The sequence below is a fragment of the Toxorhynchites rutilus genome, chromosome 3 (genome assembly GCF_029784135.1).
Source record: "Toxorhynchites rutilus septentrionalis strain SRP chromosome 3, ASM2978413v1, whole genome shotgun sequence".
Lineage (NCBI taxonomy): Eukaryota > Metazoa > Arthropoda > Insecta > Diptera > Culicidae > Toxorhynchites > Toxorhynchites rutilus.
Genome location: NC_073746.1, coordinates 64,930,479 through 65,002,567, shown reverse-complemented (window position 1 = coordinate 65,002,567; position 72,089 = coordinate 64,930,479). Strand labels below are relative to the sequence as shown.

Below are 72,089 nucleotides of genomic sequence, written 5' to 3'. Positions count from 1 at the left end.
TCTACAGCGCGTAGCGCAAACTAGAAGTGAAGCAAATTAGCAGGGACCAAGAAAACACTAAACGTAGGTTGTTGTTAATTTATTGTAATCAACCTCCAATTATACCAATTGTAAACTTCCAGGAAATTTTTAATACACGTTACTACGTTATTAAGAACTCGGACTATTTCTTATTCCCAGCCATCGTTGACCTCAAGTCAACATTGTCGATTAAATAAAAAATATAACTTTCTTATCTTGATAGGTAGAGGTAAACATAGTTCGACAACGTTGTAGCCCCAATTATTTTAAATAACTTGAAAATGAACAAGTGTACTGCAAATGTGATGCTTATTGTATTTAATTGTGTTCCATAATGCAGAAATAAAAGTATTGAATTTATACTCACATATTTGTACAAATAGACGTCAAAACTAAAGGTAATGCAATTGAAATTTTCTTAGATGTAAAGGTAGGTTTAGAGTTGCCGTGAACGTGAACGCGGACAAACACTTTTTTGTTAATAATCCATCAGTCCATATATAAAACACGAGGAAAACATCTTGAAACAATTGGAAGAAACAGTTTGCAGTTGAAAAACATGTTTAAACACAATTCATAATGATAAAAGTGGATTAATTCAATATTTCACAACGATTCTGAGTTTTCACCGTGGAATCGAGATGTTGGTGAACTCACCATAGTTCATCGACTTCGGTGAACGTGAACGCGAAAACAGTGGTGAATATAGACGTCAAAATATTTCCCCGTTCATGTTCACGTTCGAATGTCCCAAGGCATTCTGGAAATTATTTCACCATGTACTGTGAAAGGATATGTTTAGCAATTTTCAAGTTTTCAATGAAAATTTTGATATGGATGCAATTTCATTCAATCGGATCTTGATTCGTGAACAACTGTATATATTATCCAAATTACTTTATTAACGATCGATGTTTATTTACTTCACGTTTACTACCGAACTTTTAATATGAACGTGAACGTGAACAAAATCATTCTATTCACTACGATTTTTTGAGTTGTTTGTTCGCAATGTAGTTCACCGTGAAATGATTGTGCTATTCCACCAGCTGTTCAAGTTCACGTTCACGGGAACTCTAAACCAGGCTTAAGGTTTAGCATTAAAATCAACGTTTCACTAGCATTTTCCCATACGACGATCAACCATTTCTTGTCGAGACATTCGTTCTCGTTTCGAGTTGAAAAATGCTCGAACACAATGTTACGTGATGTAAAACTTTGCTCGAAACTCTACTACTGCCTTATTTATTTCGCTCGTTTCGAGATCACTTCGAGATTCATAATGGCAGAAGTGACCGAAGCGAACAAAAACCATTCGTTTCGAAATGCGAAATGCCACCCCAGGATAATTTATATTGGGTTGTCCGGAATGTTCGTGCTGATTTTTTGGGAAAATAAAAGCAACATTTTTGTTTTTGTATTCAATTTTATATGCACATGAAAGCGAAGAATATTCACATCGATGGATTTTTAATTTTGCGCGGAAGGTTTGTCCCGATTCCGCTCCTGTGCAAAAAATTGAGATATACCACAAGATAGGTGCGATCTTGATTCCGGATTTTCGATGGTAGAATTCTCTCTTGCTCTCCTTTCTTGTAACAATTCGGCTCCAGGAACGGATAGAATTAAGTTCAACTTGTTGAAAAACCTCCCTGATGTGGCGAAACATCGCTTGTTGAATTTATTCAATCGGTTTCTGGAACATAATATTGTTCCGGATGATTGGAGACAAGTACGAGTTATAGCTATTCAAAATCCCGGGAAACCCGCGTCCGACTTCAATTCGTACCGCCCAATAGCAATGCTGTCTTGTATACGGAAATTGTTGGAGAAAATGATCTTGTTTCGCCTTGATCGATGGGTTGAAACGAATGGCCTACTCTCAGATACACAATATGGGTTCCGCAGGGGCAAGGGGACGAATGATAGTCTTGCGTTGCTTTCTTCAGAAATTCAAATGGCTTACGCCGAAAAAAAACAAATGGCTTCAGTATTCTTGGACATAAAGGGGGCGTTTGATTCAGTTTCAATAGAGGTCCTGTCACACAAACTCCATTCTCGGGGTCTGCCGCTTCTATTGGATAATATGTTATATAACTTGCTTTGTGAGAAACATTTGAATTTTTCTCATGGGGATTCGACAGTAAGTCGGATCTCCTACATGGGACTCCCCCAGGGCTCATGTTTAAGCCCCCTTTTGTACAACTTCTATGTAAGCGATATTGACAATTGCCCTACACAAAATTGCAACCTAAGACAACTTGCAGATGATGGAGTGGTGTCTGTCGTAGGATCAAACGAATCCGACCTGCAAGAACCCTTACAAGATACTTTGAACAATTTTTCAACCTGGGCCATTAGGCTAGGGATCGAATTCTCCACGGAGAAAACTGAGATGGTGGTTTTTTCTAGGAAGCATAGACCAGCAAAACCAAAGCTTCAACTTTTGGGTAAACCGATCACTCATGCTATGTCATTCAAGTATCTTGGAGTCTGGTTCGACTTCAAATGTACTTGGGGGGCCCATATTAGGTATCTGAGTAAAAAATATCAACAAAGAATAAACTTTCTCCGTACAATTACCGTCACCTGGTGGGGAGCCCATCCAGAAGATCTTATAATGTTGTATTGAACAACTATTCTCTCAGTGATGCAGTATGGCAGTTTCTGTTTTCAATCAGCTGTCAAAACACACCTCATTTAACTTGAGCGAATTCAGTATCTTTGTCTCCGTATTGCGTTGGGATGTATGCCCTCAACGCATACCACGAGTCTCGAGGTTTTGGCAGGCGTACTCCCACTAAAAGATCGCTTCAATTTATAATCTCTTCGGTTCCTCATCCGGTGTAAGGTTATGAACCCATTGGTGATCGGAAATTTTGAGCAGCTTATCGAGCTAAATTTTCATTCTGGATTCATGAGCTCATATCATGAATTCATCTCTATGCAGGTTGATCCTTCTTCGTATACTCCCAACCGTGTTTGTTTTCCTGACTACATCAATTTCTCTGTACATTTTGATCTGTTCATGTAGGAGAAAATCCATGGAATTCCAGATTATCATCGATCGGGGATCGTTCCTACGATCTTCAATGCAAAGTATGGGCGTATCAATTGTGATAATATGTACTTCACTGATGGGTCCTCTATGAATGAGTCCACAGGATTTGGAGTGTTCAACGAATTTTCTAGCTCAGTGTATATTGCTGAATTGGCAGCAATACATTGGGCGCTGGACAGCGTCGCCTCACGACCTGTTGAACACTATTACATTGTAACGGATAGTCTTAGCTCTGTCGAAGCTATCCGTTCAGTGAGGCCGGAAAAACACTCGCCGTACTTCCTTGAGAGAATACGAGAAATTTTGAGTGCTTTAACCAGACGCTGTTATATCATTACCTTTGTGTGGGTCCCTTCACATTGCTCAATTCCGGGTAATGAGAGGGCTGACTCATTACCAAAGGTAGGTGCAATTGAAGGCGATATTTATCAGCGTCAAATCGCCTTCAATGAATTTTATTCTTTAGTCCGCAAAAATACCATCGCTAACTGGCAACGTAAGTGGAGCGAAGATGAATTGGGCCGGTGGTTTCACTCGATTATTCCTAAGGTTAGCCTCAAACCATGGTTCAAAAGTCTAGACTTGAGTCGGGACTTCATTCGCACCTTCTCTCGACTCATGTCCAATCACTGTTCGTTAGACGCGCTACTCTTTCGTTTTAATCTTGCCGATGGCAATATCTGTGCTTGTGGCCAAGGTTACCACGACATCGAACACGTTGTTTGGTCGTGCGAGGAGTATCTCGTTGCAAGATCGAATTTAGAAAACTCTCTTCGGGCTAGAGGAAGGCAGCCCAATGTGCCGGTGTGAGATGTGTTGGCTCGGTTAGACCTTGATTACATGTCTCAAATATATGTCTTCCTAAAAGCTATCAATTTTCGTTTGTGATTGTCCTTATATCCTTATATTCTCCTTTTCCTTCGCGAGAAATCAAATCCCTTCTTACTAAAAATAGAATGAGGTGAGATGTAAATACATATTAGATATAATATAGGTTTAAGAATCGAGTATGATGAATGTGAGTGTGAACATTGACAACATATCCTTATATCCCTTCCTCTTCCTGAAAAAAATGTCACCCTTCTAAACACGAGCAAACCGCGAGTAATCGGTTATCTACTTCATTAACATTAGAATTAATGAAAAATGTTTATATATACTTGTAACAATACAGATAAAAGTTTGGCTCCTTTAAACTTATGTAACTGAGCCTGTAAAAATAAACGATTTAATAAAAAAATAAATTATATGCACAGTTTCGTTTCATAATCATTAGCCATTCTCCACGTAGCATGCATATTTTTCATCCCAGAGCATGTTTGCCTTTCGTCTCGCATAACTATCTTCAATGTTGATTCATTCAGTTTGCGCTGACGGCATTTATTTTTTGAAATTTCATACGCTAAGCCGATATAGTATCATAATGGAAATCATTTGAATATCGAACAGAACGGTTTTATTTCATAACATTCAACTTCAACAACCGTTTTCATGGTTTATTAGCACTTTAGTGTACCGCCGTTCTACGCATAATTGTCCCACGGTTCATAGGGATTGCATAGAATATAGTACAGTTTTGCGTAGAACGGCAGTGTATCGGATTTAGTAACACGGAGTATGGTACTGGAAAAGGCACTCCGAAGGGTGCAAACCTACATCACATTTCAAGTAAATATTCGTTGTACATCGGTTGCGATACGAACACCTTCGTTGGGTACCAGTTAAATTCGTATTAATAATTTATTCCGTCAAACCTAACTTCCGATGACTTCGAGTGTTTAGGCTTTTTTTTTTTATCCCATATATTTATTTTAGGCTCATTAGCATTTTATCTGAAACAGAGCCGAATTTTAATCGTGTACATGTCACATGGTTATCATTATCTATAATTAGCACATTACACAGTTGCCATTTTGCCAGTATTCCTTCTATACCATTGCATATGGTACATCTACACAGTAGTCATTTAGGCGTAAGAGTTTTCTATCTGTTCTTCCATTATCCAGTTAGACCGGACAGCGGAGACAGTTGATTGATCATTGTTGAGTTATTTATAGAACAGCAGCCCGATGTGTCTTGCAGAGCAGAGCAGTTGTATGGGAGAATCAATCTTATTTCGACCGTGGATCGATCTCCATCGCTGGTGATTGTTGCGTGGACATAGTTATTCTGTAACAACACAAAGATGGTCAATGAGGGCCCTGAGTTTTGAACTAATCGTGTTTAGGCTTGATCTGCATGAACTCGTTCCTTGCTGGATTTATGTCACTTAGAAGTCCTTCACAGATAGCTCTGACGAAATTAATCAAAGGTACATTTCCATGATTCTTTCTATAGATATGCCAAAGATTGACAACCCCACCGTTCAGCACAAATCGGAAAAAGGGCCAATACCACTTCTTATTACGGATGGTGCAGCGGTATAGCTCTCGTTGAGCGTCGAAGAGATCAACTCCAACCATTCCGTTGTTGTACATTTTGCAAAGATGGGGTTGGAATATTGATCCTCTTTTTTTCTCAGCATTAATGTATCTCTTACACGTACCTCTACGTAGGACAATGTTGTCGTTTTTGACATTTGTAGCCATATTGACAACATTATTGTCATTCCAACGAACAATGGTGATGTTTGTTTCAGTATCACGCACAATGTCATATGATCCACGAGCTTGCTTTTTCATGGATTCCAACGGTGCCTTTTCAATGCGGTTGTTACGGATGGTACCAATGATATTTATGTCCCTCTTGCCAAAATCTTCAAGATGGGCCAAACTGGTAAAAGAATTATCTATGTACACGTAACTTCTTCAGCAACAATATCTTTGCTCAAATTGGACACAACCTTCGATCCCAATGGTTCTCCAGGGTCATGGTCAGTTTTTCCTACAAAGTATATCAATAAAACATTATCAAATGCATGTAAATCTAAACATGTGTTTTACCTTCATACGGGATAAACTTGATGAGATATCCGTCATGAGTACAAAGGCACCAAAATTTGTAGCCAAAACGAATTGGCTTTCCTCGGATGAATTGCTTCATAGAGTTCCTGCCGTAGTAAGGCTCCATAGCTTCGTCGATAGAGAAATGTTTTCCCAATGACTGTCCCATTTTCAGAAACTTGTCATTCGCATGTTCAATCAAAGTTCGAACCTTGAACAAATTGTCGGATTCATCATTAAGTAAATTGTCCTTGAAATGCAGATATTTCACGATTTGCTCAAATTTATTCCTTGGCATAGCGTTGGCAATCAGCATATTGTACGTATCTTCTTTTGCTTCCCAGTAGAACCGCTTACTTGGTACTTTTACGTATCCGGAAACGAGCACAATTCCTAGAAATGTGTACATTTCCGGTACGGTCACACGGGATCTTGTATTTCCGTTTAGCAGTGCGCATATATTTGTCTCTGTGGTGATTAGTCCGACGAAATCTGCGTCAAATAGGTAATGGAACATTTGAACGGCAGACAATTTATGTTTCGAGCAGAGATCACTAAGATCAGGTGAATGTCCTTCAAGAACAACGGCTGCATCTGAATCCGAATTTAAGGTAATTTTTTCCCAGTGTCTGGCTCTCCGCTTCTTGCTGCTGCCCGAGGAGCATTCTTGTGATTGGCCTCGTTCAATGTTGCTCTCGACATTCACTTGTTTGCCAAAACCGGAAGGGCCGTCCTCCGAGTCACTATCTCCAGCATCCACATCGCTGTCTTCACCGCTTGGGGGCACGATGACAAAGTCAATAACATTTGTTGACACTAGATTTTCGAAAGCGTCTTCGTCCAAATCAATCAGATAATTGTAGAGCTTCTCCGGATTATCGGGAAGCTGATATATCCTATTCAGAAAAAATATACCGTAGTTGCACAGCGTATGAAATTTCATACGCTCAAAAGCAAACATAGATTTTTTTGCGGTTTCATAATTGTCTTCGGATTTTTTGCTAGATATCATTTTTTACACTCGTATAGTAGTGTTGTGTCACAGATTTGGGCAATTTAGAATCCTTTAAGAGGTAAAACTTTGATAAATTTATGTTTACGACTCCATTAAACTCGAGCTTTGCAAGCTTCAATACACAACAAAACAACAAAAATGACAGATAAAATGACACTGACACAAAAACACTCTTAAATTGTCATGTGGTATCATTTAAAATTCGCTTAACACTTTAGTTTCATCAAAAACAATTTTACCGCAGGTGTTCCCATTAATGCAAACAAACTACTAACCCAAAGTTGAGTTCTTTTGCTAGTTCGTGTGGAAAAATACGCCAACAAAAAAATAAAAAATCACCGACTCTGTTCATTACATGTAGGAGAAATGGGGGTAATTTTGACCCCCTAAGCAAATCGCCTAATATTTCCAAACCAATACGGTCCAAATAAAAAATTTCACATTGTATACTGAACTAGACTTGTTTTCTCTCAATCAATAACGTTTCATCATTATATCAAGCTTCAAATTACCAAATGTATCGTAAAATAAAATAGATGATTTTTGGACATTAAAATTTGATGCGGGGTGATTTGGACCGTCTGCGGGATGATTTGGTCCAGTGTGTGTTTCATTGAAAAAAACATACTTTTGTTAATGTGAAGTATTTTGGGATAATGCTACAATCAGTAACAGTGTTCCGAAATCGATACCAGGTGTCTTGGTCAGATTCCAGACCAGAAAACCAATTCGAATTCTGCATGGATCTTTTAACTGTTTTTCGAGCAGTTTGACACACTTTCGATGCTTGGTCAAAGAAAATCCGTTCTCGATGGCCTGCGTTGCTCTTTCAAGCTCCTCCTTCTTCCAACGTTGTCTGACCATCCTCTTTTTGTAATTCAGCGGCACCTGGAATCAATTAGACCAAAAAAAAAAGCCTCAAATCTGTAGGACCAATTCACCCCACAGAAACGAACAGAACTTTACTGCACAATATACGAAAAGTTTGTTTAATCAGCGGGAAAAACCCTAAAACCACGATCGGAAAACTCACATTTTTTGACAATCAAAGTGCTTGTTGTGTTCATACTACCGTTTCATTCCACCTGTCGAATTTTACCAAAGTTTTTTTTACGTTAGGTACATGCGGTTCAACAGTAGAAGGATATGACATTATAAAAAATCCAAGTCGAGCCGTACTTTTTGGGATAAAGGGGTGGTCCAAATCACCCCGTATGTTCAACTCACCCCGTGTTACCTTATATGTTTTAGCATGCATGAGTGTGACTCTTTCAAGGGCTACGCACATTTTATCTGTTTCTTTCTTCTGTCTATTCACTTACATTTGGTTTCCTTATTCTTTCATATTCCCCATTATCCATTCTTATTTTAACTCCATTGCTTTTATGGTTGGACTTGAACAAATGATATTGCAATAAGTCAACTGAACATTTGCGAACGTTTCAGTATTCTTCAAGATTATGATTGATCAACAAGCATTTCTGATTAATATTGAATGTCTGTAGAAATGATCTCCTTTGAATGTTTGCAATAATATGCGTAGAATGGATTCGATTTGGCGATGACCGGCAGCCGTGGTTCATTGGATATCTGAAAATACGAAAAAAGACTGAATTGAAAATAAATCGAGCCAAACGAACCGAAGAAAATATTCATTCGCAATCCTAATTTCAATCAGCTCTAATGGTCATCGCCGTTAAGATGAAATTTTAATAAAATCTGAGCTGGTCAAGTCGACGGATGGGTTAATTACAGATGAAGCTTTTTATAATAAAACATTCAACAATAATAGATGCTCTCATTCGAATACTGATCTCATGTGGAAAATGTTCTCATTGGTTAGTGCCTATTGCTGCATTAGTAAGTGTTAAATTATTTTCATTTTGCGTTTATTGAGCAACAGTCACTCATAACAAAATAATATTCATCAACGCTTATTGCGTGAACTTTTGTCGATATTATGCAGTGGAGAAACACTCTTCGTCAGAACATGATGATGATATTACGTGGAAGGATTTAAGAGGATATCGGCACACCAAACCATAATGATTTTTCTCAATCTAATGGGTATAACATTGACTTTTTATTGATTTTTTATATTTACATTTCATTTTCACTCGATTTTTTTCAAATAAACATTTTGTAGTTCCTACATAAACGAAAGTGAGCTTGGAAATCCTATCTATTTGACGTAATTCGATTGTTCACAAATAAATTATTTTTGCATTGACGAATGATAATGCCAAACACTTGGAACAGCAACACATACACACACCCATAAAAACTATGATCTATGCATTGTCAATTAAATTTTTTCACACAGTCCCGGGAGCTGGAGCCAAATTCAGCGCTTTCTGGCTGACGGTATGTCCGGGCAGGGGGGCCATATGAACGGCACCGGGAGTGGCTGCGACATACATGGCCGATGGGCGAGCTGGAACGGCGGTCACATGATGATGATGATGATGATGTTTATCCCAGTGACCCTGATCATCCCAGTGGTTGTGGATAGCTACGGCGGGAGCTACCGTAGCGTCGTGGCTGTTCCATTTGTTATGCGATGGAAGCGGGGTGGGATGACCCCAGAGATGATGAGCAATGGTTGGAACATGATTAGCCCATGCATTGTGGCTAAAAAGAGGAACACCATGAGACCACGGGTTGTGGCCAGCAAATGGGACCTGGTAAGGCCAGCTGTTGTAGCTGAAGGCTGGGTAATGATTGGCCCAGCTGTGGGGGATCATGATGGGAGCATGGTGAATCCAGTTGTTGAGAACGGCGTTGACCCAGCTGTGCGGATCGTTGGATTGGATGACCGTTGGGTGATGATGCGTGTCCATAACAGGATCAGCGGGAGCGGGTGTGTTGTTATCTGCAGCTGGTGGGAGGTATGAACCTTCAGACGCCATAACGAGGGCCACCATGATTGCAGCTGCGATGAACTGAAATTGATACAAAATTATTATCACAAGTAGCGTTGCGAGCACCAAACAAACCTTCATGATCGTTAGCTTCAAATGTTCTTGGTAGAACTGTACAAATCGATGTTTAAAACAAGTCTGATTCCTAAGTGTGGCTGGATCATCCATTTATACCTAATAGTAAATTCCGTACAATAAACATAAACGGGCATGGGAACTTTGGAGACCCCAAACGGAGCATCATCACAATAACGAATATTAATCGTCACTTGAGTTCTCCTCATCTGCAGTCACGCACGGGTGAGTTCTGTCCGAATACACTGTGGCCACCTAGAACGTTTACCCCTGCCGTGGAAGTACGAATTATTCACTCTTTCGGAGGGTCATCTGTCTCATCCACGGAAGCAGCGGCTTCGCAAAGATAGAACAGTTTCGCTTGTCGTTCTATTTCCCACATTTCGTTATCCATAAATACATTGGTGAACTAGGAAGCATTTTTGTTACGAGTACATTATGGATATCGTCTCCAACGTTGTATAAGATGGCTATATCTCAATTCTGATCAGAACTTGTTTTGAATCCAGCACGTACGTAGGTACGAAACTTTTTTTGTGGGTAAAATAGAAACGTTGCATTTTCTCGTCGATACTGTTTTGTAATTTAAAAAAATTTTTTTTTTAAAGTTATGTTTCGACAATTTTTATCTGTTCATTCAATTGATCTAATCGCAAATTTAACATGTCGTTGGCAATAAAAATCTGAGTAGACAGACTTTAAGTGATTTCTACTAAAAAGTGGATGGGTCTGGGCCTAGGGGCACGGACGGGATCTTGACATAGGACTGTGATTGTGTGTAGTAATTGCATTTGAATTGAGTTTTTTCATTGCTCAAAATCTGTAATTTTTTCTCTTTTGATACATCAAATGGAAGACCTGAAAAAAAAAACGTTTCCCGTATGAACTTGTATCCTTTAAACAAGTTAGTTGAGATAACGTGGTGAAATCCGGAACCACATTCTTTTAAAAAATTTACACCATTAAAATGTTAAAGCCATTACTACCCTTTTCTTCTGTTTATTGAATTATGCAGAAGAAGACAAAGATTTTTTGTATCATTTTTAAACACAAGTCTGAACAGTTATGATCTAAATAAATATAAGCCTAAGTCAAATAAATCTATAACTACTAAATATATTATAGACAAAAATTGCATTTTCCCCTTCGTTGCCACGCTGTCCGGAACATTGTTTGTAATAACTTTACAGCCCGGTGATGTACACTCGACAAAAAAATTAGAGGAACAGAATGTGTGTGTAGTTGTAGTTGTAGTTGTCTTTGTGTGTGTAGTTGTAGTGGTCAACAATATCGGGAGGAAAAGAAAATTCGATTTTTCTTTGTTTTTTCAACAATATTCTAGAGTAACACAATTTTTGGATAACCAATTCAACAGCAAATCCAATTAACCTCATCAACCAGCTTTTATTTGGTTCCAAGAACGTTCTTGTAGGACCTTTCCACACAGAGATAGTTCAGTTTGAATGAAAAATTACCCCTTCGTCTTTGATGATGAATAATTCAATAAACAACCATCGCACCGCAAATCGAAAGGTAGTTTTGAAAACTCCAATCAATTCTGCACAAGGATAATTAGTTACTTTGACAAAAAAAAACCATTTAAATTTTTCGCATCGATTTCAAAAAAGTGCTTAAAACAGGAATTTTTATAGTGTTTTACAAAATCTACTGTGGTTCTGTAAACATCGCAGTAAGTTCTAATATTTGCAGGCAAATTTTTAGCCTAGTGTATTCCCTAAACATCCGTGAACGTTTCATATTGATACGTTCAGCCGTTTTTTCTAACTGATTTTTCAAAGTTTGGAGTAAATTAGAGGAGCATTTAATCGCAATCGTATCAGTAGTACAAAATCCTACGCGACTCGACTCAGAATGAACGATTCCTAACTTTTGATTCCATGCGTTTGTAGGTACAAAGTTGTAAGGAGTGACGGTACTCACACATATTCATACGTATTTCTACATATACACGCACTCTTCACTTACAAACTCATAAAGGCGAAAGTTACGGATCGTTCATTCTGAAAGTCGCGTAGGATTTTGTACTTCTGATACGATTGCGATTAAATGCTCCTCTAATTTACTCCGAACTTTGAAAATTCGGCTAGAAAAAACGGCTGAACGTATCAATATGAAACGTTCACGGATGTTTAAGAAATATAAAAGGCTAAAAATTTGTCCGCAATCATTAGAACTTACTGCGATATTTACAGAACTACAGTGGATTTTGTAAAACACTATAAAAATCCTGTTTTTAGCACTTTTTTGAAATCGATGCAAAAAATTTAAATAATTTTTGTTTCGTCAAAGTAACAAATTATCCTTGTCTAGAATTTATTGGAGTTTTCAAAACTGTCTTTCGGTTTGCGTTGCGATGGTTGTTCATTGAATTATTCATCATCAGAGCCAAAAGGGTAATTTTTCATTCAAACTGAAATATCTCTGTGTGGGAAGGTCCTACAGGAACGTTCTTTGAACCAAATAAAAGCTGGTTGATAAGGTCAATTGGATTTGCTGTTGAATTGGTTTGCAAAAATTATGTTACGTCAGAATATTGTTGAAAAAACAAAGAGCAATCGATTTTTCATTTCTTCCCGATATTGTTGCCCACTACACCTACACACACAAAGATAAAAATATGTACCTACAATATTCTAATACCTGAAATAGGTAGCTTCAAAATGATGCGCCTCTCATCGATATGCGTTGATTTTTGACGAAGTTACAACATGTCAAAAATCACTTAAAATTTCCGACTTCGCATTTTGTTCCTCTAATTTTTATGTCGAGTGTACATTGAGTATTCTATGGCCATGAGTGCCCTCTTGGGACGTTCGTGTAGCTGCTGTAGTGAATTGATCTCATTGGATGTTAAGTTCTGCTTATGTATAGGAAAGGGGAAGAGAATGGGCCTGTACTTTCGAGGAAGTGAAAGTTTTTTGGGAAGACATATATTGGGAGCATAATATTAAGATCGCGACAACTCAAGCTATCACAATCTGATATACTCACGCCCTTCGAACCTCTCAATCAGCAGCCAGTCAAATTCTTTAATTGCACTTTTTTGTATTACCAAATAATATGATCGATATCATGATATCCTGGACCAACATTACATAAATTATTAGTAGCAAGACCTACAGGGTAAAAACGTGAATTGAGCACGAATCGATTGGGCAACATACAATACAATAACTTATAACTCCCTTTTATCGATAAATGGAGAATATTTCGTTATATGCATCAACTCACATTGTGGGCTAACGCCCGAACAAGTTTGCAAAAAGTTGCGCCAAGGACGATAGCGAGTGGTTAGTGCATTCGAAAGAAAACATACCCATTTAACGATCAAATTGTTAACTTTTTCTATTATATTCACTGTTCATGTTTTCAGCAAAAAAAATTGCTGGATAAATTTCCTGTCTAATGGTATATAACACAACATATGTCGCAATAACGATTTTGAGTAATATGCGTTTGAAAACTCTTAATAAATCGTTACATTTTCCGTAGAGTGACCCCCCTATATAGAAATCAAAGACATAGTCCAATGTCAAAAATTTAGACAACAAAAACACGATTTTCATATAAAACTAGCTGACCCGACGAACTTCGTTCCGCTCTAAATTATACATGTTTGATACAGAAAAGTAAATTTTCATTCATAATTTTTGTTTTAGAAGAACATTATTCCACCTGAGAATCTATTACCATTCTCGCTTCACATTAGCGGAACACGAACCTTAACTCCGCTAACGTGAAGTCCAACTGGGCTAACAACGACGTCATTGTAGAACATATGGGAATTTATTCTTTTCCAACATTCTCTGAAAACTTTTCAATTATTTCAAAATCTTATGTTTTCTTTTCAAAGATTCCATAATTTTAACTAGACCATAACATTGATCTAAAGGAAGAGACAAATACAACAAAATGAAGACAGCTTACATCGGACCATTCCTTCCACAGGTTTTGCGCTTACCAACACATTTGGCCTTCCATTTTTATTTATATAGATTACTATTGATAAGATTCCTGGAGAAAATTCGTAACAATGTTTTCCATCAAAAATGGTTACGAACGCAAATACATTATGTGTGATAAATTGTTTTTTTTTGTCACAAGATTTTACGTATTTTAGTGACAATCGCATTCATCATGGTTTAATTTTTGACGTTGAACTACGTCTTTCAGGAAGGGTGTCAAATCAGAAAACAGGTCACGTTTTCATGAAAAAAGTTAACGTTAATAATTATTTTCCCTGTGAACGAATTCTCGTGATTTTAATACCAATCGAATCGGAAATTCTCTATGATTTGTTTGGTATGCTATACATTACAATTTGCTAATCTCTAAATGGATTAAATTCATAATAACTGGTAGAATTTCCTTTTTCGCATACATTTGTTCTGCTGATTTGTTTGCTAACCTTACCCGTATTTCGAATGCTTATAACTTGAACATTTCTTAATAGATCGGAATGATGTTTGCATCAATTGATAGAAAATATTTCTACGCGTCTATCACAATTAATAAAATGTTAATCATCATGAGATGAACAATTGAATAACTGTAAAATGTGAATATTATCTAAACGCCCTAACTCCCAAGTTTTGATTGGCCCGATTTACAGTTTCTCCAACACAGACTTCAAAATCGATGTACCTGTGGAAATCTGCTTTACAAATATACATGCAAGTCGAGGGTATTTTTGTTCTCACCGACAGTCTTCAGAAAACAATCGCAGCTTGAGTTTAATTTTCATCAGTTCAAAGAAAACTCGTATTCTCTCTTGGTGCGAAGAGCACAAAATTCACAAGCACGACAGCGCAGAACTCAGATACTAAACATTCTAACTTGTGTGATGCGCGTCTCATTCTATACACACACATACATACGCATCAAATTCTAGCGCCCGCTTTGGCTTCGTTCGTTCTAAACAAGGCATAAAAACAACAGCGCGTCTCCATACGAACCGTATACGCTTGTGTGAAGAAAAATATCTCAACAGGGAGAGCAATCCATATTCAAACGCGCAGCATAGAAATACGGCGTAAGCACGGCTCAAAATTCAGCGTAAAACTCAGCGCAAATCTCTGCGCAAGAACAGCGATGACAACCAAACATTTCATCTGTGTTTCGGAGCGTGCTCATTCAGCAGAGAGCATGTGTACACAAGGAGTGGGAGCTCAACTGGGCACAAAAATATTGTTACACATCAGCACCGGGTTGCATTCTGAAGACTGCCCACCGAGCTGTGTTTCCCTAACACGGACTTCAACATTAACGTGCCTGGTGGAATCGGCTTTGCAAATACATGTTAGTCGAGGGTATTTTTTGGTATTGAGTACTTTTGTACTCGCTTGTCGTTGTGCAGACCATAATATGTTTCCCTAAAACGTACAGCGATCAGCGTTGGCAGTGCTGTTCAATCCTAAATATAATATCCATATTATTCTCTATCCGTTTACCAGGCCAGGCCTACCAGTTTGAAATTGTTCGAATTTCGAAAGAAAATTATTAGTACTGAAGTAGTAACAGTAAAAAAAAGTTATTTCAAAAATGTCGATGCATTCTAAAATAATATTCGAAGTGGTAAACAAGCGGATTGCATAATATAGTTGCGTTGTTCTACGTAGAAAATGCGGTCGTGTCCTAGATACAACCCCTTACATTTTTTTTGTTTTTTACTTTCACTTAATGGTTAGAACAAAACATCAAGTGAGTCAGAAAATCATAATGAAATAGTGCCGAAATATTCCTGGCATATGCGTCCTTATAAAATTTAGAAATCCAACAGAACCTTCTTGAATGTTATTCTTTTTTTTTCAAAAAATTGTGGCAATAAAACATAAACATACTATTGTTTAGGTTTGTTGATGAATAGTATATAAGAATATTCAATTCATTGTATTCAGTAATGAAACATTATTTGTCGTTACATGTTATTTTCTTCAATATATTAGGGTTTAAGATTTAAAGTTCTAGGATGTAATTTCAGCCTAGGCAATATTTTTCTATTCTTCTTCAATCAAAAGTGTCAAAAATATTTCTCAAAACATAAAAACCACAAATCAGCCGGCTGCTGAATCGACCCTCTCCGATTTTTTTTTAATCTTGTTGCTCATGATGGAAGTTACTCAAAATCACAATTTCCATTATCATATGATTAATTTCTATTACGACTGATTTAGTAATACGGCGTATTCAAAATCATTGATCTTTCTTTTGAAAAATTGTAACTGAAAATCCAGACCGTCTGATTAGAATACGATGTTTGACAAGTGTCTCCGCCCAGATGGGTTCTACGCGGGGTTCCAGATTGTTGAGATGAGGATAGATTGGCTACCCGTTGCAGGATGTAGAGTGATGATGAGATATGATTGAATATAGTCAATAGTATGATCTATACAGATTTTGCGATTGAACTGTTCTGATGATGATGATGATGATGATACTGAATTAGAGAGATTTGAATCTTTTCCAGTCCATTCGTCCCAAGCCTTGATAAAGGCCCTTGGAACAACTTTACTCTACTCCTGCATTACACCTCCACTCTCATTGCCTTACCGTTGTTCAGCTCGTCCAGCAACGATGTTGTCCAGTCGATGTCCACACAAAGAATGATAGTTGAACTGTTATGAACATTTCTTGCCTTATTTATATGATTGGTCCCATAGTCATTAGAATGGCGCAATTGTTGTTTGGGTTGCGTCTGGAATATTCGGTATAAACAATTCCTCGGGTCCGTTTCCATGCGTTCCTGTCATTTGACAATTCGCTTGTTATTGTTTATACGTTGTTTTGTCATTCTGTTGCTTTGTCTATTGTGTGTGGTGCAAACTAATAATGTTGTATCAGGTTTTTGTGTCTGGTGAAAAAGGTAAGTCGCGTAAAGTATTATTTTGTATACAATGAACTTTTTTGATCCCTTTTCCACGTTCGGATCCAGGATATGCGTTGCAGATTATGATTAGTGTTTAATGTTATTTTCAATGTTAAGTGATTATGTTCATAAATTTAGTGAATAAAGTGAATTGGAGAAATAAATGTATTTTCTCTTCTTTTCGTATCCGATTGTTCCCTCCAGGCCGCAACAACAAGGTTATGGAAAAATCAATTAACTATTTAGGATAACTAACATTTTAAATGACTTGTAGTACTCTTTTACAAAATCACGCTCACCAGTATTTGATAAAACATTTTCATGCTGAAATATCTTTATTTCGTGTTTGCACCTCATTTTTAGTCATTCATCGCATTATCCGCGAGATTAGTTAATCGCGGTGACCTTGCCAAACTATTTCCCGGATAATCGGGATTGTACTGTAGATCATTGATTTTTCAACAACCTAGTCAAATATCATATTTTAATCAGACATCCGAATTTTCAGTTACAATTTTTCAAAAGAAAAACCAATGATTTTGAATACGCCTTTTTACAAAATCAGTCGTAATTCAAATTGATTCTATGACATTGAAAATTTTGATTTTGGGTAGCTTCCATCATAAGTACAAAGTTTCAAAAAAATCGGAGAAGGTTAAGTCAAAATTTTGATGTTTTTCGATCGATTTGGCGTGGAATTGCTCTGCATTCTCTTTTGTTTTAGTCATCACTGATCATCGAAATAGATAACAAAATAATTCACTGCAGCATTTTACTGATTCAATAGTCCAATTCAAGGCACGAATCGATTGGATTTAGTGCTATTAACAAAATTTTACTAATCAAATACGCTCCTCAGAAATATAAGTGTAATGAAAATGTTCAGCATTTGAAAATTATATAATAAATTTCGATACACAACGAATAAAAACTGGATCATTTTTCTATCAGGCTCATATATTAGATCATTCATTCAGTAGACTAGTTTGGCAAATCACAGTAATTTACAGGGTTCCTGGAGCTGGAGCCAGGTTCAGGGATTTCTGGTTGATGGCATGTCCGGCGAGTGGAGCCTTGTGAACAGCACCACGGTTGGCAGCGACATAAGTGGCAGAGTGCTCAACTGGGGCAACGACAACAGCGGCGGCATGATGGTGGTTATCCCAGTGTCCATGATGTCCCCAATGGTTGTTGATGGCAACAGCAGCTGGAACATGGTGAGCATCCCAGTGACTGTTGACAGCGATGGCGGCTGGAACATGATGAACATCCCAGTGATTGTGAGCCAGAACTGGAGCGTGATGAATCAGAGTGTTGTGGGCGAGGGATGCATGAGCCCAGCTGTGATGATCGTTAGACTGAACAACAGTTGGGTTGACCAGATGATGGGCAGCATGGGTCAATACTGGAGCAGCATGATGAGCATAGATCGATGGAACGTACGAACCTTCAGCAACAACGGCGAGGGCCACCATGACTACAGCTGCGATGCACTGAAAAGCAAATTATTCTGTTGAAAATATCTAATAAATCGTAAAAATATAGTTCAAATACCTTCATGATTGTTGTTTTAAGCTTCGCTTAAGAGAACTGTACAAATTGACGATAGATTTGAATGTGATACTAGACAGAGTAAATTCGTCAATTTATATGGATTCAACGTTTCACTAGTTTCAATATTCATAGAACCCTTTCATAACATAATGTGTTTTGTTCTTCCATTCGCTCGATTCATTCACCCCTTTCCAAGCGATATTTCGAGTAATTGTAGAAACCTGTTTTGGCGCTAAACTAGCGTATAAATGCATCATTAGTTAAAACCTCAAGTTCAATGCTGCACCGGTATATGTATTAACCAAATATGTTCAAGGTTAATGATCAATAAATAATATAACGTTTCTTGTGAGTAGTTGGCCCATTATTGGAGGTGTGGCAAAAGTGAACGGTGTTACGCATTTCGTGTGTCGTCAACTGAAATGCGTGAACCTATTTTTCGTATAAATACTGATAAACGCTGGTGAATTTCATCACAGTTATTTCAACGATCATTTCAATAGCAATACAACAATCGTTCCTTAAAACAACAATCATGAAGGTATTTATCATATTCGCTTCTAAAATATTTGATAATCTCAACTGACTATTTTTTCTATTTCAGTGCATCGCAGCTGTAGTCATGGTGGCCCTCGCCGTTGTTGCTGAAGGTTCGTACGTTCCATCGGTCTATGCTCATCATGCTGCTCCAGTTTTGACCCATGCTGCCCATCATCTGGTCAACCCAACTGTTGTCCAATCTAACGATCATCACAGCTGGGCTCATGCATCCCTCGCCCACAACACTCTGATTCATCATGCTCCAGTCCTGGCCCACAACCACTGGGATGCCCATCATGTTCCAGCCGCCATCGCTGTCAACAGTCACTGGGATGCTCACCACGTTCCAGCTGCTGTTGCCATCAACAACCATTGGGGACATCATGGACACTGGGATAACCACCATCATGCCGCCGCTGTTGTCGTTGCCCCAGTTGAGCACTCTGCCACTTATGTCGCTGCCAACCGTGGTGCTGTCCACAAGGCTTCACTCGCCGGACATGCCGTAAACCAGAAGTCCCTGAACCTGGCTCCAGCACCTGGAACCCTGTAAATTACTGTGATTTGCCAAACTAGTCTTATGAACGAGTGATTGAATATATTTGCTGATTGATGAATTATTCAATGTATTTTATTGCATTTTACCATGACTGTTTTTCACCTGCCGAAAGTTGTCATTTTCAGCATCGTTCGTTTCCTTAGTGATATGTGTTTCATCTCATAGTTTTATGCACGGTTTTATAAAACTCAAAACGCGATGAGTACTAATCAATTCTAAATCAAGGCAGAATTTTTTGTTAATGACGAATTGAACCGTAGCGAACATTTCTTCTCAGAGTTGTCATCTGAGCTATAGTGAATTACATCAACGAGGTTAGTTGTTTATCAACGGATAGAAAATACTGCCCATTCTGATGGACCGGTTTTTGGTTCAAAAAACAAAAAAAAATTCCTTTGTTTTTATTTGATTTATATTATTTATTTATATGTGGTGTCCTTCCTCCTGAGATTTTCGAACGATCGGAAATCAACACGCATGTAATTTGAGCTAAGACACGAGTACCTGAATATTGTATTCACGAATTTCATGAAAACTCGTCTTAGGAGTTGGCAACACCACCTCAGATAGTAGTGAAACGTTGCGGGTGTAGAGGTATTGGTCATTTAATCCTTTGCAGTCGTTCGTCTGCTCTCAGCCACCACAGCATGGAATCATACTAAAATTTTATTCACCGATGTAATTGTTTATATTTTTTCTAAACGAATTTTTCAGTATAGTGAACTTTTTACGAATGTATACGGAGTTTTTATGAATAATAGGTAACGGTAATCGGTATGAACAAAATATTTTCTCTATTTTTTACAAAATTTCTACTAAACTCCAATCGAATGATAAAATGTAGGAAATTGTTCAAATTTTCATAAAAAATACCAAATATTTCCAAAACAATACACTGAAATAAAATATTATAAAAATTAAAAAAAAAATCTAAAAAAAATATTTTTTTTCAATTCTTGATAAAAATTACATGAATAGCCCTTACAATTTCCAACAAGACTCCCATACATCGTAAAATGGGTACATGGTAAAAAACGAACTTTTCAATTTTTTGCACGCCATTCTCGATAGCTTCGAGATAAACATTTGAAAAAATAATAGAAGTGCGTCTTACTATCGTGTATCGAGAAATATTATCAAAAAATGTTTTCATTAAAAATTGAAGCAAAAATAAAAATATGGATATATTGATTTTTGTTGTTGTTGAGGGATTTAGAGATTAAGCAGTATTCGTATTGAAATGTGTCTCTACACCTTTTCTAGATATGTGCGAGTTTTTTTTCCGAATTTTAACAGAGATTTTTTTAATAGAATTATGATTATGACAGTGATTTGAATTTTTTTAGGTTTTTGAGATCCTTTACAGGTTAACTTTTTATTTAAATATGTATGTTTATTTGTTTGTGTATGTGTTTTGTGTAATTGGTGATCTTTTTTCAGAATATTTCGAGAATTGTGCGGCACGCAAATATTTTATAATATATATCTTCATTTTTCTTGTAATTTTCTAATATTTTTTTATTTTCCTAAAATCTGTTATTGTATTCGTGTATTCGAAAAAAGAGCCCCAAACCTTATCACCAGGTACCTTATGGAAAGAATTGATACAAATTTAAAAACTAGATAATTTTTCTGAATCACTGAATATGAAAAAAATACTCATAGTGCATCTTGCTATGATAAAATTACCATCAAAATTTTAATTTGTTTTCACATTTCGAATTTTTTTTCACACGAATTTGGATAATTCTATAAATAGATTAGATGCTGATATGTTTAGTCTTATGAATTTAAACCCACGGTTCAATTAATCATCGGTTTCATAAAAATTAAAAAAAGTAGGCGGTGGAAAATTAGGAAAAAATCCTCGATACATTATTAAAAAAAAATCATAAATATGAAAAAACACGTACGAACCCATTTAAAAGCAATACCTTATTTTGTAATTCCAGAATTTCAAATTACCAAAAAATTGCACCGCACAATGGTTTTTGATCTTTCTGAGAAAAAAATCACGTATCAAAAACAGGTACATGTAAATGAAAATTGTGTCGTTAAAATAAAAAAAAATCAAAATTTCGAAATACCAAAAAATAACTTCAATTGCAAAAATTTTTGTCTAATATATAAAACAAGGTTTTTCCCACGTACGTATAGCTCATCATCACAGGATCATCATCACCTTTCAGTAGAGTCCCCCTTATTAGATTGATTTAGAATTGATTAGTACTCATCGCGTTTTGAGTTTTATAAAACAGTGCATAAAACTATGAGATGAAACACATATCACACATATGTTACACATATAACGATGCTGAAAATGACAACTTTCGGCAGGTGAAAAACAGTCATGGTAAAATGCAATAAAAGACATTGAATAATTCATCAATCAGCAAATATATATTCAATCTCTCGTTCAACAGACTAGTTTGGCAAATCACAGTAATTTACAGGGTTCCAGGTGCTGGAGCCAGGTTCAGGGACTTCTGGTTGACGGCATGCCCGGCGAGTGGAGCCTTGTGGACAGCCCCACGGTTAGCAGCGACATAAGTGGCGGAGTGCTCAACTGGGGCAACGACAACAGCGGCGGCATGATGGTGGTTATCCCAGTGTCCATGATGTCCCCAATGGTTGTTGATGGCAACAGCAGCTGGAACATGGTGAGCATCCCAGTGACTGTTGACAGCGATGGCGGCTGGAACATGATGAACATCCCAGTGATTGTGAGCCAGAACTGGAGCGTGATGAATCAGAGTGTTGTGGGCGAGGGATGCATGAGCCCAGCTGTGATGATCGTTAGACTGAACAACAGTTGGGTTGACCAGATGATGGGCAGCATGTCTCAAAACTGGAGCAGCATGATGAGCATAGATCGATGGAACGTACGAACCTTCAGCAACAACGGCGAGGGCCACCATGACTACAGCTGCGATGCACTGAAAAGCAAATTATTCTGTTGAAAATATCTAATAAATCGTAAAAATATAGTTCAAATACCTTCATGATTGTTGTTTAAAGAAGAACTGTACAAATTGATGAATGATTTGAATCTGATACTATACAGAGTAAATTCGTCAATTTATATTGAACGAATCTTTCACTAGTTTCAACATTCATAGAACCCTTATATAATATAATATGTTTTGTTCTTCCATTCGATTCATTCACCCCGTTCCAAGCAAGATTTCGAGCAATTGTAAAAACCTGTTTTGGCGTTTAACTAGCGTTTTAATGCATCATTAGTTAAAACCTCAAGTTCAATGCTGCACCGGTATATGTATTAGCCAAATATGTTCACGGTTAATGGTCAATAAATATAATGTTTCTTGTGAGCAATTGACCCCTTCCTGGAGGTAAGGCAAAAGTGAACGGTGTTACGCATTTCGTGTGTCGTCAACTGAAATGCGTGAACCTATTTTTCGTATAAATACTGATAAACGCTGGTGAATTTCATCACAGTTATTTCAACGATCATTTCAATAGCAATACAACAATCGTTCCTTAAAACAACAATCATGAAGGTATTTATCATATTCGCTTCTAAAATATTTGATAATCTCAACTGACTATTTTTTCTATTTCAGTGCATCGCAGCTGTAGTCATGGTGGCCCTCGCCGTTGTTGCTGAAGGTTCGTACGTTCCATCGGTCTATGCTCATCATGCTGCTCCAGTTTTGACCCATGCTGCCCATCATCTGGTCAACCCAACTGTTGTCCAATCTAACGATCATCACAGCTGGGCTCATGCATCCCTCGCCCACAACACTCTGATTCATCATGCTCCAGTCCTGGCCCACAACCACTGGGATGCCCATCATGTTCCAGCCGCCATCGCTGTCAACAGTCACTGGGATGCTCACCATGTTCCAGCTGCTGTTGCCATCAACAACCATTGGGGACATCATGGACACTGGGATAACCACCATCATGCCGCCGCTGTTGTCGTTGCCCCAGTTGAGCACTCTGCCACTTATGTCGCTGCCAACCGTGGTGCTGTTCACAAGGCTCCACTCGCAGGACATGCCATCAACCAGAAGTCCCTGAATCTGGCCCCAGCTCCAGGAACCCTGTAAATTATTGAGAATTTAGAAAAGAGACTATTGAATGAATGACTAATATATTATTTGACTGAACAATGATTTTTTTTTTTGGCAGACTTATCTCACTTCTTAACTAGGCGAACCTAGCCAGAATTTTCACCTGCCCCCGGGCTTCTGAATGCCAAAGGGGGACTAGGCTCTGCGGAATGCACGTATCTGCATGCTCGTGCTGTTTCAGTTCTGACCGAGAAATTGTCGGACAATCGCGCAGGTGCTAAGGATGACCGACTTTTCGATGCCGGCCAATTCCTTCTCCATATTCAACACCTTTAGCGCTTCCAGAAGTGTCTTCGGGACAATTCCAGTTCCAGAGAGAACGACTGGAACAATTCTTGGGACCTCCCTTAGCCCCCACAGTTCCTTGAGCTCCACGGCCAATGGTCGGTACTTGCAGATTTTGCGACCGTGGGTCTCCTCCAGATTCTGGTTCAGTGGAATAGCGACATCGATGATGGTGACTTTGCGGTCGCTCTTGTCGTAAACCATTATATCTGGGCGGTTGTGGTGGATCGAGAGGTCGGTCAGAACAGTGCGATCCCAGTACAGCTTGAAACGGTCATTTTCCAGGACAGGTGCAGGCAGGTACCGGTAGTTTGGTACGTTGTCTTCCAGTAGAGCACATTGGAGCGCCAGTTGTCGATGAACAATACGGGCCACGTTGTTGTGGCGCTCGGTGTAGGCTGCGTTGGCCAAAACGGGACAGCCTCCCATAATGTGCTCTATGTTTTCACCTGGTTGATGGCACATCCGGCAAATGTCATCAACGTCTTGATGCCAGACGTACCGCCTGCAGTTTCTCGTCGGTATTATCCTGTCCTGGATGGCTATCATGTCGGCTTCTACTACTGAAGAGAGTTCTCCACGCGTTAGCCACAGATTAGATGCGGCCTTGTCGACGTGTGGCCGGTCCAGTTGATGGGGGTGGGCACCATGCACTGCCTTCTGCTTCCAAGCTGCAATCTTCTCCTCCACTGTCTGCAGATTGCAGTTGAGTTGGTACTCCGCTTGCGCCAAGTGCAGAGCGCTGTATCCTCTGTCGGCGGCGCAGACAGCCCGGTATAGCGCGTTTTGGTTGGCGCGTTCTGCGAAGTACTCGCGCAGTTGTCGTACCTGGGCAACACACAGTGCAGATATGTCGACTATTCCAAGTCCCCCTTCTTTGCGTGGCAGTGAAACTCTCTCCAGTGCCGATTGAGGATGGTGCATTCCGGCCTCTTTGAATGCTTTCCTCATCCTCCTCTCAAGGTCCTCTAGGTCAGTTTTGCTCCATTTGACTACACCAAAACTGAAGGTCAGCAGGGGAACCGCGAATGTGTTGATCGCGCGTACCTTGTTCCCCGCGTTGAGGAAAGTCCTCAGGACACAGTTCACTCGACTCAAGAACTTGTCTCGCAGCTCCGTCTTGATGTCGGAGTGGCGAATCCCGGTGAGCTGTCGGAATCCAAGATATTTATAGGATTCGCCACGAACCATGTCTTGTATAAACTCGCCGTCATAGACCTCGTAGCCTCCGGATTCGGTAAGTTGTCCCTTCAGCAGGTGGACACAGCGGCACTTGTCGAGGCCGAACTCCATGCAGATGTCCCTGCTTATGTCTTCGACAACCCGGATAGCTACACCTAGACGCTGACGTGAATCAGCGTAGACCTTGAGATCATCCATGTAGAAGGTATGGGTCACTTCTTCTTATAGCCATGACCGTTTCTATTGAGCGTCCTACTGAGGGGGTTCAGTGCCAGACAAAACCAAAGCGGGCTGAAAGAGTCGCCTTGGAATATCCCCCTCTTTATCTGCAGCGTTCTAGACTGCAACACATTTTCCCCATCACTGAGGTGCAGAGACGTACTCCACTGCCTCATCGCATGCTGCAGGAACCTAACGACGACGGGATCAATTTTGTAGAGCTCCAATACCCGGACGAGAAACGAGTGAGGTATGGAGTCATAAGCCTTCCTGTAATCGATGTAGGCCATACTTAGGTTCCGCTGGTTATATACCGCCTGGCCGACTATGGCTGCGTCGATGATGGCCTGGTCTTTGCAGCCATGCGTATTTTTCCTGCATCCTTTCTGCTCTTCTGCGATGATGTGATGCTGTTCGCAGTGAGCAGAAACTTTGGCGGTAATTATGCTGCTCAGTATTTTGTACAGACTCGATTGGCACGTTATCGGTCTGTACTTTGATGGGTTCAATGTGTTGCTGTCTTTCGGGAGGAGGAAGGTGACACCACGGGTGGCGAATTCAGGAAGGTTGTGTGGGTCACGTAGCACCTTGTTGAAGCACTCAGCTATCTTTGGATGTGCGACGGTCAGCTTCTTGTGTCAAAAGTTCTGGACACCATCGGGGCCCGGTGCTGCCCAGTTCCTCAGGTACCGCGAGGCTTCGCGGACATCGTTCTCTCCGACGATGATAGCTGGCATCTCTCCAATTTCACCACACCTCTCCTCCTCCCGTCTTAACCACATTTGCCCGTCGCGATGTTCTACTGGGGTCTCCCAAATACCAGCCCAGAAGTTCGTCACATCGCTAATATCTGGCAAACCTTCGCGGTAGTCGGGCTTCTCGTCGCTAATGTGGTCGTAGAACGCTTTCTCGTTATCTCTGAACATCCGATTTTGTTCCTGGCGCTTTGCAGAGTCAGAGTAACGTTTCAGCCGTTTTGTAAGGACGCTCAATTGCTGTACCAGTGTGTCGAGTTTTTCCGTCAGCTGGTGAGCTCCCAGCTGGCGAAGTTCAGTAGGCCGCACGATCACAGCAACTTGGCGACATAATTTCACCGATCTGCTGCCTCTTTTGTACGCCATCAGTCTTCCAATTGCGGCGCGCTTGTTTAGGATCCGTTGCTCCAATCTCCTTCGCCATGGAGGCTCACGCCTTTCACGGAGATGTTGGAGCAGTCCGCCTCTTGGCCTAATACGGTATCCTAAACTTTTGGCGGTCGCCACAGCAGCACAGTAAACTTTCAGTTGCAGCTCCTCCATGTTCTCAGCATCAACCAAGTGCAGCGGAAGAACGTGCTCGTTCATGAGCTTTACTGCACTTGTCAGCCTGCGGGAATGCTGCAACTTCGGGATCCTGGGGACAAAGGGTCCGTGTCGCGGAACTGTGAGATCGCCTCGTCGTAATGGAAGACCAGATCGCGTAGTAAAGTCTGCTTCATTTAATATTGGAACAAATTCTTTTGCTCATTGTGGCGCTCCTAGTGGACGGATTTGGAAACTTTTTTCACCCACGTGTCGGGAAATTCATTACCTTTCACCATGTATTTATGTCATAACACCAAACGATAGCATTTTGTAAACAACCGCCATGGAAGCCGAACGGAGAGATAAAATTGTGCACAGTTTTCTTGAAAATCCATTGTTGTCGGCATCTAAGCTAGCTAAACAGCTTAAAATGCCCAGAAATACCGTATGGCGTGTTATCAAGCAGTACAAGGAAACATTGACGACGGCTCGGAAGCCGCATTCGAAGCGTCGGAGAGGAACTGTCGAGCGGAAACTGCGTGGGACAGTCATCAAGGCCGTCAAGAGGAATCCCAATCTTTCAGACCGCGATTTGGCCAATAAGTTCCAGGCCGCTCACAGTACGGTGCGACGAATTCGTCTCCGGGAAGGAATAAGGTCATTCCGAGCCAGCAAACAGCCAAATCGGACGCTGCAGCAGAACAATGTGGCCAGAATCCGTGCTCGAAAGCTGTACGACCAAGTGCTGACCAAGTTCGACGGATGTATTCTGATGGACGATGAGACCTACGTGAAGGCGGACTTTGGGCAAATCCTAGGTCAAAAATTTTATTTGGCGACGGCTCGGGGGGATGTACCTGCAAAATTTAAGTTCGTGTTTGCGGATAAATTCGCCCGCAAGTACATGATTTGGCAGGGGATATGCAGTTGTGGACAGAAAACCAAAGTCTTTCTCACTGACAAGACAATGACATCAGAAGTCTACAAAAAAGAGTGCATACAGAAACGGATTCTGCCGTTTATTCGTGCCCACGACCGTCCAGTAATGTTTTGGCTGGACCTCGCAAGCTGCCATTACAGCAAAACGGTTATGGAATGGTACGCAACGAACGGGGTCAGCGTAATACCGAAGGACCTCAACCCCCCAAACTGCCCCCAGTTCCGGCCGATAGAGAAATACTGGGCAATCACGAAGCGGAGGCTTAAGGCAAAGGGAAAACTTGTTAGGAACATGACTCAAATGAAGAACTGGTGGAATCAAATCGCCAAAACGGTGGACGAAAAGGGTGTGCGCCGCCTAATGTGCCGTATTACGGGAAAAGTACGAGAATTTCTTCGAAACAGCAATGAATAATTTTTTAAATTTTTTTTTATGAAAGAGTAAAGAAAATGCTACATTTGTATGAAAAACTAATTATGAATTCGTTAATAAATGACTGAACTACACGCAATTGTTTGTGTTCCAATATTAAATGAAGCAGACTTTAGTTGTTGATCTGGATGTGGATCTTCCGGCTCAGAGGGTTGTTGTACTGTGGCCTCCACTGGTGCTGATTCGCGTGCCCCACTCGCGAATGAATTGCTCAGCCGTACTGAACTTCGTCTCGACACATCGCTTGCTCTGCTTGTTCTGGAGCTTATTTCTCTCTGCACCTGCTGCTTGATCTCGTCGACTTGCGTTTGGGAGAGCATATTGTTGCGTACAATCGCTCTACGCCTCGCGTTCATCGCGTTTTGGTCAAGCCTCCCGACGAACTCTGGATACGCTTCCTCGAACATTGCGAGTATTCGAGGGCGACCGCTCATGTCCGTCTCCAAAGCAGTGCAGATGTAATAGGCGCGGATCACGAATTCGTTCATTTCGTGTGTCCACATGATCCGTCGCCTAGTAGTACCCACAAGTGTGGACGACTGTCGTCTGACAGTCGCAACACGCCTCGTAGGCGCAGCGTTTCGTTGGTGATGTCGATGGCTGCTGTTTCCGTGTGGCGGTAGCTCTTCGGGTTGAACCCGGCTGGTGGCCCGCTCTTGCACATCGCCCTCCAGCCGCTGGCCGCTCGCTCTTACGCCCGTTCCAGGACCAGCTCCAGTTCGGGGACCCTCCTCGGGTGATCGCATTCGTAGTATTCGTCTTGACCTTAGCTCCATTGTCTGGGTGTATCTCCTTTGCCCGGGAGACAGCGGGTTGGCAAGGCCTCCATGACCCGGGAGGCCTTCCCCGGGAGAGATATAGCGCTCTGACTCGCTCGCACCCCCTCACTTAGCCACTTTCGACACCCGTCCTCGGAGCCAAGACCAGGTGTGTGTTTCCAGTTCACGCCCGATCTAAAAATGTCGTCATATGATCTTCGTGGAGGCGTGAGATAGGAACATTTGAGACCAACAGGTAGGCTCCTACCCTAGTGTTGATCCCCATTTGAGAACCAGGTGTTATGGTACCATCGTCGTAGTGGAACATGTATGTCTCTTCGATATTTCTCATAAAATCCGAAAACTTTATTTCATCGATAAATTTCATATAAAATCTGTATTCATTTTCATCCCGGTATATGGAATGAAGGTCTGCTGGGGGAACTTTCAGGTGCTGTAACGTGAACTTCAGTACTTCCAGATGCGTGGGGGTCTTGCTTCCAGATGAGCACACCAGTTTAACCGTGTTCTTTCGAACTTTGGTTTCCATTTCTATTCTTTTGTTTTCAAAAGATTCCACTTATTGTTTGTTTAGCACAATAGGTGCCAATGAGACTATTGTCATGCACTATTTTTCTCACAATATTATCTCGATCAGGTCGAGAGATCGTCCGAGAAATGCACTGAATTACCAACTTTAATTTTCTTCAAAATTCCTTTTTAGAGCTTCACATTTTTTCCGGCAGAAAAAAAACCACGTCAACCATCGGACGTGGCTTGCTGCGATGTATGCTGTCAACAGTCACTGGGATGCTCACCATGTTCCAGCTGCTGTTGCCATCAACAACCATTGGGGACATCATGGACACTGGGATAACCACCATCATGCCGCCGCTGTTGTCGTTGCCCCAGTTGAGCACTCTGCCACTTATGTCGCTGCCGTGGTGCTGTTCACAAGGCTCCACTCGCAGGACATGCCATCAACCAGAAGTCCCTGAATCTGGCCCCAGCTCCAGGAACCCTGTAAATTATTGAGAATTTAGAAAAGAGGCCATTGAATGAATGACTAATATATTATTTGACTGAACAATGATTCGGTGTTTTATTTGTTATTTTATCGAAATGTGTTGTTACTGGTTCACGTTGTTGCTTTTTTTTGTACTTCATTTTAAACTGTTGGATGTTAACGCCAGCTAATAGTAGTGCTGATTTGTTGTTGAAGACAAACTGATTGACCCCAATGAGATAATGCTTCTTTCCATTTTGCGTCTGTAAATCGAGTGAATATCCATTTTTGAAATGATATGATTTTTCGTTTCAGTAAAGTTTCGGTGAAATGAATATTAATAGCGACCACGTCAATTGTTTCATTCGAAAATGTTGTGGTTCATGGTTTCGGTGGAGGTGGCTTATACTACTGAATACTAGGCTTCACCTAAGAAACTAACATCCAGCTATCTTGGAAGCAAAATAGAAAAGAAATCATAATAGAGCAATCCCACACAAATCTTCCGAAAACAGCCGATTTTGACGATTTTTCTTAAACATTGTACATAACGTGGAGGCTACATAAAACCAGTTTTTTTCACTACCAGATGATCAATTTTGATTAGGACTATTTTTTTCAAGGGCGTATCGAATCATTGAACTTTTTGTGAAAAAAATATAACTTGAAATCCAAGTGTCCGATTATAATGTGATGTATCGCAAAGTTGTTGGAAAATCAATGAAATATTTAGAAAAAAATACATCGTTAAATAATTTTGGTTAAAATTACAATATGCGTCCTACTGAGGGGGTTCCTGGATGTATATTTTTATTAGCAAATCCTTTCAATTTAACAAAGTCTGATATATAGTGGTGCCGTGTCAAATTCAGCAGCACGAAAATTAATTTTTGGAAGTATTATTTCGAAGAGCCGTTATGGGACAGCATACCAAATAACATCCCTCGATGAAGCATGATTTCTGGCCCACTCAAAGCGGCATTTTTGAAGTAATTCTCTATTACTTTATCCATTGTTCAATACTTTTTTTTTTGCTACTCACGAATATGGTTATTTTCTTTCTCGATATATTTATTGGAACCTTCAAACCTATTATATTTTTGGTAAGCCTCAATGCAATTATGTTTCAATATTTGTTTACGATTCAACAGATATCAAAACTCAACTTCCCTTAAAAGAAATGACCTGCTTGAACGTTTTCACTAGGCCTCACTCCCCGGTCTCACTTTTTTCATGCTAATAAAACAGTTTTCACTCTACAATGAATATTATCAATGGTACAGATTTTTGGAAGAATAGGTACAGATGAAAAAGATTTATATCCCTTCTTGTGCAGATGAAAATATGGAAACACTGCTCATAGTATGCGGTCATGTCACGTGTTGGTAAAATCGATGAAATGGTATCAGTAGAGTCACCACTGTTTGTTCTGCCCATCAAGAGATTCTGGTAAGTTCCATGCACGGCAGTTCATTTCGAGTATATTTATGATTACTCATTTGTGTAAATAAGCTGACCACATGTTACTGTATATCATTTGCATACAGAGTGAACCGTGTGTCAATCAGTTGTGGATTGAAATAAAACATTTTCAAGCACCAAATTCAAACCAAGAAAACGTTTTTTGAAGCAACTAGGTACTTGTTGAATTGAGCTTGAACCCTTTTGTATAGAAAGTGAACATTTTGATTATATTAGGTTGGGGGAATAGTTATCCATTATCCATTAAAGGTGACATTTCACACTGAAAAAAGTTTTTTTTTTGTTTGTTCCACTCAGTTGTGAGTTACAGGGTGTTAATGATGGAGGTCAACAAAGAGAAAGTTCGGTACATTTTAAACTTTTTCTTTTATAAAGGTAAACATGCAAGCCAGGCCGCTGAAATTGTGAATGGTGTTTATGGTGCCGATACTGCATCAGTGAAATACAGTAGAACCCCGATGATCCGCGGTGCGGATTATACGCGAAAGCGAGTTCCAAAGTAATTCTAGAGAGCTTCCTGAAATTTATTAGTTTACAACTGATAATTAATGGAAAAATGTTTTAAAATTGTTCAGTCATAGCGAACCATGTCTTTACTTGTTGTCCGTTAGTTCAGTCAGAGTGGACTATGTACATATAACAAGCCGAAAAGCTGCCTGATTTGGACATGATGCTAACAATTTTCGGAACAATACTGAACAAAAAAATTAAGGCTACAAAAATTGCAGAACACTGTGCTCCAAGTTTGTTTTTCTCGAAATCATAAAAATTTCACTTGATCCAGTCTGACTTAACACCGAGCACCGAGTTGAGCTTTGTTCTATAGCAATAGAAATTCTCTATCCCTGTCCGATACCTTGCTCGAATCGTCTCGTCAGATCTAATGTTAATGTTCGGATGTCGCATTTTGGAAGATAAGTTGATTGTTCCGTATTTATATAGTACTTTGATTTGATATAATAACGTCAACACCGCTGGTTGAAGTATTCTAAAAGGCAAAATATCAGTAGCGGGAATGAACAAACCGTCAATGCTTATCAGAAGATCTGGGAAAAATACCGATAATTTAAGTATATATCACGCGTTTGAAATAGGTCTTTCACTTTCAAGTAAATGTCTAGAGGCATTCCTGAAATGATAATAAAATAATAGTTTAAGTAAACAAGTTGAAGGCATAGACAGAGATTCTATGAGACATTATCTGTATACTAAATATTTCCCGGTATGGCAATAGAATTACCAACCCGGAAAGTATCTAGATCGATAGGGAATTGAACCTAATACCAATATCAACATTAGCCATGGATTCTTAAGTGAATGTGTCAGAGCTGTATCAGATTCTAGATAATGGTCTCATGAGGCGATTGTTTCTTAGCTCTGTCAGTTGATCCGAACCAAACGTAAGAATATTTCTATCCCGAAAAAAAGTTCACCGATCAGGAATGGGACCTAATACATATGTCAGAATCAACCTTGAATTTACAAAGGAATTCCCGCATCACCACACAATAACGGTCTGTTGTTGGGGCCGTTACGAACCGTTACGAAACATATATCACAACGGAAATGATCGATGATGAGAATGGGGATTTTCGGCAGAAGAAGAACGGTAAGAAAGATGCTATAAAAGACATTGGAGAATTCATCAATCAGCAAATATATTCAATCACTCGTTTAACAGACTAGTTTGGCAAATCACAGTAATTTACAGGGTTCCTGGAGCTGGGGCCAGATTCAGGGACTTCTGGTTAATGGCATGTCCGGCAAGTGGAGCCTTGTGGACAGCACCACGGTTAGCAGCGACATAAGTGGCAGAGTGTTCAACTGGGGCGACGACAACAGCTGCGGCATGATGGTGGTTATCCCAGTGTCCATGATGTCCCCAATGGTTGTTGATGGCAACAGCAGTTGGAACATGGTGAGCGTCCCAATGGCTGTTAACAGCAACGACGGTTGGAACATGATGGGCATCCCATTGGTTGTGAGCCAGAACTGGAGCGTGATTAATCAGAGTGTTGTGGGCGAGGGAGGCATGGGCCCAGCTGTGATGATCGTTAGATTGGACAACAGTTGGGTTGACCAGATGATGGGCAGCATGGGTCAAAACTGGAGAAGCGTGATGAGCATAGACCGATGGAATGTACGAACCTTCAGCAACAACGGCGAGGGCCACCATGACTACAGCTGCGATGCACTGAAATAGAAAAAATAGTCAGTTGAGATTATCAAATATTTTAGAAACGAATATGATAAATACCTTCATGATTGTTGTTTTAAGGTACGATTGTTGTATTGCTATTGAAATGATCGTTGAAATAACTGTGATGAAATTCACCAGCGTTTATCAGTATTTATACGAAAAATTGGTTCACGCATTTCAGTTGACGGAACACGAGATGCGTAACACCATTCACTTTTGCCACACCTCCAGGAAGGGGTCAACTGCTTACAATGAACGTTATATTATTTATTGATCATTAACCTTGAACATATTTGGCCAATATGCCGGTGCAGCATTGAACTTGAGGTTTTAACTAATGATGCATTTATACGCTAGTTTAACACCAAAATGGGTTTATTACATTACTTGGAATATCGCTTGAAAAGGGGTGAATGAATCGAGCGAATGAAAGAACAAAACATATTATATTATATAAGGGTTCTATGAATGTTGAAACTAGTGAAAGATTCGTTCAATATAAATTGACGAATTTACTCTGTATAGTATCAGATTCAATTCATTCATCAATTTGTACAGTTCTTCTGAGCGAAGCTTTAAACAACAATCATGAAGGTATTTGAACTATTTTTTACGAATTATTAGATATTTTCAACAGAACAATTTACTTTTCAGTGCATCGCAGCTGTAGTCATGGTGGCCCTCGCCGTTGTTGCTGAAGGTTCATACGTTCCATCGATCTATGCTCATCATGCTGCTCCAGTTTTGAGCCATGCTGCCCATCATCTGGTCAACCCAACTGTTGTTCAGTCTAACGATCATCACAGCTGGGCTCATGCCTCTCTCGCACACAACACTCTGATTCATCACGCTCCAGTTCTGGCCCACAACCACTGGGATGCCCATCATGTTCCAGCCGCCATCGCTGTCAACAGTCACTGGGATGCTCACCATGTTCCAGCTGCTGTTGCCATCAACAACCATTGGGGACATCATGGACACTGGGATAACCACCATCATGCCGCCGCTGTTGTCGTTGCCCCAGTTGAGCACTCTGCCACTTATGTCGCTGCTAACCGTGGTGCTGTCCACAAGGCTCCACTTGCCGGACATGCCATTAACCAGAAGTCCCTGAATCTGGCCCCAGCTCCAGGAACCCTGTAAATTACTGTGATTTGCCAAACTAGTCTGTTGAACGAGGGATTGAATATATATTTGCTGATTGACGAATTATTCAATGTCTTTTATTGCATTTTACCATGACTGTTTTTCACCTGCCGAAAGTTGTCATTTTCACCATCGGTATATGTACAAAATATGTGTTTCATCTCATAGTTTTATGCACGGTTTTATAAAACTCAAAACGCGATGAGTACTAATCAATTCTAAATCAATATAATAAGGGGGACTCTAATGGAAGGCGATTTCCCCCGTAAACCGGGGGAAAATTGATCACTTATTTCAGAAAAATGTGAATATTTCCGAATTTTTTTTGTTAGATTTATACCCAATTATTTTTAAAATCAGTACTGGTGCTAAGCCCACAAAACGTTATGGTAAGTTTTGTTCAAAAAAATCCTTAAGCGCTAATTTGGAAAATTTTTAGCGGAAAATTTCAAAATGTAGCTTTGTGGTGAAATTGATCAATCTATGTTTTTCAGAATTTTCTAGTATCATATGAACAAAAATGTATAGAAAATCAATTATTTCTTCACCTACGGTCATTTTAATGATAATTCAAGGGTTTGAGGTGACAAAAACTTGATTTAATTCACCTAAAGGAGTCGTCTTGCCTTTCCATAACTCGATTTAAACACTGATCTGCAGGTTACCCGGAGACCATTCGGGTTATCCACCGATGAGCTAGTTTTGACAAACCAAGACGTTCGATATGTCGCATGATGGGATTCGGTTCTGGTCATTCGTGGAGCTTTTTTGTTAAATAGTTTTTTCTCACTTGTTTGAATAGTAATTACAAGTATGTTATTACTTATTCAACTCATCAAGTATCGGCTAGAAGTGAATTAATTTGTTTAGCGTCTATAATAATTATTTGTTGTGTTGAAAATTTGGGTTTTTTTTTATCATATTGAAAAAAGGAAACGAAAATTCTATTCAGAAAAATGTTAATTTTCATGCAATTTAGTAAGAGATTCGTTGAGATCCATTGACAAAAATAACCTTCAGATGATTATTGAACATATCAGATTAAAAAGTTTTAAAATTAAATTGCACAATACCTCTGAAAATTTGGGTTTGTTTCACCCCGCTGATCAATGACGGTACGTGGGGAAAACCTTGTTTTATATATAAGATAAAATTTTTGAAATTGAAGTTATTTTTTGGTGTTTCGAAATTTTGATTTTTTTTTTAATTTAAGATCCATTAAGACATGATTTTCATTTAAATGAATGTGATTTTTTTTCTCAGAAAGATCAAAGACCATTGTGCGGTGCAATTTTTTGGTAATTTGAAATTTTGGAATTACTAATTTTCACCGTCTGCATTTTTTATTTTTATGAAACCGATAATTAATTAAACCGTGGGTTTAAATTCATAAGACTAAACATATCAACATCTAATATGTTTATAGAACTATCCAATTTCGAATGAAAAAAATTTCGAATTGTCAAAACAAATTTAAATTTCGATGGTAACTCTATCATAGTGAGATGCACTATGAGTATTTTTTTCCATATTCAATGATTCAGAAAAATTATCTGATTTTTCAATTTGTATCAATATTTTCTATAGCGCTGGTGATAAGGTTTGGGGCTTTTTTTTACGAGTACACGAATACAATGACAGATTTTAGGGAAATAAAAAAATATTAGGAAATTACAAGAAAAATGAAGATATAAAATTATTAAATATTTTCGTACCGCACATTTCTAGAAATATTCGGAAAAAAGTTCATCAATTACACAAAACACATAAACAAACAAATAAACATATATATTTAAATAAAAATTTAACCTGTAAAGGATCTCAAAACTCTAAAAAAAACAAATTTTGGTCATATTTTTTTTTTGTATCACGCAATACTGTTAAAATTCGGAAAAAAATCGCACATATCTAGAAATGGTGTAGAAACACATTTAAATACGAATTAGAGTAGTACTGAATTTCTAAATCTCTCAAAAATATTATTTATTATTTTAATATTTTCAATATTTAAATATTTTTATTAGTGCTTCAATTTTTGATGAAAAAAAATTTGAGCACTAAGCGAAGCACACTTCCAGAAGCCGCACGAGTTCCAAGCGAACGCGTGTGCTTAAAAATCAACAACTCGGCTCTATTAATGCCGAAAACACCAAAAAGTGCTCTGAAGAAAACTCGCAGCCTGTGGAAAAGTATTAATCGCAGCAATTGCGACTCTTCGGACTCAGACGAAACCATTTCATCCGTTGATGCAGGAGACTTGGCACACATCCCAATTGAGGATACCTCCTCATTGGAAAAATTATTTATCAAAGAAAGCTCAGATATGGATCAAATCGGCGCTAAACTCCACAAAATGATGGAGATGATTGATGTATTTTCCACCAAACAAAAGGAATATGACGCCATGTTCCTGCAAATTGAATCGCATTTAAATGGAACAACGCCGGTAGAGCAACCTTCTGCACAACCGGTAATAAACGAATATCATCAACCAACAACCAGTCTTGAGATGCTATGCAGAATACCGGATCCAATCAAAATGATTCCAACATTCGACGGCAATTCGAAACAATTGAATGCTTGGCTAACAACTGCTCAGGAAACACTAAATGTTTTCAAACAGCACGTTACGCCGGTACAATTTAAAATGTATGCCACTGCAGTAATACATAAAATCCAAAGGAAAGCAAAAGACATATTATGTCTTGCTGGGAACCCAGACAATTTTGAACAAATTTAGGAAGTTTTGACAAATGCTCTCGGCGATCGTCAAGAACTTTCTACGTATAAATGCCAATTATGGCAGTGTAAAATGACTGAAAATTTGAGTATCTCAAGATTTCGATAACAAATCTAGCAATAAAAACCCTCAATTGAATAAAAATTATTGGACCAGAAAGGAGAACGAAATGAAATTGAACCAATGGACGCTTCTACTACACAGAGCCGTCTGACAATAAATAGGAAAACAATAAATAATCTTGAGACAGTCAAAGATGATCCTGAGGATGATAACTTAAAATCTGACACAGAATCTGAAGATGATCTTGATCTAATCCATCATCCATCAATCCACATCTAAATCCAACTTAAATTACTTACCCTACCTCAAAGTCAATCACCCTAAAAATAATCGAACCCTAAATATTTTGATAGATTCTGGAGCAAATAAAAATATTGTTGCACCAGGAATCTTGGGGAAAACTAGCACCGTAACAAGTACAAAAATCAAGAACGTGTGTGGAACCAACAGTGTAACCGAAAAAGGAAAAATTGCTTTGTTTAACGGCGCTTTCAAACCTTTCACGTTTTATGTCTTGAAATTCCACAACTCTTTCGACGGCTTGATAGGATCAGAAACATTAGCAGAGCTCAAAGCGCACATAAATTGCGAAGACGAAACACTAACACTATCAGATAAACAATTTTCATATGCCAAATTTTACCTCACCAAACAACTTTATAATCATTTTGTAACAATTGAAACCCCAAATAACGGTGATTGGCTTGTCCTCTCATATCAAAAACTTTACAAAAATATCTTTATTAATCCTGGAATAATAAAACAACCGTTAATGTAATTTCCACCTGTAGAAACCCCATAAATATTCCGAAAATTGTATTAACAGTTAATAATTTTGAAACCATTACACCCTTTCCAATACAACACTCAGAATTTATTTCCGAAAATGAAATTAATGACATCATTAGAACAAATCACCTTTCACCAAATTAATTCAAATTTGAAAAAAACGCACATCCACATCAGCCATTTAACCACCACCACTAACCACTAACGATATGCCAATTTACACGAAAAATTACCGGTACCCACATCACTTCAAACTAGATGTTCATGAGCAAATACAGGAAATGCTAGATAATGGAATAATTCGACCTTCCAAAAGTCCGTACTCCTCACCCATATGGGTGGTCCCCAAAAAACTAGACGCATCTGGAAAGGAAAAAGTACTAGTCCTAATCGATTATAGGAAACTTAACGAACATACTATAGACGATAGATACCCTATGCCTCAAATTGAAGAAATATTGGATTCCTAGGAAAATCTGAATATTAATCAACACTTGATTTAAAATCTGGATTCCATCAAATCCCAATGGACCCGAAACATATCGAGAAAACAGCTTTTTCTACAGACAAAGGGCATTTTGAATTCACTAGAATGCCTTTTGGGCTTAAAAATGCTCCCGCAACCTTCCAAAGAGCCATGAATAATATCCTCGGTGATTATATAGGGACGAAATGCTATGTGTATCTTGACGATATAATTATTATTGGATATAATCTAGATAACCATTTGGAAAACCTTCAATTCAATTTAAAACGTTTATCCGATTTCAATTTTTTGGGAAAATTTTTCAAATTTTTAAAATATTTTACTTCAGTGTATTTTTTTGGAAAAAAATTGTTTTTTTTTCATGAAAATTTGAACAATTTCCTACATTTTATCATTCGATCAGAATTTTGTAGAAATATTGTAAAAAATAGAGAAAAACAATTTGGCCCTTTTCGAAAAGAAGGCCCTCTTGAAGATTTCAAGTATGTAAGTTGTTTAACCCTTTGCGGTCGGTCGGAATTAATCTCCCTTGAAAGAGATCCTCTTATCTCTTCACGTTAATAATATTTTGTTCATACCGTTTACCGTTACCTATTATTCATAAAAACTCCGTATACATTCGTAAAAACGTTCACTAGACTTAAAAATTTGTTTAGAAATAATATAAACTATTACATCGTTGAATAGAATTTTAGTATGATTCCATGCTGTGGTGGCTGAGGGCAGACGAACGACCGCAAAGGATTAAATGACCAATGCCTCTACACCCGCAACGTTTCACTGCTATCTGAGATGGTGCTGCCAACTTCTAAGACGAGTTGGCATGAAATTCTTGAATACAATATTCAGGTAGTCGTGTCTTAGCTCAAATTACATGCGTGTTCATTTCCGATCGTTCGAAATTCTCAGAAGGAAGGACACCACATACTAACATCAAATAAAAACAAAGGAAGATTTTTTTATTTTTTTTAACAAAAAAACGGTCCATCAGAATGGACAGTATTTTCATTCTGTTTTACCAACTAACCACGTTGATGTAATTCACTATAGCTCAGAAGGCAACTCTGAGAAGAAATGTTTGCTACGGCTCAACAAAAATGTCTGCCTTGATTTAGAATTGATTAGTACTCATCGCGTTTTGAGTTTTATAAAACCGTGCATAAAACTATGAGATGAAACACATATCACACATATGTTACACATATAACGATGCTGAAAATGACAACTTTCGGCAGGTGAAAAACAGTCATGGTAAAATGCAATAAAATACATTGAATAATTCATCAATCAGCAAATATATTCAATCACTCGTTCATAAGACTAGTTTGGCAAACCACAGTAATTTACAGGGTTCCAGGTGCTGGAGCCAGGTTCAGGGACTTCTGGTTTACGGCATGTCCGGCGAGTGGAGCCTTGTGGACAGCACCACGGTTAGCAGCGACATAAGTGGCAGAGTGCTCAACTGGGGCAACGACAACAGCGGCGGCATGATGGTGGTTATCCCAGTGTCCATGATGTCCCCAATGGTTGTTGATGGCAACAGCGGCTGGAACATGGTGAGCATCCCAATGGCTGTTAACAGCAATGGCGGCTGGAACATGATGGGCATCCCAGTGGTTGTGAGCCAGAACTGGAGCATGATGAATCAGAGTATTGTGGGCGAGGGAGGCATGAGCCCAGCTGTGATGATCGTTAGATTGGACAACAGTTGGGTTGACCAGATGATGGGCAGCATGGGTCAATACTGGAGCAGCGTGATGAGCATAGATCGATGGAACGTACGAACCTTCAGCAACAACGGCGAGGGCCACCATGACTACAGCTGCGATGCACTGGAATAAGAAAAATACTCAGTTGAGATTATCAAATAAATTAAAATCGAATATAAAATACCTTCATGATTGTTATTTTAAGGTTTACTTGATATGTTGCTATCGAAATGAATGTTAAAATAACTGTGATGAGGTCCTCCAGTGTTTAACAGTATTTATACTGAAAATCGCTTAACGCATTTCAGTTGACGACACACGAAATGCGTAACACCGTTCACTTTTGCCACACCTTCAGGAAGGGACCGAAAATTGCTCTCAAGAATTGATATGTTTTCCGTTAATCATTGAACCTTGAACATATTTGGCAAAAAACACCGGTGCAGCAATGAACTTGTGGTTGAGACAGTTCAAAACAGGTTAGTGAATTCGTTCGAACTCTAATGGGTAATGGGGCGAATGGAATTAAGTCAAAACACAATCGGCTTCGGATCTTTTTCGGGCCATTCAAGTTAGTCGCAATCGACATCCTCGAATGAAACAAAAACATGGCAGTCGCAATTGTATGATTAATTCTGATTTTTCTGTATAAATGGACGAATTCGTCTTTATTTTTATCAGTCACAATCAGTTCGTCAATTCATACAGTACTCCTAAGTTAACCTTAGAACAACAATCATGAAGGTATTTATTACATTTGTGTCTGATTTTTTCGATAATCTCAACTATGTGTTTTTTTTCTATTTCAGTGCATCGCAGCTGTAGTCATGGTGGCCCTCGCCGTTGTTGCTGAAGGTTCATACGTTCCATCGATCTATGCTCATCATGCTGCTCCAGTTTTGAGCCATGCTGCCCATCATCTGGTCAACCCAACTGTTGTCCAATCTAACGATCATCACAGCTGGGCTCATGCATCCCTCGCCCACAACACTCTGATTCATCACGCTCCAGTTCTGGCTCACAACCACTGGGATGCCCATCATGTTCCAGCCGCCATCGCTGTCAACAGTCACTGGGATGCTCACCACGTTCCAGCTGCTGTTGCCATCAACAACCATTGGGGACATCATGGACACTGGGATAACCACCATCATGCCGCCGCTGTTGTCGTTGCCCCAGTTGAGCACTCTGCCACTTATGTCGCTGCCAACCGTGGTGCTGTCCACAAGGCTCCACTCGCCGGACATGCCGTCAACCAGAAGTCCCTGAATCTGGCTCCAGCTCCAGGAACCCTGTAAATAACAGCAGCTCAGAGAATCGTGTAAATAACTGTGATGTGACCAAGTAGATGAATATAGTTTGAATTGATTATCGCAAAAACTTGTGTTTTATTATGGGCATATTACTGATAAGTTTCAGTCATGTGAGGCACTTAAGGGGACTCTACAGGAAGGTACAAAAATAGCGGATTTTCGTGATGTTTTTTTTCTGGATGTTAGAATTAGAGTTGAGAGATGGGACATTTTGGTGATTGGTTAAGGTATATTCGAAGATGTAGTTTTAATTTTTTGGATGTCGATATACTGTTTATGTTGGTGGACCGATCAAGCTGAAAATGGCATGAACAAAATGTAAAAATGAACGTAATGAAATGTTACGTAACGGTTTTGTAATAAACGAAAAATTGCCAGAATGGTGGCCTTTCAAATAAAAAATGGCTGTATTTTTCCAACAAAAGTCACTATTGAAAAAAATCATAAATGAATGAAAAATTGATGTATTTAAAAACAGGTACTTAACAATTTAGATAATTTATTTTTACATTGTTACATACCAATTTCAGTCAAGTCGGTCTTGAGGGAAACTTACCAACATTTTCAGAAAGACCATTCGCGTGCCCACTTGCCAACATCATAGTAATCACTATATTGGTGTCCAATAAGTAAAAAAAAAATCTTTCAATCACCATAATGTCCCAACACAAACTTCAAATCCAACATTCGAAAAAAAAATCGTTAGTTTTAGACCAGAGTAGTTTCCCCCCTCATGGCTCGAATGGATTTGACTTGGAAATCCTTTAGAATTGTTATCATCTAAAATATGTTAAACAGGCTCGTTTATCTTGTGCTTAGGATAATACTATTTTGGATTCTGACAGCTGTAAAACATGACCTTTCTAAGGGGTGATTTTTTGCGCACTGTTTTTGACAGATAATGCGTGATTTGTGCCCTGTGTCAATATTTAAGTTGTATATTTTTCAGTACCATTTCATTATGGACAGACTTTCAAACGCACAACGCTGAAAAATCATCGAATTTAATTATTAAAAACAATGCTCTGTTAAAAATGTGTGTTCTTTTTTGAGTTATCGAAAACTTGTCCTTAGCGGCGAAGCACATTTTTGGTTAAACGGATACGTCAATAAAAAAAATTACAGTATTTGGTCCGATGAGCAGCCACAAGTAATACAAGAGCTGGCAATGCATCCCGGAGGAATCATTGGACTTAACTCTCCTGTACTCGCGCACAAAACCATGACTCGCCCACGGTGTTACAGACCGGAAGTTTAACTTCTCTGTAATATTGCTATTGTGTACTTCTTAGGCGTTATTGGTATTTATTTGTGGATGTAATTGAATGAAAAAACTCCAGAGAATATTTATTCTTCAACTTCATTTAGTTTCAATTGTCATCTAATTCAGTCTCCTCAAAACAAAGTAATTTTTGATACTCCAACACAGATAACTAAAATCGACTTTTTTTTACTATTGGTAACCAAATGTAAGCAACTGAATATAATTCATGGGCTTGGGCTTCATGGGCTTCATGGGCAAGTAAGGGCTATGAAATATCATAAAAACGTATTAATCATCGATTGACGTTCCATTGGTGTAAAAATCAGAACACACCATAGCTGCATGCTCGAGACAAACATATTTTTTTACATTTCATGCAGTTGTGTTTTTCGGGTCTACTGTATCTATAACCACTTCCTAGATTTCTAGAAGATTTCTAGGAACTCTTCCTGCGACTTGTTTCCTTATCAATATTGTTCAGCACATACATTAAAAAATAATTGATCCCATTCATAAGATTGTAAAAAGTAAGCCGCCGATTAGTTCCTCCAGCGCAGTAATAGTTTACAATATCTCTACAAGTACAATACTTTGACAAGTGCATTGTAAATGCATTGCTACTGTCGTGAATGATTTTTTTTCCCTCGTGCTGATGATGTCGGGTGTCTTTGTATATATTATGCAACGTCGTTCGCTTACAAAAGTGTGTTCTTTATTCACCAGTATTTTATTCATTTTCTCATTCGCAAACTATAGGTTGTAGGCTTTGAAACGGAAGATAATTTTCAGTTTCTGGTGAATTCTGCAGCATATTCCGAAATGGAAAAAAATTATTTGTTGGTCGATGACGCGGCTATCATATATGGAGAGCAAGTGAGCAGTGTGAGCAACAGGGAAGAATCTGTTGAAAGAAATGCGAGAGGAAGTGTTGTGGGTGGAATTAGCGTAGATGAAAGTTTCGCGGGTGCAAATGCATGGCCAGATGAGAGTGAAGCTGGGGGTAGTGGTGCGAGTAGGAGCAACGATAGAGTGGATCGTTCGGATGGAATTTCTAACCCGAACGGAAATCGAACTCGAAGCCCCCGTGGCAAGCGCCACGCAAACCACTAGGTCATGAGGACCATACATAATACAAAATATGTCCTTTTTTTAATTCTTTATTGAAGAGACTTTCAGCCTCCTGGGCTGGTTCGCCTCTAAAAAAATGTACTGAGCCTGTTTGAAATCCATCGGTTTTCGAACGTTTAAAGTTTGCTTCATTTGTGTTTATTGAGGCGATTTGAAAATGATTTGATCGAAATAAGGCCAAAAATGCATTGTTATATATTAATCTGTCACCACAATTATTAGTTTCCTACTTGGAGGATAAATCTAAACATTCCCAACACTGAGTATTTCCCGATGTCATCAATATATTAACAAAGAAACTCTCGCCTAGAATCATTAAGGAATCCGTGCTTTTTTCTCCTATGAATTGCTGCTCATTTGTGTACCTATCTTGATTCGGCCATCCCAACAGTACATCATTCTCGATACAGCCGATCTAAAATTGAATCGGCTGTCTCTGTATATACGTAACTTGTGCTCACAACCACATCCCAGAGCGTACTGGTGAAAAAGCACAAACGCATAAAATAAAGGCTTGTTTTACGACCGCGATTTCTTGGTCATGACATTTTTCTTGCGACAGTCAAATTTGACAGTAACTCGGGTAAACCGATGATATTCATCGCATCGTGAGCGACTGTTACAGCGACAGAATTAATGGAGTAGCAGACACGAAAAAATGGAAAATTAACAGTACGTTTGGCTCACTACGATCGGGCCCGACAAATCAGACAAATTCGACGAAGCACCGTCTGCTATAGTACAGGTTTATTTTATTCATTCGTGCTTTGTCGCTTGTATGCGAATGTAGCGCGCACACAGTGAGTCTCGATTTTATTTCATACCGACTGTAATGAAAATGCAGTACTTTTGGAACGCCTGGTCTAGGGAACGAATTCAAGTGGAAATTTGCATCTAAAGCTCGGCACTTATTCTCTAGACAAATGTGTAGAAAGATATGGCGAACTCGTGCGGAGTTGGCAGCACCATCTCAGATAGCAGTGGAACGTTATGGGTGTAAAGACATGGGTTATTTAAAGAACTTTGCATACTTTAAATCTTTAAAAAAGAATTAGACTACTTTTTGAAAAGGACCAACAATTGTTTCCTAATTTTTAACAAAAATTCATGACTCAAAAACTATAATACCTACAAATTCTAAAGTCAATGTCAAAGGATGGAATGTAGGAAATTGTTTAAATTTTCATTCAAAAATTACAAAAAAAAATTCAAAACTTTCACACGTTCAAAGGGAAAAAGTTTATCTAACAACAACTTTTTTGTGTTTTCTTTGAAAAAATTACAACAAATTCAAATACAAAAATAATTTTGTTTAAAGTCAAGATAGCGATGTAGCGTATTTAACAAAGTTTTAGACCTCTTTGAAATATGAACTTTTGTCGAAGACGTTTCTATCTTTTATAGTTTCCTGAATATAAATAAAAAAAATAAATAAGAAATGAAACGTTACATTTTTGCGTTTAAATGCTCGAAACATGTTCTTGACACGCTTCTAAACAGAAAAACAGAACATGTAAATCGTAAAAACTATTCCCCTGTAAAGTTGCCCATCTTCCGATGCATGGGAGACTTGTTGGAAATTGTAAAGGCTATTATTATTATTATTATTATTATTTAGAGTTATGGCACTTCTCAGCATTGAGCTGGAATATTCACCTACCCCCGGGCTTCTTAAATGCCAAAGGGGGATTAGGCTCTGTGGTATCTTTTTTTTCTTCTTTTTTTCTCTTTATAATAGTGTCTGCACAATCATCGTTTGTAATTATGGTGATTCAGGAACCGTCGCACTATGTTACACGTTCCAAGAATCACCGCTTTCTGCATAACCGCAAGCTGCTCTGTTACTTGCAGCTCCTCCAATGACTGCGTGAGAGAGTGTGGAACTAACCCAGTAGCAGAGATCACTACTGGTATAATACGGATGCCTTTCAAATGCCACATTTGTTTTAGTTCTTCTGCCAAGTCGTGATACTTGGTTATCTTGGCAGCAAACGTAGATTGTAGATTGTGGTCTAACGGTATTGCAATGTCTATTATCAGCACTTCTTTCTTATTTTTATCGTAGACCACAATATCAGGGCGATTAGCTGGTATTCGGACATCCGTAAGAATCTCGCGATCCCAGTACATCTTGTAGCAGCTATTTTCCAAAACCGGATCCGGAATATACTTGTAGTAGGGTACCAACTGATTTACCAAGTTGCGTTTTGATGCTAGCTGTTGATGAACAATCTTGGCAACCGAGTTGTAACGATTGAGATAAGCTGATTCGGCTAGCGCTCCACAGCCGGCTATGACGTGTTCAATCGTCTCTCCTACTTTATTGCACTTTCTGCAACAGTCAACAACGTTTTCGTGCAAGATGTACTTTCGGTAGTTTTTAGTCGCTATTATCCGGTCCTGGATGGCTATCATAAACCCTTCTGTTTCAGAAAAGAGTTCACCTCGCACCAGCCACGTGTTCGATAATACTTTGTCGATATGCGCTTGCTCTAAACGATGGGGGTGTGTCCCATGAAGTTCCTTTTGCTTCCATGATGTTATTTTTTCTTCTATGGTCTGCAAATTGCAGCTAAGTTCGTACTGCTCCTGCGCCAGATGCAGGGCACTGAATCCACGGTCCGTTTCACAGACAGCGCGATAGATATCGTGACGGGTCTGACTTTCCACGAAGTAACTCCGCAACTGCTGGATCTGGGAACTGCAAAGCGCTCTAATGTCAGTGACACCTCTTCCTCCTTCAACACGTGGTAAGGTGAATCTTTCTATGGACGACTTTGGATGGTGCATACGGTGCTTTGTGAACGTCACTCTCATTGCTCTTTCTATTGTTTCTAAATCGTTTTTCGTCCACTTCAGCACCCCGAAACTGTACGTGAGTAAAGGAACGGCAAACGTATTGACGGCTTTGATTGTTTTGCCGCCGAAAAGGTTTGTTTTCAAAACCTGGTTGATTCTGATCAAGAATTGTTCCTGGAGTTCCTTCTTGATTTTTGTGTGACAAATCCCTTTCAATTGCAGAGATCCCAGGTACTTATAGGATTCGCCTTCCACCAAATCTTGAATCACTTCACTCTCGTTAATGCGGAATCCTTCAGTCTCCACCAATCGTCCACGGTGGAGCTGTACTGCCTTACACTTTTCGATTCCGAGTTCCATCCGCACATCGGAACTAAAGTCGCTAACACACTGTAGAAGACTATGTAGCGCTTCTGTTGATTCCGCAAACAGTTTCAAGTCGTCCATATAGAAGGTATGGTTTATTGTCGTTGTTCTGTTGATATGGTAGCCATGGCTGCTTCGGTTGAGTGCTCTGCTCAAGGGGTTCATCGCAAGGCAAAACCACAAAGGACTGAATGTGTCACCTTGGAATATTCCCCTGCGAATATTGAGAGTTCTGGATCTCAACATAGTTGTTCCGTCGGTGATACTAAGCGAGGTGCTCCAGTTTACCATTGCGTGTTCCATAAACCTGATGACGCCATCATGTATCTTGTACATTTTTAGTACCTTTATCAGGTACGTATGCGGTACTGAGTCGTATGCTTTTTTATAGTCAATGTACGCCATACTCAGGTTCCTTCTGTTTCGGCTTGCTTGTCCGACGATGACTGCATCGATAACGACTTGATCTTTGCAGCCCCGCGTGTTCTGTTTACAGCCTTTCTGTTCTCCTGTAATATTTCGTTAACATCGCAATGGTTTTGTATCTTTTTATTAATCACCGATGTAAGTAGCTTGTACAGGCTCGTTAGACATGTTTTTGGCCTGTACTTCGCCGCATTCGCTGTGTCTTGATCCTTTGGCATCAGATGAGTAATTTCCCTGGTCACGAGCTCCGGTGTTGTTTGGGGATTTTCTAATACCTTATTGAAGCACTCTGCCATTCACCCATGAGTTGAAGAAAACTTTTTGTACCAGAAATTGTGCACGAAATCTGGTCCTGGCGCAGCCCAATTCCTGGAATATCGAATGGCTTCGTTGATATCATGGGCGGTTACCATAACGGCAGGCATTGCTTCAAGTCCGTTTCCATATTCCTCTTCTTCTCCACATCCAGCCACATCCTGTTACTTCGATGTTGAATAGGGTTCTCCCATAAGCCTGACCAAAACTGGGTAACTTCGTCAATCTCAGGAAGACCACCATCGTAATTATTGCGTTTCTTTTTGATGCGGCTGTAGAACTCCCTTTCGTTCATACTGAACATACGATTATCCGCATGCCTTTTCGTACATTCCGTATAACGTCTTAACCTTTTTGATAGAGCACTCAACCGTTGTACATGGGTGTCGAGGATCTCAATGATGCGGTTTTCATTAAGATCAGAGAGCTCTGCCGGATTCACAATTTCAGCAACTCCACGAATCAGCTTTCGCGATCGACTTCCCCTCTTGTACTGCGTTAGTCGACCGATTTTTACTCGGAGCGTTTGGATACGACCTTTCAGGCGTCTCATCCAAGCAGGTTTCGGTTTTTTGGAGAGTACGCGGTTCTGTCTATCGTCTTGGTGAAAGGTGCGCATTCCTAACGTCCGTACAACAGCTACAGTTCCACAATAAACGATAAATTGCAGCTCCTCTAGATTCTCTACCACTTCCAGGTACACAGGTAGAACTTCCTGGTCGAGTACTTGGACGGCACTCGTTAGTCGGTGGGAATACTGCAACTTCGGAATCTTGTGTCGGGTTAAGGGGTCCGTTCCGTAAAACTGGGTCACTGCTGCATCCATGTGGAAAGCCAATTCGTTCTTTAGTTGACCTCGTTGTTGATTCTCTGCCGGCTCTTGTCCTCTAGGCTCATCCACTGGATCCGGTGGTGGTGCAATAGATTCGCGCCTTTCACTAGCGAACGATGCACTCAGCCTAGCAGAGCTCCTTCTCGACATATCGCTCGATCTTCCACTCTCTCTACGCAGTTCTCGTTGCACTTCCAACTTGATGGCCTCTATTTCAGCCGGGGACAGCATGTTGTGTGACAAAATCGCTCGTCTCCGTGTGTAGAGCTTATTCCGATCTAGTTGGCCGGCAAATCGTGGGAACTGCTCGTTGAACATTTCCAGCATTCTTGGTCTGCCGGACATGTCCGTCTCCAATCTAGTGCAGACATAATAGCAACGAATCACGAATTCATTCATCTCTCTCGTCCACATGATTCGTTGCCGTTGGCGGCCTGTCAATGTGAGCGACTGACGTCGTCCAATCGCAGCATCATTTGCAGGTGGAGCATTGCCATTGTGATTTCTTGTGCTGCGGGTTCTGTTTAGCGTTCGGTTTACGGGCTGAGCCCGATGACTAGGGGTCCGCTCTTGCACCAATTCCTCTAGCCGCTGGCCGCTCGCATGTACGCCCGTTCCAGGACCAGCTCCAGTCCGGGGGCCCTCCTCAGGCGATCGCATTACTATAATTCTCCGATTTCTCAATTGCATTATTGGTAGTTTTCCTTTTCCCGGGAAAACACGGGTTGGCACAGGTTGCTTCTTAGAGTCCTCAACCTGCCTGAAGGACGGTATCTCAGCCGTTCCTAACCTGGAATACAGACGCTGTTGTGGGCCGCTCCTAACATGGAGAACAGACGCTTATTATTGTTATTATTATTATTATTATTTATTCACTCTCATAGCGTAAGACTGCAGTCTTTTTAGTGCTATAAAGTTATGAAGTATGGTATGAAGTGCGTTGGTAATTTGTAAAATAATAACAATCCTTCTAATACTACAAACTAACTATTTCTCGACCGATTGAAATAATCCATACATTGCCTCCTGAACACGAATGATGACTCTTGATTTTGGAAATTACAGGGAAGTGAATTCCATAAAACAACACCACTCACAAAGAATGTTCTGCCATAGAGCGACGAATTGTGGGCGGGTATCACGAACCGCCAAGTTCTTGTACTACGAAATGGCTTCAATTTTTATTATATAGATATGCGGGTGTTCTTGTTGTAATCATTTTATGTAATAATATACAAGATCTAGCTGCAATGAAATTGTGGAATGAATATCCTAAGAGTGAGTGTTGTAAGTGTGAGACAGAATCCATTCGACCCACATTGAAAATAAATCTTACGCAAGAATTTAGTGCAACTCTCAGTCTGTCTTGAACTCGGATTGCAGCGCAACTAATTAAAAAATCACAGGATATAAAATGTGGCAATATGAAGCTTTTGAATAATTTGAGTTTAGTCGAATAATGTAAAACGTGTTTTTTTGAGTGCAATGTTCAAAGACAAGAATAAACTCTACCACATCGACTCGGTATGTGCTTATCCCAATTAAAATCGCTTTGTATAATAAAACCTAAACTTGATGCGGAATCTACAAAGCTAATTGTTTCGTTGCCGATGTTTATGTTTGGAAATTTTTCATTCATATTACGTCGAAAAAACAATGCTTGCGTTTTTTTTAGCATTGAGTTTCAATAAATTTTGAAATGACCACTTTCTTATTGCTTGTACAGCAAGGTCTTCATTAAATATGTCACTAGTTTCATTCATATTTCTATTATTACAATTGAAATATAATTGTACGTCGTCTGCAAATAAATGTATGGAAGAGTTCCTGATGACACTTGGCAAATCATTGATGTAGAGACTGAAGAGAATTGGACCTAGAACAGAGCCCTGAGGAACACCAGAATAAACTGGCAAAAAACTGGATAATATCTGATTACAAGAAACTGCTTGTTGACGGTTGACCAAATATAAATGGACCAAAGAAACTGCGCTTCTGTTGAAATTGAAAGTATTTTCCAGTTTGCCTTAGAAAAATCTAAGAGAATTAATACAACCCTATTGCCTTTATCTAAAATAACACCAATGTCATCACAAATTTTCAACATTGCAGTTTTAGTACTGTGGCCGGAACGATAGCCAGACTGAAAGGGCGATAATAGATTATTATTGTGAACATAGGAACATATCTGGATTTTCAGCAACCTTTCGAAAACTTTGGACAATGCGTTCAAAATGCTAATAGGGCGCAAATTGTCTAATGAAGCTAAATTTGACTTTTTTCGGAATGGAATTATTTTAGACATTTTCCATAATTTGGGGTAAATGCACGTGTCAATAATTTTGTTGAAAATGTGAGCTAATGGTTCTAGTAGTAAAGGTAAAATACTTTTAATAAAACTGATGGGGATATCGTCGAGACCTACAGCATTCGATGTAACTTTGTGTACAGCATTAATGATTTCGGTTATTTGCACCAGTCTGAAACAAAAGCTATTGTGATAATTGGCACTGAAATTGGTCATAGACTGTATAGGCGATGAAACATTTTTTTGCGTAGCATGAAAACGTTCAGCTTTTGGGGTTCAATTCATTAGATTTGTGTTAAAATTGCCAATTAATAGTATGTTATTATGTATAGTTTCAAAAGAAGTAAGCTTTTCGTGAATAAGTTCTGAGCCGTCGAGATCAGGATGGTTGTATATCAATCCAATGAGTATTATATCATTGAGGGTAGATAATTCAATGAAAATGAATTCTGTATGTTTTCCATGTGTTTCGACGCAAGAAGATTCCAAAAGTTTATACTTGAAACATTTTTTCACATATATCATCAGTCCACCACCTGTTTTTCCAATTCTATCGCTTCTTATAGTGTTATATCCATCAATTGTTATTATATCATTACTTCTCGATTCATTCAGCCAAGTCTCACACATACAACCAACATCTACACTAGACACACTCAATATTTGACTAAACTCTTCAAATTTTACCATTTGTCTGGCACACATACTTTGCATATTCAAACAGCACATCGAAAGCTTATTTTGAATGAATGCCGATTTTAGTACAATTCCTGGCAAACAAATCTGTGTTAGAGGCATTGTTGTAATTGGTACTAGCCATAGTCGTAAACAAACATGTTCAAAAAGCAATGTAACATAAATAATCGGTCAAGAATTGAACTATAACCTATTACAATAAACATTTCCTAACTAGACATTTGAGGCTCCAATGGGCTTGAATCAATATTAGCACAATTTTCTATTATATTAGGCTGTCAAAAAAGTCCTGCGGTCGTTGTAAGCGCGTAGTTCTAGTTGTATTCATTGTATTGAGTCATACTATAGCTTGTTGGAAAGGTATTTTTGCGCGCTATAATATAGTCCTTGACAGTGTTTTATTTGGTTAAGTCGTTCGTGAGTTATAGTGTCGCAAATATGGAGCAAAATAAAGAGAAAATCCGACATATTTTACAGTACTACTATGACAAAGGCAAAAATGCATCTCAAGCTGCCAATAAAATTTGTACAGTTTATGGACCCGATACAGTTTCCATTTCCACCGCACAACGATGGTTTCAACGTTTTCGTTCTGGTGTAGAGGTCGTCGAAGATGCGCCACGCTCCGGAAGGCCTGTCGTCGAAAATTGCGACAAAATCGCTGAATTAGCCGAGAAAGACCGGCATAGTAGCAGCCGTAGCATCGGCCAAGAGCTGGGGATAAGTCATCAAACCTTTATTAACCATTTGAAGAAGCTTGGATTCACAAAGAAGCTCGATGTATGGGTGCCACACACGTTGACGCAAAAAAACATCTTTGACCGTATCGACGCATGTGAATCGCTGCTGAATCGCAACAAAATCGACCCGTTTCTGAAGCGGATGATGACTGGCGATGAAAAGTGGGTCACTTACGACAACGTGAAGCGCAAACGGTCGTGGTCGAAGCCCGCTTGAGCGGCTCAGACGGTGGCGAAGCCCTCATTAACGGCCAGGAAGGTTCTGCTGTGTGTTTGGTGGGATTGTCAAGGAATAATCTATTATGAGCTGCTTCCCTATGGCCAAACGCTCAATTCGGACCTGTACTGACAACAACTGGACCGCTTGAAGGTAGCACTCATGAAGAAGAGGCCATCTTTGATAAACTGAGGCCGCATTGTCTTCCATCAGGACAACGCCAGGCCACACACTTCTTTGGTGACGCGCCAGAAGCTCCGGGAGCTCGGATGGGAGGTTCTTTTGCATCCGCCGTATAGTCCGGACCTTGCACCAAGTGACTACCACCTGTTTTTGTCCATGGCGAACGAGCTAGGTAGTCAGAAGTTAGCCACAAAAGAGGCCTGTGAAAATTGGCTATCCGAAATTTTTGCCAATAAGGAAGCGAGCTACTATAACAGGGATATTATGAAGTTGGCATCTCGTGGGGAACAAGTCATCGAACAAAACGGCGCATATTTGACTTAAAACAGATGATTGTAACTAATTTTATGAACAAATGAAAATTCAAAAAAAATACCGCAGGACTTTTTTGACAGCCTAATATGTTTCTTTACAATCCATTAAACGCACTATTACACAGCGAAAAAAAAAATGAACTGGTCATAACACACAAAGGCTATTTGTATCTATTTTTACAGAATTTAAAAAAAAACATGTTAACGAGAAAAAAATATTTTGGATTCTCAAAATACATTTTTTTAAGGGATTTTTTTTTCAAAAATTTGTTTCAAAACCTAAATTATTTTCCACATTTCTTTCTTTAACCAACATTTTGTAGGTCGTATAATTTTTAGATTAAGATTTTTCTAAAAAAAGTTGAAAAAACTTAGAATAAAAAAAAATCTGACTCAAAAATTATAAGACAAATTACTAAAACTTTAGTTGAACAATAAAATGTAGGAAATTATTTATATTTACATTAAAAAATATGAAACAAATTAAAAAAAACTATCGAAATGAAAAATTTAAAACCAAAATTGATTTTTCTACAAAACATGTTTTTTTTAATTCTGAAAAGAAGAAGTGAAAGGGAAAAGGCAAAAGTTTCGGTGTAATCATTTTAATGTTTAACTCGTGACATTTTGAATGCATAAATTATCACGATTTACATGTTATGCAAGCTTTTTTTGTAATCAGAAACATGCCAACAACATATCAAAAGCGAGAATTTACACACAAAAATGTTACGAGTAAAACATTATTTTATCAGGAGTCTCCACACAAAAATTCCAAATATTCCGAAAACTATGAAAGATAGAAAGTTGACGTCTTCAACAAATGTTCATATTTTAAAAAGTTCTAAAACTTTGTCGAATACCCTATATCACTATCTTAACTTTGAACAAAATTAGGATAGGTCGTTATTTCATCAAAGGCAACATGAAAAGGTTGTTGTTAGAAAAACCTTTTTTCTGTAGAAGTGACCATCTTCCAATGTATGGGGTAGGGGAAAGGGGGACAGTTTCGGACAACGCTTATAAAAATTAAGTGGTACAATTTTCAAACAAATTAAAAATATAAGTAAGTTAACAGTCCTTCCACCAACAGCTGTCATATTGTTTGACATCTCCTGGTCGTGTGGAGGCGATCTGGCGTAGTGGTAACATCTATGCCTCTCACGCTAAAGGTCACGAGTTCAATTCTCACTCCCGACATTCTTCCAAAAATGGAAGTAAAAAGTGACGAACCAGCCAAATGAGTTGAAAATCACTATAATACAGACAAAAAAAAAATCTCCTGGTCACACAGTGCCCTTCTTCAGACACGTTTCGAAACTTTTGAGCTTGAAGTTGTAAGTATTTCCCTAATTCCTTTGTGAACGATTCAGAAATTTAAGTACGCCACCTCAGTTAGGAACTACTATGAAATGAAAAAAACCTGCATACAACGGGGAAATAAAAGTTTATTTATTAGATAAAATTATGATTTGTTCGAATCTGCAAAAAGAAAACCTATAGAACCAGCATCAACGAAGATGAGATGGAAAGAGCTATCGAACTAGTTTCGAATAGAACGTTTTCATGATTCTAGCTCACAGGTGGTCCAACTGGCTCCATTGTATTTGCTAATTTCCCAACTAACGGTTGCATAACGGGAAAACTGTTTCTCAATGTTCTGGAACATTTGAGGTAGGTAGCAAAAAGCAACGTAAACGAATCAATTTCAAAAAGTCATTGCACTTTGGAAACAATAAAATATTGCAGACAAAATTGCACAATTCATGTATCTTTTCCACTTTATATCACAAATCGCAACAGCTGGATGATTCAGTTATGGACCCTTTCGAGCAAAAGCTCTCAGTTTCTCAGAACGATTGGCTACTCAATCATCGTGGATAAACTATTCCTATACACGACCTTTCAGGTATAGTTGCATCGGCTTATAATGCTTCTTTCAATCTGAGTAATATCCTAGCTGGATTCAAAATGACAGGTTGCTATCCATTCTCAAGAAAGGTTTTTTCGGACAAGAATTTTGAATGCTCAAATGATTTCACCTATTGGAGCGGAGGTAGCAACTGACTCATCAGGTAATACAACAATCCTGCAAAACATTGCGTCTACAGCACAGATAGATTATACTTTGGCAACTTTGTCCCCGGAAAATGTTGAATCTTTTCCAAAAATTTCACTGCGGAAAACCACCACTCGAAAACGGAAGAAAGCAAAATCACGAATTTTTACTGACTCTCATAGCAAGCAGTTTCCTTTCAGACAAATACTGATAAACAGAAAAATGCAGAATATGCTAGAAATAAGAGGAAACGGTGGAAAATGTTTATAAACATAAAATTTTAATTTTTTTTTCGTTGTCCGAAAGTGCCCCACGACTGTCCGTAACTGCCCTACCACACATGGGGCACATTCGGACAAAAAGGCAATTTTCTAAAATTAGAATAAACCATTCGTAATCGCATCAACGCACACCTCTAATACGCCCATATGATACATTGATGTCCAAATGACAACCAGGAAGAATTCAGGATTTTTTTAAAAGTTTATAAAAAATATTAAAAATCAAGGAAAAAAAAGTGTCCGAATGTGCCCCCCTCTGCTTGTTGGAAATTGTAAGGACTATTCATATATATTTTTTCAGAAAATAGTTGTTTGAGAAAAATGAACTTTAATTTAAAAAAAATTCAGTTACATTTTATTTTTTTTGTATTTTTCATTAAAATTTAATTTATTTGTTATTCATTTCATTTTTCGACCACAGCTTTTTAAATATAATAGTTTTTGAGTTATAATTTTTGTAAAAAATTAGGATTTTTTTGTCCATTTCAAAAAGTAGTCTAATTCTATTTTGAATATTTCAATTATGTAATGTTGCTTAAATGACCCCTGTATTTACACCCACAATGTTTCACTGCTATCTCAGAGGGTACAGCCAACAGCCATTCAAGTTGGCATGAAATTCGTCATATGACGAAGCACCAATTTCAATGTTGTCAAAAATAACGTAACAAAAATTTTAGTTAAAATAAAAAATCTAACTTTCTTAAGATAAAGATAAGATCTTTGGATAGAGGTGAATATGTTGTAGTCCCAGTTATTTCAAGCAACTCTTTAGAACAAAGTATTTTTCTATCTTTCAATACAATCGAATTAGCGCTTTCGTTCTAATTTACATTTGGGTCACCATGAAAAATGGTTTTTTTTGCTCTAACATCTATACTTCAAATTCTACATGCAAACTACCTTCATAAAACTTTTACAGCTTATCAAGACAACCATTTTGCGATGTAGAACATATCTTAATCCTACTCGAAGTTATTGATGGTTTTTCCAAAAATACGCCGTTTTCATTTGTTGTTAGTTCTTTGTGGGGCAAACATAAAAAAATAATTACTGTCAGCATGAACATGTTTTTTCTGAAATAAATTTTCTGAATTATGTTATGTTTTGTATTTGTCTGAACTAAATTTCAAATCATGAGTTAGATTTTTGATTTCACATCAAATTCTGGTCACCCCAATTTTGACAACATTAAAATGAGCGAGAATAGCAGGATTAAAACACGAGCGAAATCAGATTGACATGTAGTTTCAGCAAGGCGTCAGCATTGATTCTATCATAGCAAACAATATCACAAGAATGTTTGTTGAATTTGTACTGAAAAGCGTTAATGTTGTACAGTTGATTAGATCACATGGTATGGGTAGTTTCTACCGGGGCCAGCAGAAATCGCCCTTATCGCAAACAGAACAGATTCTCCAGATCTTCAGATTCTTCCAGATCAGATTCTCGCAAACAGAACAGATTGGTATGGGTAAGTTAAAAAAGATTGTTTGATTCTGCTCAATGGTTTTCGTTCGATGCCCTATCAAGAAGATGGTGTTTTTCATAGAGATATAGAACGTCCAATTGACAATATTTTCTGACATGCGAACCATTTTGATAACTGTCATCAGTTTTGTGGCAATCTGATATTTGCAATTTTGTCATGAATAGATTGACACCAGAATTACACTTGTAAACACTAGGGAAGCGACCTCACATGAACCTTACTTATCAATACAAGTTTCTCATCAGATACATTTTTAACACAAAAAACTATCCTACGAATTTTTTTTTCAATTAACCCTTCTGTACTCGCGTGTAAAATCTGTAATATTGCGCGTCTCTGTAATAATGCTTTTGTTTAGTTCTGGACGTTATCGGTATTTATTCAAAGAAAAAGATATAATTGAATGATAAACTCCAGAAAATTATTTTTTCTTTAACTTCATTCGATTTCAATTGTTATTTAAACCAGCCATCTTAATGATTATCGGTCTGTCAGACCAAATGCGCGAGTATAGTTAAATATTCGCAACGTTTCTCTCACGTTTCAATCTTCTTTCTTCGAGGCTAGACCTAATCGAGTTCAAATTATCGGAAAAGGTTTCGTTAACTAAAATATTTTTGCTTTCGGAAATTTTCAAACCCAAAAATAATTCACTATTTTTGATTTCAAATTTATTCAGTTACCAGTGAAAACCAATATTTTCTATCCAATGACATTTTTACAGCCAGTATTTGTTGTATCCCAGTCCATAACCGTGTCCGCCATAGTTCCACAGACCGTTGTCAACGACCTTCGTCACAACTGGAGCCGCCGAAAGTCCCCAGGTCTTTCCATACACTGGCCAGGCACTTCCGTAGATACCAGGGTAGGCGTACTTTGTCACCGCTGCCGGTGGTGTCAGCAGAGCCTTTCCGTAAATTCCATTTGATGGCCAAACCGAGGTACTCACTGGCCAGGACAGTTGATGGTCCAGGACGGCTGGGACATAGGATGCCTGAGCAGCGATGGCAAGGGTCAAAGCGATGATTGCGATGAAGAACTGCATGAAAAACAACAATTAATTGGTTTGTACGATTTGAGACAATGCTTGAATTTTTACCTTCATTTTGAAAACAACTGCTGTGTTTTGCTTGTAATTCTCTTGGAAGGACTTGGGAGTGATTGATATCGACTCCGCATCAGCAGAGTCCTTTTATACAACTCATTGTAGTAATGTTACAATTGGATGATTCCTGTATAACCTCTTTAACTGGGACTATATTCCATAAATTAGAATGTCACACATTTGAATCCCATACGGACACCATGAAATCAGTGATGTATATCAGCACCATTTACCATTCCAACTAACCAATGGTTTTTTTTCAACAATTACGTTCTGGTGAGTGGTTATTCGTCGTCCTTATCGTCACTCAACCATTCGATTTCATCCATCGAATTGGAATTCTAACTAGATCTGGTGCTCTAACCTATTCTTCTGAAAACCTCTGAATTTCACGGCGGAAGATGACAACCACAATTATGGATGCCGTCCATGCATCGCAGATGTAAACCATGTATCACATTATTACTATCATAGTTTGAAGCTATAACCGCAACCAATTTATGTTAAGGACAAGTATTAAATTACCCTCCCTTGTTCCACAGTTCCTGTGACATGGTTGATTGAGTACGATAGACAAATAATTAAAATCGAATATGGTCATGTTTTGTGGCTAGCACATTCACACTGTTTATAAAAAAAGGTGTATAAAATCACTGGCAATCACTGACCGTACATCAAACACAATTCATCGTTTCAACTAGAAACTATCAAGAAACACAGTAGCTGTTTTCAAAATGAAGGTAAGAAGATAATCATCACCTTATGATGAATAGATATAAGAAATATTAAATATGTATTCCAGTTTTTCCTCGCAATCATCGCTCTGGCTTCGATCGCCGTCACCCATGCATCCTACATCCAGACCATCTTGGATCATCAAGTATCGGTGCCGGTGAGCACCACGGTTTGGCCAGCAAATGGGCTCTACGCAAAGAATTTGCTCCCAACTGTGACCGTTGGCAAATATGCTTACCCAACAGTCTACGGAAGCCAGTGGCCAGTGTACGGAAAGAACTGGGGCTATTCGGCCCCGATTGTCAGCAAGGTCGTTGACAATGGTCTGTGGAACTATGGTGGGCTCGGTTACGGATCGGGATATAACAAGCATTGGCTGTGAAATTGAATATGGCTAATAAATAGATGTTTATGCATTTTAAATGTTAATTTTATAAATCACCAGAATCGATAAAGGCCCCCCCCCCCCGACTTGAAAAATAGAAAACCTCAAAAATGTGAACGACCTAGAAACATAAAGTAACTTATTTTAAATTAATTTGTTTCATTCTCAGAACGTATCGCAGTATAATTGGAGGTAAATACTGTTTTTCGCGTCTTTCACTTGATGACATATTTATTCCAGGATCTAAAAAGGTTTTTCTACAATTTGAATTTTTGATTTTAAGTGACGATTTTTGCTACAAAAAGAAACACGTTTTTATGTATTGTAGCCAAATCTTAGCTAAATCGGCTGTATAGTTCTTGAAATAAATATTCCGTCAGGGAGGTATCGACTTTTAGAGAGAACTTAAGCTTACAGCTAGCAGCGTATTAAAAACAATATTTTTAATTCCAAAATACTTCAAATGTTGCTTCAAACATAGTCTGAACACACTTCAAGAGATTCGAATTATGAATAAATTTCAAATGATATAATAAATCAAAAACTCATGTTTTTTGCCCTCCAGTACGGGGTTTTCTTTATAAATGTAAGAGAATAATATGAGAAAAAAACGTTCATCGGATAGGTGGATCTTAGTGCTCCAATATAATAACTATGAATAGAGAATTTTCTTTTCTTTTCGGGGGAGTGTTCACTACTTCATCAGTAGAGGATTTGTGGGTAAAACAGACAGTGAATTTAAGCTGGGTATGCTCTTGAATACAAATTTATGTTCATGAGTATAACTCCTGCATGTTATTCTATGATAATCCATCCACCCAAATATATACATCAGCAAGCCGTGGAATAAACTTGACGAATAATTTTCATCATAAGGAATTTAATTTAAGATTTTCTTTGTGACTTTTTCCTTTTCCGGAAGAAATAGTGCAATAACTGGACTCATTTGTTCAGCGAGTGGAATTCCCCGAAGAAGATATTCGATTTTTTCATCCTCAAGTATTTTTCGGTGTGTGAAGCTGTATTGAACCTTGGAACAGGATTTCTGAAGATCTCCTGCCAGTTTGCTAAGTTTGTGTTTTGTTTTATTCTATTTATCTGTTTCTTTATATATATATATATATATATATATATATATATATATATATATATATATATATATATATAAATATATATATATATATATATATATCTATATATATATAAATCTCGTGTCACGGTGTTTGTTACCGAACTCCTCCGAAACGGCTCGACCGATTTTGATGAAATTATAATCAAAGTACTTGGTAGGTATGAGAATAGGTTGTAAACTATATATGATACCGGTAGGATACCGATAACCATACATTTAATACCGAATAGGGTGGCTCTGTGCAGAAAAAAAAACGATCTGGATATTTTTTTTTCTAAAATTTGACTTCACACCATATAACCTTAAATTTTGACCCCTATTCCCTATTTTTAATTGCGATTTTATTATTTTTGTGCCAAAATTTTCTAATAATTTAACCGTTGTTCGTTTTTTCAACAGAACGAATTTATTTAAGTTGTTCAATGACTGATGGCGTAACGCCCGCTTCATTGAACATCCATCTACAAATACACAAGTAACATCAATTCATCTAAAGCAGGGAGCATCTCCGACGAGTTGGAAGCCTTTTTGAATGAGCACAATGAGTTATCCAAATTCTTCAAATCACATTTGCTCGGATTATAAAATGACAAACACGCTATTGCCATCAACCCTGATAAAACATCAGCTGGAGAGCACGTGTGTAGATCCAAAGCACAAGCGCTGCTGGAATCATGATAGCACGGTGACACGAGAAATTTCATACGAAGAAAAAACAATAATCTGGAATTGCGTTCATACGACCCTCGCTATGTTCTTCTTCAATGGCACTAACGTTCCCAAGGTTTGCCTTTATCAACGTAGTACTACTTGCGTAATTTTTATTAGTAAATAGTTGAGATTTCTATGACGAACAATACGCCTTCAATGTATTCTGAAGTGGCAAGCTCAAGAATACGCGTGACTACAGTGCAAGTCAGAAGGGTTTCTTTAACGAAAAATCTCTTGCATGAACATTAGACCAACGAGACCCCGTCACATATACTTAATTTATTATGAACACCATTTCTCATTTTGATTTAATATTTATGAACATGCGACGAAACAAACAGAGGGCGCGCTCGATGGATTTTTATGTTTATCATATGATTTGACATGGTCAAGAAACGCCAATTCAAGATATCGTAAGCTGTGCCAACAATTTATGGTCGACATATTCGCGAAGGTAGAGATTGAACGACTGTAATTCTTACTACAAAATCAACAAAAGTGGTGCGAGGAATAATACATTCACTTGCGAGACACTATCATGAGCAACGCCGACACAGCTTTAGTTATAGTCAGGCCAAAGCGCAATGCATTGTCATGACATTGTGCGTGTGTTCAAACACAAAACGAAGTTCGATCGTATTCGTCCCCACATGTTGGTTGCATTCTGTTGAATGGAAAAAGCGCAATTTTGTATTCTGTTCAAGCTCAAGTCCAATCGAGTCGACCTCTTCTGGAATATGTGAACAGTCATCTAAACTGATCCAAACTGTCCAACATATCAGATTGAATAATCTAAATTCCACGAGAAATTCCTTAGATACCATGCGCACAGAACTTCGGCCGAATTGCTAGTGAGAGAGCAATTTCTGTTTTTATTTCTATTTTAACATGCGACAACTCTACTGAAGTACAGGGTGACTCAAAAGTCATTAAATGCTTCAAACATAAGGTGATTACCAATACGGCATCCATAGTCAATAGTTATACTAACAAACAAGCAGGTGACCACTTTGCCCCCCGTGACCAATTTGCCCCCACTACCCCTATCTAAAATAATCTGCTCTTCTGAGCTTAAATTACCGCTGTCTAAACTGTTCAATATCTCGGTACAGCAGGGTGTGTTTTCAACACGTTGGAATATTCATTTATGTTTCTGGTTCACAAGAAAGGTGACAAGCAGAATGTCGAAAATTATCGAGGGATCACATCGCTTAACGCCAGTGTAAAATTATTCGAGATCATTATCAACGACGCATTATTTTCTTGCTGCAAAAACTATATTTCTGCTGATCAACACGGTTTCTATCCAAAGAGATCTGTTTCAACGAATTTTGTTCCTTTCGTTTCGATTTGCATCAGAAATATGGAAATTGGGGCGCAGGTGGATACTGTGTACCCCGACCTCAAGGCTGCTTTCGATAGGGTTGATCACAACATACTGCTTGCCGAACTCCAGAAGCTTGGTGTATCTCCAAGGCTCACTCGTTGGTTCAAGTCGTACCTTACCAATCGAAAACTGTGTGTGAGAATTAGAACGGATATCTCGGAAAACTTCACTAACAGCTCCGTAGTACCTCAAGGCAGCAACCTTGGACCGTTGCTTTTTTCTATATTCTTGAACGAAATTGGGCTGATCCTCCCAATTGGTAGTCAATCGTTCTATGCGGATGGCGTTAAACTCAAGCCGATAATATTTACATACTTGATAGATCGATCATCCTTTGCTACGCGTAGAGAAAATACGTAATCTTGGAATTACCCTCGACTCAGCTTTAAAATTCAAGCCGCATTACTCGGACATAATATCCAAGGCTATTAAGCTTCTCTGATTCATCTTCAAAATTTCTGATGAATTTAGAGATCCCACTTGCCTAAAGGCATTTTTCTGCGCGCTTGTTCGGTCGGTTCTGGAATTCGGCGTGGTGGTTTGGTGCCCCTATCAAGCGTTGTGAGTTGATAGGATCGAATCAATTCAGAGAAAATTCGTCCGTTATGCCTTACGTCATCTCCCATGGAATGATCCAGGCCCGCTGCCAGTTACTGGGTCTCGAGACACTTCAGAAAAGAAGGATGGTAAGCCAGGCAATGTTTGCAGCCAAAGTGCTGTTGGGAGAAATAGATAGCCCTGGTATTCTCACTGAAATGAACGTCTATTCTTCTGAGAGAGTCCTTCGGTCTACTTTCTTCATCTTGGACCACGTTCGGCGAACTACGGCGCACACGACCCAATTCGCCTTATGTCAACACGATTCAATATGTATTACGAATTGTTCCACTTCAACCTATCTGCTGAAGCTTTCCGTGGTCGGATTCAACGTGGACCACCGGATCAAGGATGATTACTGGACGAAGACGCTTCCTACTATGAGTTGGGATAAATGTTCTTGTTTTTTATATTATTTTATATTTTGACCACCATGTGTTTTTATCTGTTTCTATCAATATATGACGTAAATATTATATGTGAGGTTTTTACGCCACTTTGGCTTTTCCCCATCAATTTTTCAATATGACAACAAATAGACAGAAGAAATAAAGATTTAAATAAATAAATAAATAAATAATGAGCGAAACAAAGATTATTCTCCTGTTGCTAGCGACGAATTGTAAATTTAAAAATAAAATAATTACGTGTTACTTTCCTGCGGGTATCTTTTAACTTCTTTTCTGTAGATATATGATTTCATAAGAAGCCGACGATATCTTTTTTGTCTGTCCGATCGCGCTAGTTCAACAATAACTAATCTGTCAATCTGTATGGTTGGAACTTCGAAGACAACTGCTGCAGGGTCGTACAGAATGCTTGTTTTTTCGAGGATCCCTTAAAGTGGGCGGCATTTTCCATCGTATTTTTACAAAAAGCCAATTGTGCCTAACGTCAACCTCGAGCTTTCATTCAATGGGGTCTTAAGAGTCAACAACAATCATTAATTCCTGTACCTAGATCAAGGTCTACAGGTCATGGAGACAAACAACAACAATCCGAAAATAGTTGATTATTGTGCAAACAATAATAAAACGTGATTCAATTCACTAAACCAATTCCACGGCTGCAATTTCCTCCTAGTTCACCTAGTTATCACCACTGTCCACTGTCCGGTCATTGATTGATCAAATTACTTCACGATATATTATTTAATAGTTCTATTGGCTATCACCGCACCCGCGCGAGTGGACAAATTCTCCCCGCCTCCCGACATCCTATAATTACGGCTCCAATTTGCATACAAAACACCCGATTGTCAAGGTAAGGTGCAATTGTGTGCCGGGCGCGCGCAATCGATCGTGTGGCCACTCCATTGCGCCACACTCGCGCGCGCGCACTTTATCCCTTTTTGCGTTAGGCGGATTTGCTCGCATATGGGGTTCGTGAATATTTATGAACCCCGGGCCAGTCAGCGGCACCCGCGCGGAGTTCGATAGATAGAATTCGCTGATTCGCGATGCATGTTTACCGGTTCTGGTTTTCACTTTCGCACTGCTCGCGTTCTCCGGGAACCGCGGCCTAAAAATCGGTGTGGCGTGGCTCGCGATTTTATTTTTCCGTGATTTGTCGCGATACGCGACCTGTCCACCTTCTGCCGTAAGAATTTCTGTGGCTCGAGCCGATGTTGTAATTAAGCGGTGCGCGCAAAACTTCTAAAGCAGCGCTGTGGAAAAATGGGATCGCCGGTCTCGGGTGACTTTCTCAATGCCGACCACTTTGGGTTCGCGGTGGTCAAAGCGGATGGGTCCCCTCTTATGAACGAGCAGCTGGCAGCAACAACAATTGACAACTGCGCGGGGTGACGATGACGATGAAAGGTAACCGTTAAACAATATTGTTTAATTACTGCTGGTTTTGCTAATTGACCTAATGACTACTTCGGCTTGTTTGTACGCACAGTCCTGTAATTAACATATTCAATCGAACGAAAGGGTAAAAGTGCGCGTGAATTAGGTGTTACAAATTGGGACTGGCACTCCATTATCTGCTAATTATTGTTATGTTTCCTCAATGGTCTTATAGTGTCCCATTGTACCATATTCCAAAACACCTGGAAGCTGATTATTTGTGCTCGTGGATAATTTATTTTACATTTCTAAACCAAGATATCCGCCTCATGCAACAAATGTAATTTCTTGCATCATGTTGGCCAAATTATGGTATTGGAGATTTATTATATCTGCAAAAGCTATCTACTATGAAGTACATTGCATGTTCAACTAGCTTTAACCTCAAAATAGACAGTTTCTCGCTACCATGACATTCGGCAATATTTATGAGCGTGAAACGATTACGGAAATGAGAAATTAGAGCATTGAAATGGTTCGATTAATTGAACGATAGGATTCGATATGTGATAATTTCGCAAGAAATAAAAAATTCGTTTGAAGAATTCCTAACATTTTCATCAAAATACATTTGCTTTGTAGATTTATTGCTATTAGGTTTTGTTGCCGCTGGGTGCACTTTCGTTTGCTTTTCGCAAGGTCAGACTAGGCCAACTATACTCAACTGCAGCCCGCCGTGTTGTTGTGGCTGGCCCATCTGGTGTGATTGAACCTTTTCAGAATTATAATAATCACCAAACCTATGAAACCAATATTACATTTTTTGACGTTTGATGTACAATATTTATATACCAAAAAAAAAAAAAATTAAAAAAAAAACATTTTTAGTTGAACGGTTTAATGTACTAAAAGCTAGAAAATAATTAGGCATGTAGCAGTTAGTAGTTATCACATCCCTTCCTTCATTGATCTAGGGCAATGATGAGACTAAAATAAAATTGTGGGCATGTGATGAAACAACTAACTGTGGATAATGGAAATCTGATGTGCCCCACGATTTTATTTTAGTCTCATCATTGCCCTAGATTAATGAAGGAAGGGATGTGACAACTACTAACTGCTACTTGCCTAATTATTTCATAGTTTTTATTTTAACTTAAAAAGTTTTTTTTACTATTTTTTATTTTATAGTTTCTAGTACATTATCTGTGTGATTAGTATACTTCTCTACAATAAAACTTCAACTTTTTTTATTTTTATTTTTTACCTAATTTTGTTCAGGATATTTTGATGATGTACTGTATTCTATAAGTCAAATCATTTCATTCGATACCGATATTGAGGGGATTACAAAAAAAATACATACACCTTTTTGAATTTATGTTATTCATATTCATAATTTATGTTGTTCATAATGTAGTGTCCTCCAAGTCAAGCCATTCACCCATTTTTTTCCAGCGGTCAAAAAGAAAAACAAATGTAATACACATTATTATAATGACAGCAGAGATAAAGGTTTTGTTCCAAATTTCAGATCAATAAATGAAAATGAATGGGGTCAAATTTTCATTAATATGGGACAACCTTACAGACAATTAACAGATATACAAACAAATCAAGTTGAATGAAACCGTTAAAAAATATAATTGGCTATTTTATTACAGCGGCCATCTTGGATTTGAATTTTCCTAAAAAGCTGTGATCTACTGGTTAAGCCCCTTCACTTGATATCCATTTTGATGGGGTTTGTTTTGAGAAAATATGTAATCCTCCAATTTGTGGTGGCAGCCATCTTGGATTTGCATTTTTTATAAATAACTGTGTTCTACTAGTCAAGCCCTTTTATTTGATACCCATATTGATTGGGTTTTGGAAAAAAATATATCGCCATTTTGTTGTGGCGGCCATTTTGGATTTGCATTTTTTCATAAATAGCCGTGTGCTACTTGTCAATCCCTTTCATTTGATACCCATATTGATGGGGTTTTGAGAAAATGTGTAATCCGCCATTTTGTAGCGGCCGCCAATTTGTATTTTTAAGATAATGAAATACGCAGTTTTATAATGACTGCAGAGATAAAGATGTGCTGAAAATTTCAGATCAATCGGTTAACAGGAAGGGGTTCAAATTTCTATTAATGTGGTGTAGCGCTACATACAAACATACAAACATACAAACATACAAACATACAAACATACAAACATACAAACATACAAACATACAAACATACAAACATACAAACATACAAACATACAAACATACAAACATACAAACATACAAACATACAAACATTTAGCCGTGGAGCTGCCGGCCTAGAATAGCACTTCGGGTCTTGGTCCCTGTCCCTGTCGTAGAAGGCGACTAATCGGGTGACAACGCGAGTAAGGGCGCGGTAAAGCCTATGGAGATTGCACGGGGGAAATACCGTGTACAGGAGCAACGTAGGGAGTGCCGAGCACATCAGGGTTGACGCCAGTAAGATCCTGATTACGATATACTGGTACGACACGGAAAACGGACATGTTAAGGATGAGAATTACTTTCGACGCTAAAGGCTGACAATCGTGCTATCCTGTTCCCTGAGTAAGGAAGGGTGACACCTTCCTGAAACGGCGTGTGGGCTAATAGCGCGGTTGCCCCCGTCCCGGTAATAACTTGGCAAGTCTTCGGGTACGTTCGATGCTCGTCTAGGCTCAGGCACTAGGTACTAGGCGTCAGATGTCACATTCCTGACTTGCGCTGATCTGGCTCTGAACACGGTCCCCATGAAGGACCGTGTCAACCCCCTGCATGGCCTCACTGCTTGCATAGATAACCATGGGATCACTGATAGCGACTATGTGCAACGAGCGGAGATAGCGGCCCGGAGTTGGGACCCAACAACAAAAATGAGTTTCCAAACAAATTCAACAGAAATCGAGAGCGAAATCGAAGAGGTAGGCATCTTTGCCAGAAGGGGACAGGTGATGAGATCTCCGCCGCTGAGCCAACCACCAGCACCAAAATCCACAAGCGATAAATACATCGGAGAGCAGCCAAACCTGCAACACGAGAAAACTAAGCTGGGTGAGGCCAAAAGGGCATCTGATGAACTCTACGAGTACATTAAGCCTCGCAGTAACGTTCACGCCGTCATAAGGACCTTGACGATTAAAATCAAATCGGCGCTTGCAGCAGCCGAACGCGAGCAACAATTCTGGAGAGCAAAAGCTGAAAAGGCGGAGAACGCACTGAAAGAGAATGTGCAGAGTAAGCCGATAGAAGCGATCTCGACACCAATGAGTGACAGTACCCCGTTAACCGCGAAAAGGAAAAGACTAACTCCTGAAGAAAAAAGGGCAGCAAAGAAACAAAAAGATGGTAGCGAAGTGGCTAATGGTGAAAGCAAACAGAACAACGAAGAGATAAATGAGTGGAAAAAGATCGAAAGAAAGAAAAAAGAAGAGAAGAAGAAAGAAAAATTAAAGCCTAGGCTGGAGAGGCCAAAGCCGGACGCTCTGATTGTGGCTACAGCGGGCGCTGCAACATATGCTGAGATTTTGCGAAAAGTTAAAGAGGATCCGTCCCTGAAAAATCTCGGAGAAAACGTGGCCAAAGTAAGGCGAACTCAAAATGGACAATTGCTGTTCGAATTGAAGAAGGACCCAACGATTAGAAGCTCAACTTATAAAGAGCTTGTCGAGAAATCTTTGGGCGAAACAGCGAAAGTGAGAGCTCTGTCCCAAGAAACAGTTGTAGAATGTAGAAACCTGGATGAGATCACTACAGATACCGAATTGAGAGTAGCCCTGAATGAACAGTTTGAGCTGGGAGAAGTCGCCATATCAATCAGGCTGAGGAAAGCATTTGGAAATACTCAAATAGCAACCTTAAGACTGCCAAGAACCGCAGCTAGCAAGCTATTGGAGGTTGGTAAGATGAAAGTCGGATGGACGGTGTGTTCCCTGAGAGCTATCCAGCAAGTATCTAGGTGTTTCAAGTGCATGGACTTTGGCCACCAAGCAAAGTACTGTAAAGGACCTGACAGATCGGAGCTCTGTATAAGATGCGGCGACAAGGGGCATTTGGCAAAGAATTGTACTAAGCCCCCAAGGTGCATGCTCTGCACGACGGAGGAAGAAAAAGACCACGCCACAGGGGGATCGAGATGCCCGGTCTATAAAAGGGCGATGGCAGCAATAACCAAATGGAGGTAACCCAGATAAACCTGAATCACTGCGACACGGCGCAACAATTGCTATCACAAGCCGCATCAGAAACCAAATGCGATGTGGCGATCATAGCAGAGCCGTATCAAGTACCTCCAGATAACGGAAACTGGTTGACCGATAAAGCTAGAATGGCTGCACTATCGACGATGGGAAGATACCCCATCCAGGAAGTGGTATCCAATACATACGAAGGGTTCGTGATAGCCAAAATAAATGGAATCTTCGTATGTAGCTGCTATGCCCCCCCGCGATGGACAATAGAACAGTTTGATCTGATGCTATATAACCTAACAGACGAGCTCATCGGACGGAGTCCCATAGTCATCGGTGGAGACTTCAACGCCTGGGCAGTGGAGTGGGGGAGCAGATTTACCAACGCGAGGGGTTTTAGTCTACTGGAAGCCCTGGCGAAGCTGAATGTGAGACTGGTCAACGAAGGCTACACCAGCACTTTCCATAGAAACGGTCGAGAATCAATCATCGATGTTACCTTCTGCAGTCCGATGTTGGCAGTAAATTGGAGAGTATGTGATGATTACACTCACAGCGACCATCAAGCAATCCGCTACACTGTGCGCTGTCAGAGTTCATCTAAAACAAGAAATATAAAAACAAAAGGTCGCAGGTGGAAGTCGAAGAAATTCGACAAGAATTTATTCATTGAAGCACTCCGAGAGGAGCGAACAGTCACCAGTCTTAGTGCCGGCGAACTAACAAATTTGGTAGTGAGAGCATGCGACGTTACCATGCCACGAAAACTAATACCGAAAGGCGAACATCGCCCAGTTTATTGGTGGAACGAGACGATTAACTCCCTTCGGTCGAACTGTCTCCGAGCCAGGAGGAGGATGCAAAGGGCCAGAAATGCTATCGACAGAGTAGAGCGCAGGGAAGAACTCAAAACAGCAAAAGCCGCCCTTAAGCATGAAATAAGACGTAGTAAGATAAACTGCTTCAGAGAACTATGCCGCGATGCCGATGCGAACCCTTGGGGCAATGCATATAGGGTGGTGATGGCAAAGATTAAAGGTTCATCGACCCCCAGTGAAAGCTGTCCGGTGCGGTTGAAGAATATTGTAGAAGGGCTCTTCCCGCAGCATGATCCAACGAGCTGGCCAGCAACACCATATAGTGAAAATGAAGAACACGTCGAGAGAGTGTCCACAGAAGAGCTGCTGGCGGCGGCAAAAGAACTGAAAGTGAATAAAGCACCTGGCCCCGACGGAATCCCAAATGTGGCCCTCAAAGCCGCGGTTGAAGCGTATCCAGATCTTTTCAGAGCAACGATGCAAAAGTGTCTGGATGAAGGATGCTTTCCAGATATTTGGAAGAAGCAGAAACTGGTACTGTTGCCGAAACCAGGAAAGCCGCCAGGGGAACCCTCTTCCTATAGGCCCATCTGTCTACTGGATACCCTCGGAAAACTGCTGGAGAAGATAATTCTGAACAGGTTGACGAAGTACACAGAAAGTGACAACGGACTCTCGAAGACGCAGTTCGGGTTCCGGAAATATAAATCCACGGTGGATGCCATCCTGTTAGTTGCCGAAGCAGCCAGAAAAGCCTTAAAACAGAATAGACGCGGCGATCGATACTGCGCTATAATAACGATTGACGTGAAAAATGCTTTCAACAGCGCCAGTTGGGAAGCTATTGCCGAAGCACTGCACCGAATGAAGGTACCGAATTATGTGTGCCAGATCCTCAAAAGCTACTTTCAAAACAGGGTTCTGACTTACGACACAGAGAAGGGACAGAAGGCATTGAATATAACAGCGGGTGTCCCTCAGGGCTCCATCTTGGGTCCAACGCTGTGGAACGGGATGTACGATGGTGTGCTGAGGTTGAAGCTTCCTACAGGAGTGAAGATTACCGGCTTCGCCGATGATATTTCCCTGACGGTGACAGGCGAAACTCGTGAGGAAATCGAGATGCTGGCTACAGAGGCGATAAAGATAGTGGAAAATTGGATGAAAGAGGCTAAGTTGCAGATAGCACACCACAAAACCGAAATGGTGTTGGTCAGCAATCACAGAGTTGTAAAGCAAGCGAAGATCAATGTTGGGGCGCATACTATCGTCTCCAAACGTGAGCTGAAATACCTTGGGGTGATTATCGACGACCGACTAAATTTCAAGAGTCATGTTAAATACGCATGCACGAAAGCGGCCAAAGTCATCGCGGCGCTAGCTAGAGTTATGCCGAATAACGCGGGGCCTAGCAGTTGTAAGAGACGCCTCCTGGCCAGTGTAGCAACATCAATACTCCGATATGGCGGTCCAGTTTGGACAGCAGCGCTTGAATGCCAACAAAATCGCAAGCTGCTGACTAGAACATACCGAATAATGGCGATGAGAGTAGCGAGCGCTTATAGAACTATATCTGCGGATGCGGTTTGTGTCATAGCCGGAATGATCCCGATCGATCTCACTCTGGCCGAAGACGACATGTGTTACAAACAGAGAACAGAAAGCGTGCAGAGTAACAGAAAAGTGCGGGTAAGAGCTAGGGCTGGCTCCATGAGAAAGTGGCAGCAGGAGTGGAACAACACGCCTAACGGTAGATGGACCCACAGCTTGATCCCGAACATCACTACGTGGGTAGAAAGAAAACACGGAGAAGTGAGCTTCCACCTGACGCAATTCCTATCCGGTCATGGTTGTTTCAGATGGTACTTGTACAGATTCGGCCATGCAAGTTCGCCGCTTTGCCCAGAGTGTAACACAATAGAGGAGACAGCAGAACACGTGGTTTTCGACTGCCCCCGTTTTTCTATTGAAAGGGAAGAAATGTTCCTCGCTAGCAGATCAACCCTAAATGCTCAGAACATCGTCCAAAAGATGTGCGAAAGTGAAAGTACGTGGAATGCAGTGAATCGTGCAATAACAAAAATGTTGACGACGCTCCAAC

At 39.4% G+C, this 72,089-nt stretch overlaps 10 protein-coding genes across 10 annotated transcripts; 5 read left to right on the top strand and 5 right to left on the bottom strand.

Annotated features, from left to right (window-relative positions):
• Nucleotides 1-17,857: 17,857 nt before the first annotated feature.
• LOC129780163 (histidine-rich protein PFHRP-II-like) lies at nt 17,858-18,535 on the bottom strand. Its single transcript, XM_055788146.1, has 2 exons — nt 18,476-18,535; nt 17,858-18,414 (listed from the first exon to the last, which is right to left on the bottom strand). The coding sequence occupies exons 1-2, from the start codon at nt 18,479-18,481 to the stop codon at nt 17,926-17,928; spliced, it is 495 nt and encodes a 164-aa protein (XP_055644121.1). The 5' UTR covers nt 18,482-18,535; the 3' UTR covers nt 17,858-17,925.
• A 429-nt stretch (nt 18,536-18,964) lies between these two features.
• LOC129780241 (histidine-rich protein PFHRP-II-like) lies at nt 18,965-19,617 on the top strand. The gene is made up of 2 exons (XM_055788292.1): nt 18,965-19,016; nt 19,080-19,617. The coding sequence occupies exons 1-2, from the start codon at nt 19,011-19,013 to the stop codon at nt 19,566-19,568; spliced, it is 495 nt and encodes a 164-aa protein (XP_055644267.1). The 5' UTR covers nt 18,965-19,010; the 3' UTR covers nt 19,569-19,617.
• Nucleotides 19,618-21,952: 2,335 nt separating this feature from the next.
• LOC129780512 (histidine-rich protein PFHRP-II-like) lies at nt 21,953-22,617 on the bottom strand. Its single transcript, XM_055788832.1, has 2 exons — nt 22,572-22,617; nt 21,953-22,510 (listed from the first exon to the last, which is right to left on the bottom strand). Exons 1-2 carry the CDS (start codon nt 22,575-22,577, stop codon nt 22,022-22,024), a joined length of 495 nt encoding a protein of 164 aa, XP_055644807.1. The 5' UTR covers nt 22,578-22,617; the 3' UTR covers nt 21,953-22,021.
• A 426-nt stretch (nt 22,618-23,043) lies between these two features.
• On the top strand, nt 23,044-23,677 carry LOC129780426 (histidine-rich protein PFHRP-II-like). Its single transcript, XM_055788693.1, has 2 exons — nt 23,044-23,095; nt 23,159-23,677. The coding sequence occupies exons 1-2, from the start codon at nt 23,090-23,092 to the stop codon at nt 23,645-23,647; spliced, it is 495 nt and encodes a 164-aa protein (XP_055644668.1). The 5' UTR covers nt 23,044-23,089; the 3' UTR covers nt 23,648-23,677.
• Nucleotides 23,678-32,934: 9,257 nt separating this feature from the next.
• On the bottom strand, nt 32,935-33,565 carry LOC129780535 (histidine-rich protein PFHRP-II-like). Its single transcript, XM_055788896.1, has 2 exons — nt 33,516-33,565; nt 32,935-33,452 (listed from the first exon to the last, which is right to left on the bottom strand). The coding sequence occupies exons 1-2, from the start codon at nt 33,519-33,521 to the stop codon at nt 32,964-32,966; spliced, it is 495 nt and encodes a 164-aa protein (XP_055644871.1). The 5' UTR covers nt 33,522-33,565; the 3' UTR covers nt 32,935-32,963.
• Nucleotides 33,566-33,993: 428 nt separating this feature from the next.
• LOC129773195 (histidine-rich protein PFHRP-II-like) lies at nt 33,994-34,601 on the top strand. The gene is made up of 2 exons (XM_055776784.1): nt 33,994-34,052; nt 34,113-34,601. The coding sequence occupies exons 1-2, from the start codon at nt 34,047-34,049 to the stop codon at nt 34,599-34,601; spliced, it is 495 nt and encodes a 164-aa protein (XP_055632759.1). The 5' UTR covers nt 33,994-34,046.
• A 5,358-nt stretch (nt 34,602-39,959) lies between these two features.
• Nucleotides 39,960-40,626, bottom strand: LOC129780314 (histidine-rich protein PFHRP-II-like). The gene is made up of 2 exons (XM_055788428.1): nt 40,577-40,626; nt 39,960-40,515 (listed from the first exon to the last, which is right to left on the bottom strand). Exons 1-2 carry the CDS (start codon nt 40,580-40,582, stop codon nt 40,027-40,029), a joined length of 495 nt encoding a protein of 164 aa, XP_055644403.1. The 5' UTR covers nt 40,583-40,626; the 3' UTR covers nt 39,960-40,026.
• Nucleotides 40,627-41,074: 448 nt separating this feature from the next.
• Nucleotides 41,075-41,762, top strand: LOC129780102 (histidine-rich protein PFHRP-II-like). The gene is made up of 2 exons (XM_055788039.1): nt 41,075-41,136; nt 41,202-41,762. The coding sequence occupies exons 1-2, from the start codon at nt 41,131-41,133 to the stop codon at nt 41,688-41,690; spliced, it is 495 nt and encodes a 164-aa protein (XP_055644014.1). The 5' UTR covers nt 41,075-41,130; the 3' UTR covers nt 41,691-41,762.
• A 15,885-nt stretch (nt 41,763-57,647) lies between these two features.
• On the bottom strand, nt 57,648-58,338 carry LOC129779650 (uncharacterized). The gene is made up of 2 exons (XM_055787241.1): nt 58,225-58,338; nt 57,648-58,164 (listed from the first exon to the last, which is right to left on the bottom strand). The coding sequence occupies exons 1-2, from the start codon at nt 58,228-58,230 to the stop codon at nt 57,844-57,846; spliced, it is 327 nt and encodes a 108-aa protein (XP_055643216.1). The 5' UTR covers nt 58,231-58,338; the 3' UTR covers nt 57,648-57,843.
• A 562-nt stretch (nt 58,339-58,900) lies between these two features.
• On the top strand, nt 58,901-59,725 carry LOC129780029 (uncharacterized). The gene is made up of 2 exons (XM_055787882.1): nt 58,901-58,970; nt 59,033-59,725. Exons 1-2 carry the CDS (start codon nt 58,965-58,967, stop codon nt 59,345-59,347), a joined length of 321 nt encoding a protein of 106 aa, XP_055643857.1. The 5' UTR covers nt 58,901-58,964; the 3' UTR covers nt 59,348-59,725.
• Nucleotides 59,726-72,089: the final 12,364 nt, after the last annotated feature.